General features: G+C 41.7%; 1 long non-coding RNA gene across 1 annotated transcript; it reads left to right on the forward strand.

Moving 5' to 3' along the window:
* The first annotated feature begins 1053 nt into the window (after positions 1-1053).
* Positions 1054-55736, forward strand: LOC141417470 (uncharacterized). The gene is made up of 5 exons (XR_012442036.1): positions 1054-1167; positions 48468-48515; positions 52833-52917; positions 53061-53218; positions 53757-55736. It is a non-coding gene; the product is annotated as an uncharacterized lncRNA (long non-coding RNA).
* The last annotated feature ends 16353 nt before the right edge of the window (positions 55737-72089 follow it).

Genomic DNA, 72089 nt, shown 5'->3' on the forward strand with positions numbered 1-72089 from the left:
TATTTAGCCTGAGATGTCACGATGATTTTATAGAAGCCTTAACTTACTCACAAATCAAACTGGTAATACATTATAAAGTTTAGTATACTATAACACACACACCACAGTGCTGTACATTGTGGGTATGGAATCTGACTTTATCCACGTTAATCATAAGCCATGCTTCTAGCAGACCTCCGGTCTCTTTCACACTGGATAGTAAGCTCATGTTGACTCCTAAATCTCAAATGCTTAGTGACAAGTCACAGTTTGAATTCAGAGACTTGTGCTCTAGTTCTTTTCTGCTTTAGTTATATTTCAGATAGGGTCTTGCACCTTCTTGCCTGTGTCTGACCACAATTCTTCCTCTACCTCTCACCTACCTGGAATTACAGGTGTATGCTACAATGCCTGGCTTTTTTTTCTTCTCCTCTCCTCTCCTCTCCTTGCCTCTCTCTCTCTCTCTCTCTCCCCCCTCCTTTTCTCCTCCCTCCCTCCCTTCCTTTCTTCCTCCTCCTTTCCTTCCTTCCTTCCTTCCTTCCTTCCTTCCTTCCTTCCTTCCTTCCTTCCTGTCCAGGCTGGCCCAGACCTTGCTATTCTTGCTATTCTTCTGAGTCAGCTTCCAAATTCTTGGGTTACAGAGATGTACCACCACACCTGGCTGCAAGTCACATTGTTTTGCTTACACTACAGTGTTCACTGGGGCATGGCAAAAGGACTGCTCATTGTAGCCACTTGGAATCTAGCTTGGAAGCTAAACGGATCACAGATCTCCATGATTCCAAAGTCAGACACAGAATCCACAGGGAAGCACACACAACTGCCTGGAGTAGCACACATCTCTTTCACTGTACAGCTTTGACTATGCATGACACACGGCCAAGTCTAACGCTAAAGGAGCAAGCACTTTCTTCCCCTTGAGTTGAGTATTAATACTAGTGATTAGTGGTACTTACCTCCCTCTTTCAATGACTGGCCTCATACATCTAGTTTACACCTCCCCTTCTTTTCTCTCAATGGCTGGGCTCCTGTCTAACCCATCCTTCTTTTTCTCTCTCTGCCCAGGAACTTCCCTAATCTTCCAGATTGGTTGGTTGTTCAAGATCCTGCATCTCAGTTCTCTGCACTTGCTGGTTTTGGTCCTCCCAGGATAAATAATACCATATTTCTGGCCTCTTGGAAAGCATGGTAAATGAAAATTACCCTATCTTTTAGTGAACTATATCCAATTTCACCCATATCACAAATTCATGGAAACTTAGAGTTTATTTTGAAGATAACATTTTGACTGGATATAACAATGATGAACCATTCTTACCAAAAAGGAGCTTTTATGAAAAGTGCAAGGATAAACTTCTCTGCACGTCATCAGTGCTTATGTAATGCTGGAAAGACACCCGACCTCCGGGGTAATATTTTCCCCTGAGAAGGATGAAGGGTAGTATTGTATTTCCAAAAATCTTCTGGGTTGACAACTTTATGATTCTCTCATTTCTGTTTATAATCTCACAGAAGGTACATTAGCGTCCAGCACATATTGAGGGGAGTGACAGTTAAGACATTTCTGTTATGCAACGTTGAAGCTCTTCGTTGAGCCTCTTCAGAGGTTATGCAGGAGTGCACTGTGTAGCGTGGGGGAGGTCTGGTTCAGAGGCATGAGTGGAAAGGTCAGGGAAAATAGAACCAGTCATTTGGCCCATATCCACAAAAAGAGCTAATGAGTTACTTGTGCACACAGCTGAAGAAATACACCCACCCGAATTCTTCTGTATTTGACACAGGTCACATTACCTTCTGACCTATGGTTAGAAGTGGATTCCTATGGTTAGGACTGAGATGAGGTGACCAAAATAATTCGATTATAACATCTTGGTAGTTATGTGGCTTGACTTATGTTTATCCTTTCTTCTTCCTTTGATGTGCCAGACATCACAATGCCAGGGCTGAATATGGATTGTTTCTTTTGATTCCTCTCCAAAATCACTGATTTCCTTCTCAAGGCTCCATCCTTTGTGCATCTCTAAGCAACAGGGACTGAACTGGATATCACTTTAGAAGCATCTTTTGGATTTTCAACCAAGGAAGTCAGTCATATCAACGTGCTTTCTCATTTTCATTGACTTATGCATTCATTTAATAAGCACTCCTTGAACATCTCTTGTGGACCATGCTCTGCTGGGCACTGGAGGCCCAAACACCAGTAAGACAGAAGAGATTGGCTCTGCCCTGGAGGGTCATACAATCTTGTCAGGATGGATATGAAGAAGACAAGTTCGTAATAGAGATAGATACATGATCAGGGCTATCATACAGGAGAGCCCATGATTTAGCTCTTGAGTGAGCCAAGAAAAGCTACAAATGAGGGCATGTTTGAGTAGGATCTTAAAATGATTGGGGTTTTCCAGGCACAAAGATTTAAGAAAGGTTTCAAGGTTCAGGCAAAGGAAATAGCTTGCACAAAGGTGAATAGTTTGGGAATATCTACTCCTGGCTGTAGGGCACATCCTTGATGTATTGATCACTGATCATTCCTTAAGATTTCCTTCACATTTAAAGATGACCAAGGTGTGTGTGTGATGAGAGCTAAAGTCAGAAAAAGGAGTTTTGAGTGCCATATGGAAATGTGCAACCCTTGCTCATAACGTCCAGAATAGAATTGTCATCTGTGTTCTGGGACCATGTTATTATGGAAGCATGCAGCAAGTGGGCAGGAACCAGACCTGCGCCCTGTCAGACAGCCAGGAGTGTGAATCCCTTCTGCAATCTCGCACATGGCTTAACCTCTCTCAGCCTCAGCTTCCTCCACTATAAAATAGGGTCATAATACTTTCTACGGTTACACCCTGCTGAAGTGGATGCTCTATGTCCTCCCATTTTTGTTCAAGTACAGAGCTTGCATTTTCTTAGGAGAATTATTCCTTTGTCCTTTCTACTTTGTGATACACACATGGGGAGGGAATACCCTGCTTCCACTTCTTGAGCAAGTCAAAGGTAGCAGGAGAAAAAGTAGAAAAGACATAAAAACTGAAAGGAGAGGGGGAAGGAAAAGGGGAAAGAAAGAGAGAGAGAATTGGAGACATCAATTTCCTCTCATCACAGTCTCTGAGCCACCAAATCTGCCCTGGACTCTTCTTTTGGTTTTCTGGGCAAGCCCAGTGTACTTCTGCTGAGTTCCCATTTCTAGCTAAGCTTTATCAAACTGGGCTTAAGTCATTTGCAACCAAAGGAGCCAGACTGCTTCTCCAGGCATTGGTGTGTGGGGCAGGTAAGATGAGATCCTCAGAGTTCCTTGAAAATGCAAAGCATGACAACAAATATTAACTGTAATTAAAGGAATGGTGAAATATATTTTCTTCTCTTAGAGAAGAAATAAAAGAAATAAGATTTTCTGTTCTATCAGTGTGGTCTATTATTTAAGAACAGAAAGCCAATTGCAGGGATTCAGTGTCCTGGGAGGTGATCAGGGAAGGCTTTAGGGAAAAGGCAGAACTTGGGCTGGCCTGGAAGGATGGACGCGCTGTGGATCAAAGTACAAAAAGGACTTTCTTGGCATGCTGGCTGCTGCTGTGGACCCACAGTGCTATGGCTGGCCATCTGGTGAGCAAATATTTACTGGCCTTCTCAGGGCCAGGCATGGAGGAAGTGAACCCTTGGAAAGATCTTGGAATCTGCTCCAGCTGATTATAAAAGTCATTTAAAAAGAATCATTGAATACTGAAAAGAATCCACAGTATTAAAAAAATAGAGGAGCACATTCCACGTTCCTGGGGGTCCTCTCATATTCCCAGGGCTTTCTTCTTCTTGGTAGCATTCTGGAGACTTTTCTGGTGTTTGCCTCAGGTTGCTCTCATCAGCGTGTTCTTTATTCCCTCTCTTGCTTGGAAGTGAGCAGAAATGACCAATTCAGATGAAAGCTGCCACACCTGCGGGGTCCCTTCTTGACGATCCATCTGCTATCACTTTTCACTGCACTGTGGTTACCGTCCCTCCCCAGTTTGTAACTTCTTGAGCCACTCTCCTGGCTAAGTTTCAAGGCTGGAGATGGAAATTGTTCTCCCTAGAAGTCTAATGCTGTCATTGTCAATTAACTGCAGGCTGCCAGGTTTTGGGGCGTTCAGGACAACAGAGGTAGGCTTTGTTTTCCTCATTATTTCCTAGCAGGCTGTGCCTCAAAGACTTCTCAATTAATTTGTCATTAGACTCTATGTGTCTCAACAGTATGCTTTCTTCCTTCCTTCAGTCCAAGAGAAGTCATATCAGAATGGTTGTCAAGTTTCTCACTCTAAGGCACAAAAAAAAATCAAAATTTTAATTTCTGTATCTATGTAATGGGATTTATAACATAAAGATTTACAGGGCTATCATAAGAATTAATTAAAATAATTGAAGTAGAATTACTTTTTGAAGCAGCACAATGCTAATAAAAGCAATATAGAACAAGGTATAATTAATTCTTCATCATGACCTCATAATCTCTGTCCTAACCCACTGGTTCTGACCTATTTCTGTGTTTCTTACAGCCCTCTAGATTTTTCCTCATAGGTGAGCTCATGTTAATTTTAGTACCTAACAAGAAATTGAGATTGGAGTTTACTAAGTTCCTGGTTATTAATAGTGTTCTTCTCATACTCCCACCAGATAGATACTAAAGACAATTAGTACCAAAATGAAACTGATATCAGGGTATGGTAAGTAGCTTAGGCAGCTATTCATGAAACTTACCACCTGCAGAGATGGGTAAATCAGAATCTGTAAGGTAACTGGCCCCAGTGAGAACCACAGAGGGAAAATCTTGTCTCTGTTGAGCCTGAATCAAGGACCAGTCGTGATGAGAGAGATGGAGGAGATTGAGTTTGACTGATCCAAGAAGGGAAGGGAGTGCTGGGTGCACCCTACAGCTCATTTCTGTGCTTTCTAGCTCAGCTATTCTCTTTGTGTTTGAAAGTGTCTCCTGCAGAGAGGTACTTTGGCAAGGAGAGAAGCTGGGCCTGCTTCTTGTCTTTTCCTCTATTCTCTTCCCATTTGGAAACACGGAACTCATTGTGAAGCTGGTTGACTTCACAGCAGATATCAGACTCCATTTTCTGTAAATTTCATAGACAATTTCATTCAGGAAAGCTAAAATTATTCCTTGGAAATGACTGGATGGAGGCTATGGACAAGCCTGATAGGGTGTAAGTCCCTGAAAGAACTCAAGAAGTCAGATAAGTTTTTACTTTCTTCTTAAAGATGAGAACACTAGAGTTACAGTGGATAAGCAACGTGCCCATGGTCTCACTTCCACGTGTCCAGTGTTCCTGTCTCTTCTGAGGGAAAAGAAGGACTATAAAGGACACCCTGGGTCACAGAAGAAAGTAGATGTGACTGAGGCAGAATAAATCAACAGGAACTTGTCTAGCAAAAGGTTGGTCAGGGAATGGGGGAGGGGGCCATGCCAGGGTGAGAAAGGTTGCTCAGGAATAGAGACACTGGAACTTGCACTAAACAAGTCAAAACCAAGAGCCAATACTGGATGGAGATAAAGTGACATTCACAACTGAGAATGCTTTAGGTTCATCATGGCTAAGAACAGGTTATCTTCAAGTTAGTAAATCAGGTAGGAGTTATGTTAAATGAACACAATACCTGGCTCCATTGACGGCTCCCACTGTAGGAGAGGCTGCTATACTGTGGTTCAGTCCATTTTCTCCTTACTTTTCCTGGACTCACCCAAATGTAGCCGTACCCAGCCCATGATATCCACACCCCCTACTCACTGTCCCCAAAGTTTTCCTAAGGTTCTACCTAGAAAGTGTGTGATGATTACTTGTGACTGTCAACTTGACTGGACTAAGAAATACTTAGGAGATTCATAAAGCACACTTCTAGCTGTATCTGTGAGGTGTTTCCAAAGAAAAATGAATCACAAATGGTTTAATCTACTGATTGATTCAAAATCTGAATAGAATTTGGGATATGGTAGAACTCTGTAAGGTGGGGCCTGGTTAGAGAAAGTAGGTTACTGGGGGCGTGTCTTTGGGACTATATCTGTTCTGGCCCCTTCCTGTTACAGGAAAGCTGCTTCCTGTCTGTCATGATGTGCGGTGTTCCCCTATACCTGCTCTGTCATGATGGATTGACACCTCTGAAACAGTGACCTAAAATAAATCATTCTTTCTTTTCAGTTGTTCTGTCAGGTATTTTGTCATACCTATATAAAGGTGACCAACAATGCTGTTTTCTTCCCTGGCCCTCTTCTTCTCAGATCCAATCAATTCCATATGTCCTTCAAAGATCACTTCGGTCCCACTGCCTCCATGAAGGCTTCTGCATGCTGTGGCATGTATTCTCCCCTCCACTGGCCCCCAGGCAAGATGGCTGTTCCTGTCACTCACACTGTCAGAGCAATCTGTGCACAGGCATTGTGGCATTACCTCCTACCCCATCTTATATCCTACAGGGATGCTACCTGTGTGCCACACACATAATAGGTGTTCAGAAAATATTTGCAAGGGAATGGTCACCTAGAGAAATATGCATACTGCTGGAGTCATCATCCTTGCCTTTAGCCAGTCCCCTCCAGGAAGATATCATGTGCCCAGGGAAGGAAAATGCAGGGAAGTTGGGAGTATTCAGAGGAGAGCCAGAGAGATGAAAAATGGACTACATGAAATGAATTTAAAGAAAAACAAAACATAGGATGTTTCTGGAGAAGTGAGACACAATGATTATTTCTCGTGCTCTACAAAGAGATTTTATGCAGAGAATTGACTGTAGCTGTTTTTCATTCATAATCAGGACAAATCAGTAGGAAATTAGCCTCAAAAGAAGCACTGTTGAGATTATGAATAGGGAAAATATTTCTGAGAAAAGGGGATTAAACTTTGAGATGAGTTACTAGAGGGATTTGTAGACTTTGGGTCTCCATAAGACTATTAAAGAACAGATTCCTGTGTGTCAAGGCCAGGTCAGTGGCTCCCTCTGGAATGAAAACCATGGAATGAACTTGACAATCTATCCTCTCACATCTCCCTCTGCTGAGGGCCAGGTGCCCTTACTGTAATGGCCCCAGCAGTCGATTCCAGGATTCTCCACCAGGTGGCGACCATGCACAGAAAAAGCCCATAGTTCTAGCCATCCAGAGTGGTGGGGAATGCATGGGGACCCATGTTAGGGTTAGCAAAAATCTGGTGAGTGTATTCTATGGAGAACCCATCAGCTCTGGCCCCATCAGAGCTCCTGAGTGTTAAGATCAGAAAGTGCACTTGGCCACTTGGAAAAACCCTCCCTCCTAGCAGGGTCTTGTGGCACCGACATTTCTAGAATGTTCCCAGAGACTGTGTTCAGAGAAAGGAGTATGCTGAGATTTTTGGATCTGCTTTTACAAACCCAAGTATAGTGAATGACGGCATCAAAAAAATAAGTTCTATGTATGTATGGAAATATTACAGTAAAACCCCTTTGTATAACTAATATATACTAATAAGAAAAAAGTGAGATGAAGAATGTTGGGTGGGGAGGAACAAAGGTTCAAGTAAGAAGACCGTGAATCACTTGAAGACACCCACACATGCTTAAAGGTCTCCATCCTGTTGTGTTCACAAGCCTCCATCTGGTGGAAGTTGCTGTAGGATCTTTGAGTTTCCTTGTGCTATCTTGTGGGAACTTGCTAGCTCTGCTGCCACTCAACAGGGTGGGCTTTGGTGACTCAGTCAGAGGCAGCGTCTCTAAGCCGGGTGAGGGTGGCCTCTGTCATGAAGAGGTTGGGTCTGACAGTGCCTCCCAGTGGGAATGCTGTGATTTAAATGTGACAACTCAGACCCTCTGCCAGGAAAGGTTTACTTGTTAGAGTCGTGTAGTAAGGCAGTGGTTGGTGGCTGCAGTCCCCTGAATAAGTAAGGCTACTTTTTACCCAGTAATGAGACTGTTGGGTCTTGATGCCCTAGGCTGCTGAAGTTTTCTTTGTACCCTTGCTTTTCCCAGTCTAATATTTAAGTTTTTCCATCACCTGGATGATTTGCGACTAAGGCACCTGTCAGTGTATAACAAATATCCCGAGGCTCCCTGCGCTTTTGTCCCCACTTCCCACAGAGAAACCTTGTGAATTCAGTTGTAATTTTGCATCCCCTGGGAGGAAGAGTTGAGCTCAGAAGCTATGTGGCTGGCCCTGCAGAGATTGCAACTGTGCTTGTCGATATAATATGAGAATCACAGGTCCTGTACTGAAGGTACGCACTTTTCACATCGTTCTACATTTTGAAGTAGAGTGAAATTTTCTTTTGCTTCTCTGGTTTTCTATATTATGTGTGCATCATAAACTCAAGGGGTTTTTGTTTGCTTATTTGTCTGTTTGGTTGGGTTTTTTTTGTTTTTTTGGCAGGGGCACTGTATGTTTTCAACCCGACTCTATCCTGATATCCGTTAGGTTAGGAATCATAACTCATCCTGAATTAGTTTTACAATTTTTACTTGGAAATCCCACTAGGTCCAATAAAATGAAAACTGGTGGCATTTTTCCCAGTACGGGGAAAGGTTGTCCTGGATGTCTTTGTGTAAAAGACAAGGACGTTTAAATTCTGCAGTTGAACTGAGATGTTGATAGGTTGGGAGATGGAGGTGGGGAGGTGGAATGTAGCCAGGGGTGGCTATCCTCAATGTCGTCCTGGCTTTGGAAATGTAGTGCTTTCTTTGGGATTATTTCAGATGTCAAACACAGCAGGGTTGACATCAATACACAGCAGGCCATGGATTATGGCTGTCTCTAATGACTGAGTTCCACTGTGTTTACTGTTCTGGATGTTAATATATAGAGTAAATGATAGTCCTTTAATTGAAGGTTGGAAATACCCCATACTAAGACGCCTGGGTGACACATCTTTAACCACTGAAGTGAAACCCAAGACACTTGCTGGCCAGGAAATTATAATCTTAGAGACTATCTTCCTATTCGTGTATGTGGTTTGTATGAGAGAGAGAGAGAGAGCAGGCCCAGAAGCTGGCCTGCACCTTATTGCAGTTCTTATTTTACTGGGAGGAGAGAGGCATTGTTTGTAAACTAGCAAGGACAATTAGTTCCACAGGAAATCTCAGCTAATCAGAAATTTAAGGGAACATGGCCCTACAGGATATATAAACCCAGGAGAGGAGAGAGTTCAGCTCTCTTCCTTCTTAAAATTTTTGGACCTTCAGAGCCTTCTTTCAGTTGAAGCACGGGAACAATTTATGATGCCTCAGTAATTGGGGTTTAATCAAAATGATTTCTTATAATTATTTAGTCTAGAAACTACAGTTTCTGAGCTATGAGACGTCTTGACAAACTATCAGACCATGAGCTGGTCCTAATTGTTTTTATAGGAAGGTATAATAGTTTCCTATTGCTTCTGTAACAAATTTCCATAAGCTAGGTGGTCCAAAACAATTTATTACCTCATAGTTCTGGTTGTCAGAAGTCTGAAATGGGTCTCACCAGGCTAAGAGCAATCATTCATTCAGGAGGTACTGGGAGGATATCTATTTCCTTCCTCTTCTAGCTTGTCAGGGATGGTGAGAGAACATAATAAAATAAAAGCATATATCCAAAATTAGAGGTTTATACTTCATAAGACTTACTAAAGTACAGGAGAGTCTTGGGAAAGAGCTGCGTAAATCCATCTTTAGCATCACTGTCATCTTCAGGCACCTGGGACAGCACTGTGCTGAGGCTGGAGGAAGGAGAACCATGTCAGGGCCTCCAGGCTGCAGGTGCTGTGCTGGCAGCTAAAGTAGCAGTCAGGAGTTGGAACAAGAGAGACTGAAGTGGGAAATAAATACCTGCACAGGGACACGGGAAGGAGGCTTCAGAGGGCTAGGACTTAACTTGGGCCTTCAAGGAAAACAAAAGAGTAAAAGGAGCTGGGAAAAGTAAGCAGGGAACTTTGAACAGCAGAGAACTGACCTGGGGGATAATGCCAATGTAGGTGTTTTGTGTCTAATGGGCAGTGCAGGTGTTTTAGGTAAGTGAATTGAGGATCAGGAATCCATGGAGGTGGGAGGGGACTAGATTAAAGAGGACCTCTACTGTCCTAAGGAGACTTAAGCTTCTTAATTGGATTCAGTTTTTGTGGCACAGAATGGGGACTCGATACCATTTGTTTTTATTTTTGGCCTGCCTTTTAACAATGTAGTTAGACCTAGTACTTTGGGACAGCAAGGGACTACAGAAAGAACAAAGTAAGGAAGGCAAAGTGCCATCTTCAAACCAAGGCAATCACTGGTAGATTGCAAAAATATTAGAAGTAGAGACCAATTAGGGTCCAACAAAGAAAGGAAGGCTAACAATAGTGGAGCTAGAAAGAAAAGATTGGAAAGACTAAATAGATATGTAGAATTTGAAATGACCTTCAGTGATGTATCTGCAGGGGCAGGTTTGTAGAGTAGTGATAATTTAGTTTGTGGATGGAAAAAGATTCCTGATGTCCAAGAAGAAATAGAGTGTCCAAAACCTAAGAACGAGGTTACCCACTACCTATTACTATGTAACAAACAAATGACTAAATTAGTAAATTAAAACATTCATTAATTAAGCTCATGGATCTGCAAGGTAGATTTCTGGGCTTGGTAGTCGCTCTAGTCTTGACTAGGCTCACTCATGTGTCCATGGGCAGTTGCCAAGTCTTTGGGGGCTGCTGACCTGGGATGCCCTCAAGTTGTTGGCTATCTGAGTTGTTCTACCTGTTTCTCATTGACCAACAGTCTAGACTGGGCATATTTTAATGATGGAGACAGGCTTCTAAAAGTGACAATAGAAATGTGCAGAAATCTTGAAATTCATATTGGGATCTGGAATACCAAAACTTTGATTTCATTCTATTAGGCTAAGCCAAGTAACATTGCTATCTCTTAATAGGAAGAACAACAAAGCCATATTGTAAAGGGTGTGACAATTGGGGCCACTTTTGTGTCAATCTACTGTAGTCAGAGTGTAGAGAACGTTTGGGATACTCTGATTCTATATCTATCTATCTGTCATCTATCATCCATCTTTATAGTAAAGTCCGCATGGAATTCAGTAGCAATTGTATGGTGCGATGTACAAATTTTACTTTGGTTTTATTCCTACTGTGCCCAAGAGTTCTGTGCCTTCTCATGGATAGAAAGTGAAGGGAACTGGGTGCCCCTGGTTTGTCTCAGTGACAAATTTCATGTCTTTCCATTGAGTTTGTTGAGGAACCAACATACATCTTTGTCTTGTCTTAATTAGCCAACTGGACATCGTAAGGAGTTAGAAGCATGAAAAGCACTTAAATACTTCACTCAGCATTGGCTACAAATTTAGGTTTTACAGATGGCTAAGGATATAGTGATCCACAGGGAAAAGAGGATGGTGGGAAAAGACAATCTGCGTGAGCCGAGCATCACCAGTGGGGAAAACTCACCCTGCACCAACCTGAGTCTCCATAAAGAAAATGTCTACTCTTGGTGCTTCCTATCTGCCTGTGGTTGATGCCCTCTGCAATCCCATTTTCCTGGTGCAATGTACTGAGCTTGATACATAGTGTCCCAGAACTGGTTGAAGGAAGATCTGCAGATGGCCACCACTTAGAGGTATCTGGAAAGAAAGCACTCAGAATTACTGGCAGCGTCCTCTGGAGGTATGAGTAGTTCCTACAAGTAGGCGGGGTGGGATGTAATTAGCACATCGTCATTTCTTTTCTCTTCCTTCTGATAAGAACACTCACATGAGATCTACCTTCCTAACAGATTTTTAGCTTAAGTTATTGTTTGCAGCAGGTACAGTGTTGCTCAGCAGATCTCAAAAGCTTATTCATCTAGCCTGAATGGAAGTTTATGCCATTGATTAGATCTCCCCATTTATCTCTCGCCCTGGAAATCAGCATTTCACTCTTTGATTGTATGAATTTGACCACTTAGACGCCTCATTTCAGTAGCAATGAGCAGTGTTCATCTCCCTGTGAGTGGCTTCTTTCACTTAGCAAAATATCTGCAGGGTTCATCCATGTTGTTTCTTATTGTGGAAATAATTAATTCCCTTCTTTTTAAAGGCTGAATAGTATTTCATTCTATGAATATAGCATATTTTTAGATTCATTTATCTGTTGATGAATGTTTAGGTTACTCCTACAATTTAAAAACAAAACAGAGCAACCCCCCCCCACAATAACCCAATTAAAAATGGGCTGGGGAGTTGATTAGACTCTTCTCCAAAGAAGATGTACAAAATGTCTAAAAGTTGTGTGAAAAAGTGCTCAGTCTCTCGAATTCATCAGAGAAATGCAGGTCAAAAGCACAGTAAAATATCACCTCGTTTCTGTGAGGAAGGCTATTACACACACTCACACACACACACTCACACACACACACACACACACACAGATGGCCTGTTAGTGAGGATATGGGAAATTTGCACACTGTAGGTGAAATGGATGTTCCTCAAAAACTTAAAAGTAGAACTACCATATGACCTAGAAGTTCCATTTCTGGGGTCGTAAAAGAATAGAAATCAGGATGTGAAGAGGTAGTAGCACTCAGAACACATGCACCAGCGCAGCGAACCTTGCCAAGGTTCATTGCAGTGTTAGTCCCAATAGACAAGCACATGATCTTCTTTTGTTTAACAACATCTGCAGCACCACTTAAGGGAAGTGGATACCTGGAAGGTGAGTGGAAAAGCAGCCCCATTATGTCTGGTTTCTGATGCCGAACCAGCTGCTAGAGCAAAAGACCTCTGCCACTAAGGAGCCAGGACCCAGGAGATCTGTGTTTCCCTCCCTGTCCTGGATCCACTCCTCTCTCTGGGTCTTGGCTCTGCAGGTTGGCGAGCTGCAGTGTGGCAGAGGGGTGGTGAGTAGTCCAGGGCATTTGGCAGCCTGACAATAAGCTGCATGAGTCTGGCCCAGCCCAAGTGGTCTTGGTCTAGGAAGGGAGTGGGAACCTTGGACATAATGCCGGTCTCTCTAATGATTTCTTTCTTCTCAGGCTACCACTCAACCCCTCTGATCTGCAAGTGAAGCACCTTCCCTGCTTCCCTCCCTAACCTTTTGCAGTGAAGCTGCTGAGTGACTGACTGAAGTTAGCAAAAGATGCAGAGAAGGGGGGAAGTTACTCACTTTGGTGCATTTTAAATATCATTGGTTCTCAGTCCATAGTTATTTATGTGAACTCTTCCCTGAACCACTGTGTACCCAAGTAGGGCACCATACCTCTGCTGACACTGTCCTCTCTGCCTAGAGCTCTCGCTTCTCCTGTCTGCTGGCCAAATTCTATATACTATTTAAATATACTCTGTGTGAGAGACTTTCCTCCTTTATTTCAGATCTGGTTATCACTCCATTTTCTAAATCTCATAGATCTTATCATGTGTACCACTAATCTGACATATGATATATGTGACTTACATTGCCACTTAGCTTTCTGATGTTTGGTCCTGTATTCTGTGTGATCCTCTGAAAACTCATGTCAGTATTTTCTTCTGCCTCCTACCTCTAATAGCGCCAGCCTGCAGCCTTGCAAGTCAGCTGTCATTAGTATTGGATGATTATAGCATTTCAAATTCTGTTCTCTCCTCCTCAAAGTCACTGCTATTGTGTCTTGTGAACATTGGTTATTTTTCTCTGGCTTCCCAGCACCCATCCCACCTTCCAAAGTAGTGCTGTGATCTCCACTGGGGTAGCTCTAATTCATTATGTTTTCTTGTTGAGAGGTAATTACAGGTGCCTGTATCCACTGTGGAATCACAGAGAGTAAGATCTTCCTCACCTTGCCTATTCTCCAAACAAGAGCTCTGGTGTGTGACCCAAACTTGGCCAGGTAGCTGCTCTGTCCTAGGTCTTTGAAACTGAGTGAGGATCGAGGGCAGAGGAATGTTGGGGTCACTCCTTGTAGGGTGTCAGCAGAAGCAATCCAATACTAGAGTCTCTCTCCACGCCCTTGACTTCGGAGTGTTGGTTGTGATACATTCTCAAGCCTCACTCTTCAAGTTAGTCCACCAATTTCTTACAATGAAGAGTCTTCCAAAGTATCCAGATAGTTTCAATGTCTGTTTTTGTTTGTGTTCCTTAAAAGCAAGGACTCCTAACTGAGACACGCCCAGCTTCCCACTCTTATTAACCGTCTCCTGGAATATTGCAGTAGTAAACATCTTCTGGGCTCCTTATTTTCAGCTCTACATCCCTCCCCAACCGGCAACTTTTCTACATTCTTTCCAAAGTGTTTTATATATATGAAAAAAGTTAAAGTACATGCTGATTTATTCTTGCTTTTAAGACAAAATGCTAACTCCTAAGTGTTTCTCATTTTCCTGTACTGTGAGCCAGAGCTTTGGAACTGGAGTAATGGGGTGCAGTACAAGGAAATTGGCATTTGACGCTATCTAAGCTTGAAAAATCATGGCTTTGTTTGTGTTGTTGGCCTCTTGATTTTACTTTCTGATCATTTGTTTTCTCATATGTAAAAGAGAAGTCCTACCTCTTGGAGTTGTGAGGACTCTTTTACAGTGCCTGTGCTATGAAGGCCTTCAGTAACTGTTTCCTCTCCTTCCCAGTTGAGCTGGCTGCTCCTGTTGGATCTTAATGGACCCTGGATGAACTTGAATGCCCGAAGCCCACCCAGGCTAGGATTGGCTGTAGCAGACTATGTTGTCTTGTTGGTGCTCTGTCTTATGACAGAGCATGCATGCCCTTTTAGAGAGACAAGACAGCGGAGAGGAAGAATCTGGTATAGGACGTTGAAGTCAGAGGGGTTGCATCGTGGTAAGAACAGTCCTGATTATACTGATGGAAGAACTTGCCTTTTATTATGATAGTGTTAATTTTTTTGGCAAGTATTCTTTAAAAAGACAGTTGTAACTCAGAGCCAATTTTGTATCTGTTTTCTTGCCTACTCTGAGCAGATAAAACAACACGGAGTGTGATCTGTGTAACTGTGGACATAAACGTCCTCACCAACAGCTATGTGGTTCCATGCTCATTTTCAAGATGCCTTCTTAAACTCTTCCTGTTTAAAATGGCCTATTTATTACAGCTCCCAAAGATTGTGAGCTAATTACAGAGAAGGAGTTTCTTAACAGAAAGGCTTTTCACTAGTAGTGGAAGAGGGCTATTTCCTTTTTGCATCAGGGATAGCTTGATGGGATTCAAGCAGTACACAGTAGCCTCTGATAATTTCCAACTTGGGCTCACATGAGAATGCATATAATAAAGATGCTTTGGATTGCGAGGGAGGGTAAACGTGTCTGGGTTGATTGACATGCTAAACCGGCTAAATGGATGTCACCTCTGCTCCACTGGGGTTTGTTAGTCAAAATGGACAATACAGATGTGTGCTAAGAGGAACAGACTCATAGAGGTGGCATCACTTTGAGATGTGAAAATTCTAAATGTCAACCAAATAAGTGAGTACAACCTGCACAGAGTGATTTGCTCTGGCAGTGAAATTGGATATTCCCAGCATGACACAACAGTCAAGGGGAAAGGCAGAGGGTATGGGGAAGGAGGGGATTTTTATTTCACATGCAGTCATGCAGTCAGGGAAGGCTTTCCTGCTGGAGTCATTGATGCTTTCTCTTCTGCACTTTTGATTCCAGGCATTACAAAAATCTCTATTGTGAGATCTTGCCAGCTGTTTCCAAAAGCTACATGTGTCTCTTCTTCTATCTCTCCATATTTCTCTTAATTGCTCTTAACTAAAAGATTGACAGATCTCAGTTATAAAATGCTCAGAGTCCTAAGTTCCAACTACAGCAAAGCACTTGTTCTTTTTTTGTCTTTATTCATTTATTCATATGTGCATACATTGTTTGGACCATTTCTCCCCCTTTCCCCCCCCACTCCCTCCCTCTTCCCCCCACCCCCCTCGCTTCCAGGCAGAACCTGTTCTGCCCTTTTCTCCAATTTTGTTGAAGAGACGACATAAGCAATAATAAGAAAGACAAAGCGGTTTTGCTAGTTGAGATAAGGATAGCTATACAGAAAGATTCCTAGCATTGCTTCCATGCACAAGTGTGTTACAACCCAATCACCTTCCCATATTGACCTCTGTCACTTTAAGGTTACCCCATTAACTCCTCTACAGTGGGGACATCAAACACTTTCATGTTTGTTTTGGATTTCCTACCTATCCCCGTACATCCCGTATGTGCTCTCTCCTTAGCGTGTGACCCAAGTCCAACAACATTGCTGCATTTGCCCTAGATTTAAAGTCTGTATACGAGGGAGAATATAAGAGTTTTGGTCTTCTGAGCCAGGCTAACCTCACTCAGAATGATGTTCTCCAGTTCCATCCATTTACGTGAGAATGATAAGAGTTCATTCTTCTTTGTGACTGAGTAAAACTCCACTGTGTATAAATTCCACATTTTCTTGATCCATTCATCAGTAGTGGGGTATCTTGGCTGTTTCCATAATTTGGCTATTGTGAATAGTGCCGCAATAAACATGGGTGTACAGGTGCCTCTGGAGCACTTGTTCTTATATCATGACAGTCCCACATGTGGGAGGGGCCAGGGCTCTTTTAGGGGTTTGTTTTCAGGCTGGAAGGTTGACGCTCTCAGGCCCAAGTCTTGGTTTGTTGAACAGAGAAGCAAACAGGTTCATATCCCAGGCCTCTTAGAGGCCATGAAACATCAGTGATAGGTGTTTACACTGTAGCACTCAAGTTTAGATGATGTGTTGGATGACAAATGTCTCAGGTGGAAATTTTGTGTATGCTGATTGAGAAATGAAATTAGAGTGTTCCTTTGTTCTTGGGAGCAGGAATTCCGTTGTTTGGCCCCATGTCACTTACACTTGACTCTAAATTTCTTTGTAAGTCACTAGTAACTATGGTCATTGAATGGTAGGAAGGTAATGACATGGAGTTCCCCAAACTCAGAGGGGCATTCCAAAGGGAAACTGGAAAACTCCAGCATCAAATGTTTTTCAGCTTCATTATGAGATGAGAGAATTATGGCTTGACTACCGGTTCAGGAGTCTGCTTTCCTTTTCTTCAATAGAGCTCAGGAAATGGCTCTGAGCCTTCGTCATTCCCTGCTATTTTATAAAAACAACGTAAATGCTTCTCTTTTCAGTTGAAATGTTGAGGACATGAGAGGGAGACAAGGACCTTGCTCCCTTGGATACTAGCCAACTTGAGTTAAAGCAAGAAGAAGGAAAACAATCTCAAGAAAATTCCCTTTGAGCTTGTCTAAAGCTTATTTCTTGGCATATAAAAATCATTGGTGTGCCACAATGGTGTCATTGACTATTTCAGTAGAGTTTGGGGGTGTTGGTCCAATCTGAATCCCATCTCCCTGTTTCATAGTCTACCCTGAGTCTGTGACGTGTTCTTATAGGTCCTTTGAGCTGGTTGGGTATCTGGTATGTGTCTGTGAATGTTATCTTTGTGCACAGGATATGAGTTCTCCACCTTATAAGTGTGACACCATGGAAAGCAGAGGACAGAGCTTTGGCACCTAGGTCTGCAGTCTAGTTTTGAGGATTGAGGACATCCTTGAGCTTCAATTATATGAAATAAAAACTCCTACTGGTCATGAGACAATATAAGATAATGCATTAAGATTGCTTTGGGACACCAAAAAGCACTGGATGGGTGTTATAGATCACCAACACCATATGTCAGTGACTTAGGAATGCAACTCCTGTCAAAATGGATATGCCAGAAGCAATCTTTATAGATAGGTCTTAATTTTGAAGCAGCAGAAAGTGGTTCAACCTTAAGTACCTGTTTCACATGACTCGCTCTTGTTCAGACATTTCTGAGGACTGAAATCACTGTGCTATTTCTAGAAACTCAGCAAGTAGGAGCCCTCTTGGTGCTGAGTAAGAAAGAGAGCAGTAGTGTTATTTCCTGTTAGATTTCCTATTGTCTGCTGAACTCATGTTTTTCTTCATTTGACTCTTCAACTGCAATTCCCTGATTTCCTGTTATGAGGAAATTTGGGGTAGATTTTCCTACTGTAAGTGGGAAGAATTTCTCCTCTTTATACAGTGTAGAGCAAGATAATATCTATGAAAAAACACTATGTGAAGATGTTGCCTGCAGTATGTATAAAATAAATGTTAGTGATTACTATTATTGCTGTTATTCTATGTGTTACATTAACACTGTGAAAATCACCCATCTACATGGTCACAGTTCTCCCTTTGACTAGCCATTGACTACATTGAGCTTCAAGTGCTCTTGGAAGGAAGAGATAGCTTTTCATAGCTATCTATGAAAAGCTGGAGAAATCTCATATTCTTTAATAATAGGATGATAAATCTCTAAGTGTTCCTCCATTCATTGGCTGATGGAAGCACCAGCTCTCTGTGGGTGTGAGACAGCCCAGATAAGACAGGTTCCTCCCAGTCTGCTTCTGAACAGTGGATTCCAACCCTAGAATAGCCACCTTCCAAGTTCAGCTGGGGCCGTCCTTCCTCTCTGGCCCTGGCATGCCTGGCATGGGTGCCAGTGTGGTCAGTACCATGTTATGGTGACTTTACATTGGGAAGCAAGTCAATTCTTGCTTCATATAGAAACAGTGACTATGGGGAGATAAATGGTGAGTAAACTTGAAGTACTTCTATTTAAAAGGACTACTCCAAACACTTGCTAAACATCAGCTCCAGTCCTCACAACACTCTAGGAGGTAGGTACAATTAGCATCATTTTCCAGATGAGAAAACCAAGGCACAGAGAGGTTATGTCACCCAGAGTAAATGGCTGTGCCAGGATCAAAACAAAATGTCTCTACTGTTGAACATCACCTCAGGTAAAGGGCCATTGATAGAGGCCTATGGTGGCAGCTATGGGACAGAACAACTTTAAGCAGGGAACGTGCTCTCTTTGAAACTGATAGATTCTAGCCACTTTGAGGTTGAGATAAAAGGAGAAAACCTTTAAGTGTGAACTGAATCTCCTCTCCAGGGTCTTTTCTGACAAGATGCCATCCTTTTATGTACACAGATAATTGTTATTGACCATGGCAAGTATCTTATTTTAGATTACATTTCTGGGTTGTGTGATCAAAAGTAGTGGCAGATTATAAAGTGTTTCACTTGCCAGGTGTGGTGGCACATGTTTGTAATCCCGTCCTCCCAGGAATCATAGGCAGGAGTATCTTGAGAGACCCTATGTCAAAAACAAAAAGAAAAACAAACAAAGGGCTAGGATGTAGCTCAGGTGGTAGGAGTACTTGCTTACAATGCTTGATGCACTGGGTTTAATCCCCAGTATTGAAAAAAAAATATGTATTTATGTAGATGGTTTCACTTGCTCTAACTTTGTAAAATAAAAATTACTTGGTATATTTTCTTAGGTGAGAAGAAGAGGGAGAGGGAAAAGGAGAGAGGGGGAAAGGGAGGGAAGAAGGGAGAGATGGAGAGATGGAGAGAGAGAGAGAGAGAAAGAGAGAGAGAGAGAGGAGAGAGATGGAATGGGACAGGAGAGGAGAGGAGGGGAAAAGAGAAGAGAAGAAAATTGCCTAAGGTCACACAGCTAGCAAGTGGTTATTGGTGTTTGAACCCATATGTCAAGCTCCTAACCCTATACTGTAAGGAATAATTCCTAGTCAGCCTGGCATGGGACTATCACCAGATAATGAAGAACAATTGCCTGTCAGCTTAGTGATACCATTATTGGAATTTTTAGTAGAGAGGAAACAGGTAAAGGAGTGGCAGGAGGTGGGTGCCATCACAGAATAGACACATATCCTTAAATAACATGCTGGATTGAAGAGGCTGCCCACAAAATGGGACAAAATGTTGCCAGCTCTACATCTGGCAGGGGATTAATAAACCAAACTTCCAAAAAATCAATGACCCAATGAAGAAATGGGCAAATAAACTGAACAGAGATTTTCTTTTTTTTTTTTAACTTTTTTTTTGGTGGTACTGGGGTTTGAACCTCATACTTGCTTGGCAGGCGCTCTACTGCTTGAGCCACTCTGCCAGCCCTGAACAGAAACTTTTCAAAGGAAAAAGTCCAAAAGGCTAAAAAACACATAAAGAAATGCTCACCATCCCTGGCCATAAAGGAAATGCAAATCAAAACCACTCTATGATTCCACCTCACTCCAGTTAAGATTACCATCATCAAGAGCACAAACAACAACAAATGTTGTCGAGGTTGTGGGGGAAAGGAACCCTCAGTCATTGTAGGTGGGAATGTAAATTTGTGCAACCACTTTGGAAAACAGTATGGAGGCGCCTCAAAAAACTAAGAATAGAACTGCCATATGATCCAGCGATCCCACTCCTAGAGATATACGCTAAGGAATGTGACACAGGTTACTCCAGAGACACCTGCACACCCATGTTTATAGCAGCACTGTTCACAATAGCCAAGTTATGGAAACAACCCAGAAACCCCGATCCCCTACTACTCATAATGTGAGATACATATATATAATGGAGTTTTATTCAGCCAAGAAGAATAATGACACGTGGACGGAAGGTAATGGATGCAATTGGAGGACATCATGTTAAGTGAAGTAAGCCAGGCTCAGAAAGACAAAGGCTGCATCTTTTCTCTCATATGTGGGAGACAGACATAATACAAATATAAGCAGTATTAGGAATTTCAGATTATGCTAACGGGAGATCACTAATGGGAGAGGGAGGGTAAAAGAAGGATGTAAAGAAGGTGAATATGGTTGATGTACTTCCTATACAAGAATGAATACAGAATTTTTAAACCTGTTGAAATCACCATAAAAAGTTGACTAAGATTGAAAGGAGAAAAATAGAGGGATGTAACAATTTGGGTTATGATGCATATATACACGGAAATGTCATAGTGCAGCTCTCTGTATAGCTATCTTAAACAAAAATGTGCTTTTTTTAAAAAATGGAGAACAGGACGGTAACACAGTTACTGCCTGGAAGTTGGTGTCAGTGGGAGCATACAAGGAGAGGGTGCAGGAGGTGAGTGTGGTGGAAATATGTACTCATATGAAAATGGAAAAATGGGACCTGCTGACCTATCCCAGGAATGAAGGAAGGGTGGATAAAGGAGAAGGATGGAGGAGGTAAATTCAACTATGATATATTGTAAGCACTTTGTAAATGTCACAATGTACCCCTAATGCAACAGTAATATAATAATAAAAAAAGAAGAAAACAAATGACATACTGAGGAAAGTAGTGACTGATAGGCAGAGGCCAGCTCTCTGTCACCCCAGTGCACAGTGGGACTGGCTCAATGCTCTCACTTGGCCAGGTCCTACTGGAGTTTAGGTGTGTGTGTGCTGAAGTCACTTTGTCAGCAAAGCCCATTCTTTCTGCACACCTCTCTCAGGCCCATACAGATGCTCCATTTGTGTGCCCCTTGGCTTCCTGTCCTTCCATTCATCACACTAATTCATTCATTCATTGAACAAAATTTACCCAGCCCCCACATTGCAGCTAATGTTTAGGTGCTGGAGAGACATAGTAAGATTGAGTGTGGTTGTGCACACCTCCTATAATTCCAGGAATGCGGGAGGCAGAGGTAGGAGGACCATGATCCTCCTACCTCTTAGATGAAAAATAACTAAAGCAAAAATGGGCTGGAAATATGGTTCAAGCAATAAGAGTACTTGCCTAGTAAGTACAAAGTCCTGAGTTCAAATCCCAATAGTGAAGAAGGAAGGAAGGAATGAAGGAATAGAAAGAAAGAAAGAAGGACAACAAAGTCTCTACTCTCACAGAGTGAGAAGACGAAGTGATGTGGAGAAAATAAAGCAAGTTGAGGAAGCAGATGGTGGCAGGAGAGGAGAGGACACTCTGCTTTATAAAGTGGTCAGAGAGGCTGCATGAAGATGGGTGAAAATTATTTCAGGTGTCTGGAGGAAGATCTTTGTGGTCTTGAAACAGCAGCACAAGGCTGTGCTGGGCATCTGGGGTGTGGCTTTTTAACCGCGGTCTCAGGACAGGAGTGACACTGCTAGCAACAGAGGTGGGGGGAGCGGGCTCTCTGCCCTGACTCTGTAGCCCCGATGCCAGCACCATTCTTGGCAAATGAAGTCCAGTTGTTCTTTTCCCTCTTTATTTTTGTTTGAGGAAGTCCAGTATTCTTAAGCAATTGAGTCAGTGAATTTGAGAAATGTCAGTCTGCGTCCCCTTGATAAGGGGACTAGGCGTTTCTGGGGTTTGCTAAGTAGGGTAGAGATTTAGGGCCTTTTTTCTCATTTTTCTTTCCTTGTCTTTTTTATAGAGACAATTTAAAACATTATAAGCAAGTATTTTATTTTTCTGTACTCTTTTGCTTTCATTTGGTTAAAAATTTTCCAAAAGATTGTGTCTTAGATTTAGTCTTATGGGAACAAGAACTTTAGTAAAAATGTTTGAACTCATGAATTAATTATACATTTCTCTTAAATTAAAAACAACACAACCCAACAACAAGAACAACAATAAGAAAAACATTCTGAAAGAAAGAACAGAGTTCAGAAAGCTCCACTGGAGTTAGCGATGCAGGACCACTCTTCTCCCATCTCTAGTCCATCCCCTATTCCTCCATTCCAAGACTTCACTGAGAGCACTTGATTTTGAATAACTAGGTCAACCACACACCAGGGCTCCACTTAGGTTCCTCAGTCTCTAGTTAATGCTTGGAGTTCATAATGATTATCAGTCTTGGATGGTTTCGAATCCTTATTTTGAACAGTAAAGGCATTATTTGTACAGTGAATTCCTTCCTAAGGGTGAGGTCAATTTCATCAATATTACATACAATGCTTACGTGAACTTCAAACTATATTAAAACTGTGCAGCTCCCGTGCAAGTATTTTCTAAACGAAAGAGTCTTTTAAAAGTCTTTTAGGTGTGTTGTGATATAGCTGTGATTAAGCTCACATGTGTGGTAAGTACCCATAATGACCTGTCTTTAAGGTTTTTGGTTATTTGACAGTAAACTGCTGACAGCTTGTCCTAATGTGCTTACTCTCCCAACTTAGATACAGTATTTAAGTACTTCAGTGTGCATTTCCTGTAAACAAAGACTTTCTTGTACATCACTACACAGCAACCATCACAGTCAGGCACTGTGATTAAGAAGACTAAAAAAAGTCAGTCTCACCTCATGCCTAATGTGGTCCCCAAATACACATTACTAAGAAATAATTTGAATGACTGAATGGGTTTATATTCTGAATTTAGTTCAAATTATAAAGGTGCATTTCAAAAATTTAATAGAATGAGTCTGCTTCATTCTACTCAGTAGGTTCTAGTTTCCTTGAGCAGGTGTCTTCCAAAGAGTACAGGAGTGGGTATGGGTCCTCACCTTGCTGCACCTCTGACACCCTTCTCTGAGCCTTTGCAGCTGCTACCCATCCCACCCCAGCCAGCATTGCACCTACCTAACTCAGCCCCAACTAATGAGATTAGGCTGAAGTAGTCACACAGGGAAGCGACCAGTATTTAAAGATCTGACAACAGTTAAAACTGATGATGCTACCATCACCCATGGTGTTTTCCTAAACAGCCCACCCAACACATCCAGCAGCTTTCTTGTTTTGGGTGGTAATTCTACTACCACTGTGACTTCAGCTCACTCTGAGCACCCCCATCCTGCTCTGCCATTTCACTCCCATCATTTCTTAAGAAACCAGAGAAAGACTTGCCTCTTACACAGAGACTTTTCCCTTTACAAATCTCTGGTCTTATTTTGTCCCGAGGGTTTTTTTTTTTCTTCACTTTATGCCATATTACTAACATGTAGTCTTACTCCTTGGTTGTTCCATAGGTGTTCTGCTTCCTCACTTACATCCTTTTACTTGACATGTGACCCCAGAAAAGCTGGGCACATATCTTCATGCTTAGCTAATGTTTGCACTGTCGCCTCCAATCAATTGTCACAGACTCTGTGTTAGAAAGAAGCAGTGGGGATGGGATCTTGAGCCTTATGTGTTCAATGGCTATCAAGATATGAGAGCTTTTATTTTCCTGCTTTGTTCATAGAATAGATTATTGGCCATCTGGAGGTGTTACTTATTGATTTAATAAGCAGTAATACAGTCAAAGGATTTTTGTAATGACTTAAAATCTTCTGTGTTCTTGAACTCTGTCTGTTGCCATTTCTTCTTGCAGTTGCTCACACAATGCCAGCCACTCCATGCTTCAGGGACTTAGCAGCTACGATCACGGTTGGGTGTTGGGTGCACCTGTTCCCTCCTCTCTTGTCTAGTTGGCATCTGTTCATCCTTCAAGATTCAGGTTGGTTATCTGTTTCTGGACACAGAACAGTCCCCTTTCTCTGTGTTCATATGTCATCCATGAGTACTCCCATCGTTGCTTTTAGCACATCTAATTAATTAGTTATTTAATTAATTAAACAAGTTCACTTTTGAACACCTCCTGAGAGCCAGGCATTGTCCTACCTGCTGGGAAGACTGCACTGGCCAAGCTCCTCCTTTATTGTGGGGGTTGTATATTAGGAGTTATTTACACAAATACATTCTTAGGTGACAAATGTGAGAAATACTGCAAATGGAGACCAGATCCAGTGAATAAGGTTGAGGAAGCTTTTGTTGAAGAGGTGATGTGTAAGCTACACCTGGAGGAGGACTGAGCTGCACATACCCAAGTGAAGGGAGAACAGAAAGAGTGATTGTTGAAACAGTTGGTTTACACATCTGTGGCCTCATTCATATATATATATATATATTTATGTATTTATTTATTTTTGATCTGCTGGGGTTTGAACTTAGGGCCTTGCCCTTGCTAGGCTGGCAGTCTACCATCACTCAGATTTGTAAGTCACATGAAGAATGATATTGGGCCTAATTCGATTTTATAACCACAGAACCTAGTGCCATGCATGGAACATTTGTCAATGTCTGTTGAACATAACGAAGCTGTTGAGTGACTGTGGAAGCATGAAGTCTTATCAGGGAGTAACACAAACCCTGGCTATTTGCAGTCCCTGCCATAAGGGAGGAGGAATTCCCATCATTTCTGTACTTCCTGTAGCCCTCTTTGGTTTCCTTTATTCAAATTGTGGCTTTCTCTCTCCCTTCTTCCTACAGGATTCTCAGAAGGTCTTCCAAAACTCTTCCTACAATTACAGTGGGACAACAGTGTATTCACTGTCTGCAATTTCCAAGGGCTTGGTGTCCTTCAGTTCTATAAACAGCCAAATATTGACCTTTCGCCACTCAAATGTGGCGCGATGGACACTGAGGACCAATCTGGGAGTAAAGTGCTTTGGATCCCTAGATTTTAAGAATGAGCCTGGATTTATTTTCCTGTCTACTTATGACAGTGGTGAAAGAGAATGGAAACTGATGTTTCTCCAGGCCACCTCTCAAGTTCAGGCTGTGAGCCTGTTTGTCTAGGACAATACAATGCCCAATTCTATCCAGACAAAGACTGCTGTGGTTAGAGTTGCCCAGGGAGCTGGGGAGAGGCACACACCTATGTTATGTTTTACTTGCTCCTAAAACTCTTTGAGGTAGCAAAAGATTGAATATTTCCTAGGACTGGAGGAGAAGTCTGAAACACTTCAGCAAATGTTTTTAAACACAGATACAGCAGAATAGAAAAGAATGCAGATACATACCCCTTCTTATTTTTTTTAATATTGAGGGAGAAATTTATCTTTAACACCGCAAAAAGTATAACAAAAAACAAGAGAATTCTTAACTATTTTTAGCCTATTTTCGGCTAAGTCAATCCATTTCTTTTGGTTGGTGCTCAAAGAAAACATCCCAACTGTGGTTATCATTCTTGATACAACTTTCTTTGTAACCATGAACATAGTTCTCCTCACCTGGAAAATCATCCTTCTTTAAGTGTTTATCTAACTCTATTTACTCCGTTCAACTTATTTTTTAAACTAAATCAACAAAAATTTAAAAGTAGGTTAAATTTCAAAACTGACCACAAGTTGAGAATGAAATGCAAAGTCCAGCATCTGTCTCTGAATTCTAAGTAACTTTCCAATTTGTTCTTGAGACTGGCAGGAAGCAGTAGGCTGGAGCCCTGGGCTGGTACGCACACTTCTGGAGGAGCAAGCACCATGAAATGCATGTTTTTGAAGGACAATAGTTGTCTTCTTCCACTAGCATCTGATCTTTCAAATGGTTCCTTTAGGAAGGAAAGAGGTACATGCCTTCCCATCTGGCAGTGTCTAGCTTGATTTTACACCGGAAAATTGTTTAGAGGGTGGATGAGTCACATCAAGTGATGGGACCACAATGAAATTTGGGGAACTAAATAGTCATTGCAGTTGAAAAAGAAATTCTGCCATTATCTTGAGCTGTTGTTGAGGGTTTTAATGGTTTGGTTTTTGGACCTCCATTCCTTTTCCACTTTGGATAGAGATTCTAGACTAGTATGTGGCAATAAAAAATTTCATCATAGCAAAAGTAGAAACACAAAAAGTTTTAAGAGTTTTGAGTTACAACAGATCTAAGCTCTTTTGAATTCATGTCAGCATGGAAGTAATGTGACTCATAAAACACGCGATGGAGCTGAATCTTGTATTTGGAGAGAGAGTGGTGGCGAAGGGCATTGTTTTGAGGACTGGACAGATTGAGGGTGAGGATGTGGGCTTGCTTGTTCCATGTGAGTCTATTCTGAACACTGTGCAAGTTTTCTGTCCACACAGATTTAGCATCAATGATGCTTTACTGACTTTAATCCTATAAGACAGAGGTGTATAGGTAACTCAGAGATTAATTACTCATGTCAGGATAGAAACTATTTGACTTAATGCACATCAGGGGGAAAGAGTGTTCAAATAACGAATGTGACCATCATTAATGACCAGAGGAAATTCCAAAACAGACATGTGCAGGCTCACTTGCATAGAAGGTGGGCTCTTATGGCACCAACCAGTTCCCCCCATCTCTTGCCTCAGCCCCAATTCAAATGCACATTCCCTGAAATGAGGTGTATGTACACACACAGGATCAACTTTGTAAAGAAAACTTAGGTCAAGCAAATGCCAGTGAGTGAGGAAGGGAGAGACTAGAATAGGGGGCTTCCACGGAGCATGTGGGGAAGATGGCGATTCTTTGAGATTTGAATATAGTGATCACATTTAAGGGAAAAAAGGTGTAAACAAGGAAGAGATCAGGGGAGTAGTGTTGTGGGGCTGGGGAGACAGCACAGAAGAGGCCTGGTTTGGCGTGTTCTGATGTGCAGGAGCTCTGGGCCATCTAGCAGGAGTGCAGGATGGAGTCAGTGGAGGAGATGCATTTGGAAAGGGGCCAGGCGTGCACAGGCAAGACTGGCTACATAATTCAGAAGTCCCAGTGCAAAATGAAAATGTGGGGTTCCTTGCTTGAGAAACAGAAAAGTGACTTAAAGGTACACTTCACTATAATCCCTTTTTCCCCACCTTCTCTCTATCATGGTGATCTTATTTTATTTGCTGCTTATGACCCACCCCCTTGAGTACAGGCATACAGGGGTGAGCACAGACTCCATGGGCATCTGGGAGGCCTGCTCTGCTACCAAGTGTGTACAAAGCCCTAGCTGCAGGGTTCTTCTTCTTGCCAGTCATTGGACACCAATGTGCTCTGCCTGGGTGGGGGTTTTAGAAGTCAATATCCTTTTCCCATGCATACTCACAACCTCATAGTGGAGGGGTGGCACCCTAGCAATTGCATCTGCTGTTTTGGGACAGGCTCAGTGTTGGATGGGGGCAGTGAGAGGCTGGGCCCACGCCCCCACACTCAATCACCTATCAAAGTGCTATAGTTGTCACCCTAGTATCAGGTGCAGGACATCGGCTGTCATGTGTCAGAGGTGGGGGGACAGTGGGGTGTCAGCTGAGACACAGGGATAGGGTCGAGGCAGCCAAAACCTATTTAGGGGAGCAGGGAAGTAGTGGGAAGCAGGATTTCCCATCAGCTGACGTTCCAAGCCCTTGTTTCTCAGACTTCATGTGCAAAAATTCAAACTCAAAGATGTACCGAGAGACATATTCTTTTAAAAAATGTTTTTATTACTGTATAATAGTTGTATGGGGGATTTCATTATGACATGTCCTGGTTTGGTTCATTCCCTCCATTAGTCTTCCTCTTCTCCCATTCTCCTCTTAAAATGACTTCAACAGGTTTCAGTGTTCCATGTTCATACATGTATAGAAAGTACATCGACCTATCCGCTCTCCTTTACCCTCGTCGTTTACCCTCCTCCCCCACTAGTACCCTCTCTTTAACATGAGCTGTTTTACATTCCTGTTCTTCATTGAAGAATCGTAATCTTAAATTATTAAGAATTTCAAGATGTCAACTGCAGAGCACTAAATCCCAAACCCAGGCGCCTGCTGAGTGCAGGACCCTGAGCAATGGTGCTGGTTCAGTGCCACACAACTGGCCCTATGTGTGGACCATGGTGAAGACACTGAATCGTTTTCTAAATGAGACCCTCAGGCTGGGGGTAGGGGAGTGGCAGAGGACCCAATCTGGTAATGTTTCAAGGAGATTGTTCTAGCAGCCCTGTCAAAGAAGAAAGACACAGAAGGAATCAAGTGGGATTCAAGATGAAAATGGCTTGGCTCTGGGTGCAGTGAAAGTAGTAGTCACATTCAGCTGTGGTCTGAAACAGTGACTCTAATTCAGTTTTAAGGAAACTCTTGGACAGACCTCAGCATGGGGGAGTAGACTGTGGAGGACAGGACCCCAGGACCAACACTTCCACAAGCACCACCTTGACGAGACATGATCACGCATTTCCAGAATTTAAAATAATAGAGAATAATGTTGGAACACACAAAAATGATTATTTTAAATGGCAGGTGCAGAATTTTTTCCTTACAAAACATCTTTCAAGGAAGCAACCATAAGCCCCAAGATCACATGACCTACCGAAAACCTTTGGTAAGAAAGTGACAAGTGTATTTTACAAAAGAAATGATCCCAGTCCCAGACTAGGACTTGGAGGGAAAATGCTTTTCCTGGATGTTGGAAACTTGTGTTGAAGACTTGTGTCTTCAAGTCCTTAGAAAGGTGTTGCTGGGATGTTGGAACCTGTTAGCACAAATGCCAACCAGAATGCTAAGACCACACCTATGTTGGCTCCCAGCAACCCTCAGAGACCTCTCTTCTGACTCGTTGTGGGGATGACCACCTTTTCATCCTATGATTGTCTTTCCTTTTCTCTTCAAGCTGAAAGCAACCCGCTGGGAAGAAACGATGCCCTTTCAGGAACACGGTAACAGTTCCTATTTTTGAAAGTGGTTACAAAAATGTCAATATTTAATTCTCACCAATATTTCCCATTATCATTCATCGTGAGTATCTCAGTCACTTTTGGTGGAGAGATGGATGGAAATAAATATTGGAAGGAAATTTATTTGCTTTTGAAAAGTCCAGAGTTTAAATCACTACATTATATTCAATGAGAAAAAAGACAAACTTCTAGAAAAATAAATGAAGAGAAGGGTAAGGAAAATGATCAAATGATCACAAAGTGGGTATGTTTCATTTTGTTCACCTACACTTAAAATTTCAGAACTACAGAGATGAGATGGAAAATGTGTTTTTCACTCCCAATTCAATGATGCTAAGAAATAAACGGTGTGTGATGGTGGTAGAGAGATGGTTTCCACTTATGTTTCTTCTCTTTGCAAGAAAATATTGGAGGTGGAACTAGAGGCCAAGTCCACAGTCTAGCACTGTGATCTACTGAGTCCTGCACTGGTCATTTTTCAGCTTCTCTTCAGGGGCTGTAATGTTGGCCTGTAAGTTTAGTACTTCTTTTCCCAAATGTGGAATCTCAAGTTTTACACTTTGGGTCTTTTCAAAACTTGATTTTACTGGATTAATATTTCTTTTCTGGGTGTTAGAATAATGAGTGTCAGTGTAGTTTCAGTATAGCAGTTTGTTTTCCTTGTGATGGATGCCCTGAAGGAGAGGCATTGTGGGAGCTGCCTGTGGTCTGTGGCCACAGGCGAAACCATACAAAGTGGCACATTGTCTTGGTGTGCAGATAAATCAAAGTGCAGGACTTGCCCTGTCAGTTCAGAGAGCTCAGAGACGTGTTTGGCACCACAGCTGGTACCTTTCTAGTAAACTCAGATATGTTTCCATGGAAAAGGAGCTGTGTCATTAATGGCTAGGGTGTTGCTATGGTATTTGCATGTTTGTAACATCTTGATATATGTAAGAAAAGTATTGAATTATTTGGTATTTTTTTTGAAGGAGCTATCCACTAGTTATTTTAATGTAGTAAAAGTCAATACATTTGAAAGTAACCATCGTGACTTGTGTTATTAATTAAATATAACTTCTTTTTGTATTAAGAAGAGGGATCTTGAATTGCCAAACATGACCAGCTCTGAGGGGATTTTGGCCATGTAACCTTTCTTGATATGTGTTTATATTGACATCAGAATGAGAATTTTGTTAGCTACTGAAGAGCAGACTCAGAATGTAGAATCTTACTTCTCTGTCAGCACAAGGAATGGCAGAAAGTGCTATTCTAATCAAGAAGGTGCTCCCAGTGCTGCTGTGCGCAGTAAAAGCTTTAGGGACTTCCTTGATCTCTTCACCTAGACTCATCTTACACCTACTGCTACCATATTTAACTGACAGGGACAGGGGAGCTGTGGAACCCTGTTTTCTTTCCTAGGACTAACACAGAAAATAACACAGGTCCTCTGTGGATGTGGACTTTTAAGCCAGTGTTGCCTTGGGGACAGGGGTGGTGTTCCACTCTCTTTCCCTATGGACACACTGATGTCTAAGTACTGCCTCTTCATCTCATTCTCCCTCCTCAATTCTAAGGGATCTTTATTAAATCTAAAACAAGGTCATGCATCCCTTCTTTGTATGTCTATTCAATGTGTGTTCTGTGGTCAGGATTTCAGTCTCCTTTGAAGCTTAAAAACGGAAAAGTGACTCATTTGTTCTGTATTGTTCTGAGACTTTACTGGCATAGGTAGGTGAGAATTATGTGGCACCTCCCCCAAAACCACAAAGAAAAAAGGAACAGAAGTGAAAATAGTCTATTGTCCTGTTAGATATCAGCACAATGCACAGGAACTTCCGGGACACAGAATTAGCAGGATAAGTTAACAACTTGAACCTGTACAGATAATTGCCCGAAACATCATCTCTGTCCATAGGGTTGGGTTTCATGTGATTGCAGATGTTTTAGATCTTGGAGAGACATTAGAGTTTATGTAGCCCACACTTTTTGCCTTTTCTTTTCCTTTTTAGCACATAGAAGAACACAGAGTCTGAGTAACTTGCACGTGGTCACACACATAATTAGATACAAAACCCTAAACTTCTATTAAAGGGCTCTTCCCATGAAATCTTGATGCATTGGAGGGTTCAACAAAAGGTTTTCCAACCCCTCATCATTTCCCTTCACAGGAGACAGAAGATGGGAGGGAAGCTAAGACAGAAACAAACCGACCTTGCTAAAAGAGCCGCTGTGAGGAAAGCTTCTCCAAGCCCATGGGATGACCTCAGTGAACAAATGTTTGAGGACGAGAACGCCATTGGTTTGGGTCAATTGGAGAATGCTGTAAAATCTCTAGAGCCATTAGGTTGTGGGCTATTCTAAGAACCTAGTGAAAGCTGTGGTCCCCTCCTCAGACAAATATCTGCACAAAATTTTGCAAACACATCAAGGTGGTTTGCTGATCCCCTAAGACTCAATCTATGACTACATTTTAAGGATCCTACTACAGAGGCAAGACCCTTATTTAAGATGGTAGATAATGCCTGGAGAAACACCAGGAAGGTTTCTTTCCCCAGAAAACCACCTTGGCAGTTGTGGGAGAGAGAATATGTAGAAAGGGGTTGGTCCAAGAGTCATCTCAGAGGGGAGCAGAACCTTTTGGATTTTAAATATTTTAAGAGCATGAGTTTTGATAGAAGATTTTGCCCACTTCTCAATCAAAGTCATCCTTGAAGAGAGAGGACTAGAATCAGCTTGGTGAGAGAAAGACTAACAAGAATGAAAACAGCCAGAGTTGTGCGATTGAACAAAGACCTCTTTGTTTGTTACTGGGTTGTAGTTGAGCTAATAAGCCACCTGGGAGGGTATACTTTGGGGACAAGCTGAAACCTTCCTTAATTTGGCAGAAAACAAAGAGACATTGCAGATTTCTAAGTTCTGTGGTCCTTGGAGACTCTAGTAGCAGCAGCAAAAATACAAAAATATTGAATTAGGACGTGGAGTCTTTACATTCATATTTCTCATTGCTTCAGATCTGAGACCCTTACCAGTAAAGAAAGGAGTTTAGAGTGAGCATTGGGTTCCTGTAGTTGGGGAAGTCTCCTCTTTCACGTAATCAGTGGATATTTATTCAGCGTCCTTGACATGACAAACTATGCTTTATGTTGGCAATACATGATTATTAAGTGACATGGTTCCTGCCTTTATGATGTATAAATTCTAGTAAAAGATGTTGACAAGCACACTGGCCATTACTGTGGCATGTGGGTGGTATGAGGGAATGCCATCGGGAGGCATTCCTAACCAAGTGTGTGGCGATACTTCCTAGAAGATATATAGACTGGAAGGATGGGTTGAAGCTAGCCAGGAGACGAGGAGGATGAGTTTGAGGTAGAAGAAATTGCCATGGGACTGCACTAGTGTTTTGGAGAAATCAAGTGAAAAAGAAGGGGTGAGGGAGGGAGCTGAGAGAGAAGGCTGGTGCTGGACCACAGAACAAGGCTTTGCAAGATATTTGAAGAGATCAGAACTAAATTTTCTAAGCTTTATGTGAAGGGAGGACCCAATGCACTTTTCAGCTTGGCATGGCTGCACCAGGAAGAGAGATTTTGACAGAAGCCACTTGCCCAATTCTCGTGACTCAGACTCTTGGGCAGAAAAAATAAGAAGTAGTGTGGCACCATGTACCTATTTAGATCCCCTACATGGCATTGGCTCCCTTGGCCTTTGGATAGAGCCTTTAGAAATGAATTGACCATTGCAGTTTTGGCTCTCATCCTCCCCTGTGTATCCCCACATTACCATCACTGAGGCTGGTAGTGCTACTTGGTGTCCTTCCAGACACCTATACCTCAGAGAACAGGGGCGTGTGGGAGAGGTCACTGTGGGCTCTTTCTCCCCTTGTCCTCCTTGGTTGAACCCCTTCTGCCTGTCCCATGGGAGGAGAGACTCATCTGGTTGGTGAGATAGTGAGGTTCTGACCACACATGGCCCAGCCTCTTCTCAGTCCTCCTCATGTGACGTCACTTATTATCAGGAGCTCTCTGCTTTGTCCATGCATTTGGAGCTCACATGGGATACTCTGCCTCTGAGGTGGGGAGGCTGTGCTTCAGAGTGCAGGTTCTGCTTATGGAAGACTCCATCTTGTGGTTCTAGATCAGGAACCAAATTCAGCTACTCAGGTAATAAAGATGGTATGCTAGCTTCCTCTCTCTTATTCTTGTATCTATCTCTTGTTTGTTTGCCTGCATTGAACTCAGGGCCTACCAAGCACCATACCACTTGTGTCACATCGTCAGTCCTTTCATGTTCAGGTAGAGCCTCATGTTGGCTTTTCTGGGGTTGGCCTTGAACTGAGACCTTCCTACTTCCACCTCCCAAGTAGATGGGATGATAGGCATGCAGCACCATCCCTGGGCCTCTATCTCTTGTTTGATCCGAACTTAAGAGGGCAGAAACAGATGTTATCACTAAACCCTGATAACCCGAGGAATGGTAGCATCACCATCCTTCCTTGTCTACAGTTGGATTACTGGTCTTCTATCTTGTCTTTGCTGAAGTCTGGGTATGGTGGAAGACATCCTTACCGATCTACTTCATCTGTTAACCTTAGGAGAAGGCAGTCTGCACAGAGGGAGGAGTCTAAACAGGGAAGAAGTTGGAGTCCTCTTCACCTTCCACACTCACCTTAGCTGCCACTGGATTTCTATTCCTTTCCTCAGGAAAGAAATGAAAGAACTGGTTGACTCAGGGGTGGCCAATGTGCCATCCACTCATAGCAGGTAGAGAACTGATGAGAAGACTGGAAGGTGGTAAGGGATGGGGGCTGGAGCTCAGAGTTTTCTTATGTTCCTATGTCAACTAGTGTCTAGGGAATCTATTTTTGATATTAATTTCATTTTAGGATGAATCTTATTTGCCTAACCTTAGTTTCCCTTTTTATGATTTTCTTAGTTTTTTAAAAAAAAATTTATTTTATTCATATGTGCATACATTGTTTGGGTCATTTCTCCCCCCTTCTCCCCGCCCCTTCCTTTACCCGCCCCCACTTCCTCCCTTACCCCCCCTTACCCCTCACTACCAGGCAGAAACTATTCTGCCCTTATCTCTAATTTTGTTGAAGAGAGAGTATAAGCAATAATAGGAAGGACCAAGGGTTTTTGCTAGTTGAGATAAGAATAGCTATACAGGGAGTTGACATGCATTATTTCCTGTACATGTGTATTAGCTTCTAAGTAAGTAATTTTAAATTTATTTTCTCTCACTTCACTCTATACACCTTTATGAACTTAATAAGCCACTTTAGTAGGAGGTAGGGAATAGATAAATAAATAAAATCTTCCCCAAATATTCAAGTTCCTTCAGCCCTGCTTGGTTGCACAGTCTGCTTTGGATGGAGAGTTTCATAACTTAGAAACACTCAGCTTCATGCAATTTATGAAAACATGGCAAAGTCCAACATAAATGATTTTTGGAAATTATTGGTACCACTGCCATCCTCTGCTAATACCAATTTTTCAGATGTTTTTATTTTCAATTAATATTTAAATTAATTCAGTAATTTTAAGAGATACTCTATTTCTGCCGTGTGCCCAAAGATCAGCCAGCCCCTTCTGGCCTTGAGCCTCTAGTTTCAGCCTTGTTATTATTATGTTGCTAAATAAAGTTTGGGAAAAGTCTAAGCATTTCTTACTAATTAGTTCAGGGCTGCACTGAAGTGCTTCCCTAGGTTTTGGAGCATAGTGTTGGATGGTCATATTTTGTTCTGGGGAAGGGGGAGGAAGCAGATTTTTATGAGCATCTGACTGTTACAAATAACAACCAAGAGAGAAAAACTTATGGATGGCTAGGGCTCAGATTATTTGAGCTGAGAAAACTACATTTCTTGCTTTCTTTTTCTTTTCTTCTTCTTCTTTTTCTTTTTTCTTTTTTTTTGGTGGTACTAGGGTTTGAACTCATGGCCTCATGCTTGCTAGGCAGGTGCTCTATCACTTGAGCCATGCCCAAGTCCTTTTTTGCTTTAGTTGTTTTTCAAGTAGGGTCTCACATTTATTCCCAGTTGGCCTCCTACCTCTGCCTCCTGAGTAGCTGGGAAAACAGGTGTGCAGCACCTTGTATAGCATTGGTTGAGATGGGTCTTGCTAACTTTTTTCTAGGTTGGCTTTGAACTATGATCTTACCTATCTCCATCTCTTAAGGAGCTGGGATCACAGGCACGGAGCCATTGCACTTAGCCTTGAAACCTACACTTCTTCAAAGACATTGTCCATTCTGCATTTGGAAACCACTCCGTCTGGCAGTGTCATTCTTTGAGTGTCATCTCTATCTGTCGTAGGTATTTCTGTGACTTCATCATAAGCAAGCACTTATTTTCTGCCTACTGTGTTAGGTGCTAGACATCTCTCTCCCAGAGTGCTGGCTCTGTCTGGTTCCTTCACAGACTTTTACAAGGAGGGAAGTTTACAGGCTGGCACTGTGGTCATATATTTCAGTTTACTGCTTTTCTAGTCCACTGTCCTCATTTTATATGTGTTTGATTCTTTTAGCACCAAATTCATCTCATGTCTACAAATCCTTCAACTTCCTGAGTATATTTTCTTTATAGTCCAGAATACACCAGAGCGTGCATTAAACAAACATTGCCTTCCTTGCTCCTTCCCAGGTTTTCATTTTTATCGTTTATTTTGGTACTATTGCCTCTCTGTGTGTGTGTGTGTGTGTGTGTGTGTGTGTGTGTGTGTGTGCATCTGCTGAGCTGGCAGACTGGCAGGTTCAGCACAGATGAAGAAAAATAAAATACCACTTGGTAATAACATATTTGGTAGGAAAACTTTTTCTTCTTTAAGGGTAAAGAGAAAGAAGCATGTTCTATGTTAAAAGAATTACACATATAATTATCATCCCAGCTGTAAATAAAAATACCCCACCGTGGTCGGTAGGAGTCTCCCAAGCCTGGGCCTCCAAAGGAAACAACCCAATGACACCAGAGGCCCTTTTCCTTCAGGGGTCACAGAAGGTGATGATTGGTGTGAAGGTCATTTTCACTGTTTGCCCGCCTCATCTGAATTAATGTTCCGAGACTTTCCTGTCAGCTGTCACCCAGAAGTAGAAGCACACAAAAGCTTGCACTCTGTATCCTGTCTGCCTCCATGCACTCCAAACCCAGCAGCCAAAGGAATTCTCATTTCCTCCTGTCTTCAGTCCCCAGCATGGGTGCAATGCTGCCGACAGCCTTTCCTCTTCACCTCAGTGACAGCAGTGACCATCCTCTCTCTCCAATGCCAGCCACAGAGTTGTGCAGTTTTACAGGAAGGGAAGCACATGTGCCACCAGTGGGTTTTCTATCAGCAAATCCATTCAGAACAGTTAGGATTACCTGCTCCATTCTGGGGATTTCACTGGATATTGGAGACCCACATGGAGGGGAGGTAGCTCCTTCTACCAAGAAAGCCATTTATTGATTCAACAATTTATTAATTACATTTTTATCAACTACTTACCTTTTTTTTTCTTTTTTCTTTTTTTTTGTTAAAATAGCTTTTTTTTTATTATTCATATGTGCATACAAGGCTTGGTTCATTTCTCCCCCCTGCCCCCACCCCCTCCCTTACCACCCACTCCGCCCCCTCCCTCTCCCCCCGCCTCAATACCCAGCAGAAACTATTTTGCCCTTATTTCTAATTTTGTTGTAGAGAGAGTATAAGCAATAATAGGAAGGAACAAGGGTTTTTGCTGGTTGAGATAAGGATAGCTATACAGGGCATTGACTCACATTGATTTCCTGTGCGTGTGTGTTACCTTCTAGGTTAATTCTTTTTGATCTAACCTTTTCTCTAGTACCTGTTCCCCTTTTCCTATTGGCCTCAGTTGCTTTAAGGTATCTGCTTTAGTTTCTCTGCGTTGAGGGCAACAAATGCTAGCTAGTTTTTTAGGTGTCTTACCTATCCTCACACCTCCCTTGTGTGCTCTCACTTTTATCATGTGCTCATAGTCCAATCCCCTTGTTGTGTTTGCCCTTGATCTAATGTCCACATATGAGGGAGAACATACGATTTTTGGTCTTTTGGGCCAGGCTAACCTCACTCAGAATGATGTTCTCCAATTCCATCCATTTACCAGCGAATGATAACATTTCGTTCTTCTTCATGGCTGCATAGAATTCCATTGTGTATAGATACCACATTTTCTTAATCCATTCGTCAGTGGTGGGGCATCTTGGCTGTTTCCATAACTTGGCTATTGTGAATAGTGCCGCAATAAACATGGGTGTGCAGGTGCCTCTGGAGTAACAGTCTTTTGGGTATATCCCCAAGAGTGGTATTACTGGATCAAATGGTAGATCGATGTCTAGCTTTTTAAGTAGCCTCCAAATTTTTTTCCAGAGTGGTTGTACTAGTCTACATTCCCACCAACAGTGTAAGAGGGTTCCTTTTTCCCCACAACCTCGCCAACACCTGTTGTTGGTGGTGTTGCTGATGATGGCTATTCTAACAGGGGTGAGGTGGAATCTTAGCGTGGTTTTAATTTGCATTTCCTTTATTGCTAGAGATGGTGAGCATTTTTTCATGTGTTTTTTGGCCATTTGAATTTCTTCTTTTGAGAAAGTTCTGTTTAGTTCACTTGCCCATTTCTTTATTGGTTCATTAGTTTTGGGAGAATTCAGTTTTTTAAGTTCCCTATATATTCTGGTTATCAGTCCTTTGTCTGATGTATAGTTGGCAAATATTTTCTCCTGCTTTGTGGGTGTTCTCTTCAGTTTAGAGACCATTTCTTTTGATGAGCAGAAGCTTTTTAGCTTTATGAGGTCCCATGTATCTATGCTATCTCTTAGTTGCTGTGCTGCTGGGGTTTCATTGAGAAAGTTCTTACCTATACCTACTAACTCCAGAATATTTCCTACTCTTTCCTGTATCAACTTAAGAGTTTGTGGTCTGATATTAAGATCCTTGATCCATTTTGAGCTAATATTGGTATAGGGTGATATACATGGATCAAGTTTCAGTTTTTTGCAGACTGCTAACTAGTTTTCCCAGCATCAACTACTTACCTTGTACAGTGTGCTGAAGAACACAGTCATTCCTCTAATCCTAATGGAAGACATTCCAAGACCCTAGAGGATGCCTGAAGCTGTACGTAGTACCAAACCCTATATATACCAAGTTTGAGCTACACTATGCATCTATGGTAAATTTTAATGTATAAATTATGCACAGTAAGGTATTAGAAACAATAATGAATAACAGATAGAACAATTTTAACAACGTACCACAATAAAAGTCACACAAATGTATCTTTTAAAATACCTTGTTGTATTGTACTAATCCTTCTTGTGATGATTTGAAAGTATCAACACCTATGTGATGAGATGAAATGAGGTGAATGATGTGGGCACTTTGATGTACCATTAGGCTACTCTGTAAGGGATGCTTGAACACAGCACTTCAATAGTCAATCTGATAACCAATATGGTCGCTAAGTTACTAACAGGCAGGTAGCATACACGGTGTGGATACAGCGGACAAAGGAATGATTCATGATCTGGGTAGGATGGATGGAGTTGGAATAGCATGAGATTTCATCACATTATTCAGAATTATGTGCAATGTAACATTTGTGGATTGTTTATTTCTGCAATTTTTCATTTATAATTTTCATATTGCATCTAGTCATGGATAACTGAAGCCTCAGAAAGTGAACAGATAATGGCAGGACTACTGTATGGTTTTAAACAAAATAAAAAATTTTGAATAAAAGAAAAATGAAAAAAAAAAATTTTGATGTCCTTATGGAGCTTACATTCCATTGAGGGAAGAAAGTAAATAAACAAGTGAAATATATCTACTTGTGATGGTTTTTGATGTGCCAATTTGGATAGACTACACTCCCTAGCTAACCATTCAAACTCTAATCTAGATGTTGTTGTGGCACTTTTCAGATATCGTTAAAGCCCTTCATCAGAGGAGTTTAAGACAGATTACCCCACAGAAGCTGGCTTGATTCAATCAGCTGAGAGGCCTTAAAAGTGGGGCTGAGTTTCCTTTGAGAGAGAGGGAGTTTGTCTGTGGTCAGCAGCTGGAGTTCTTTGCCAAGGGTTCCCGTCTGCCCTTCCTGGGCCCTGACCTATGGACTCTGGACTTACTTAGGCAGCTCCATAACTGTCTAAATGGATGCATTCCAGCAAAACTCTTCATATTATTTTTTATTGCTTCTGTTTCTCAGATTGAACTTTGACTGACCTGGTGTTATGAGGAGAAATGCAGGAGGCAGGGGGTTAAACCTGATTGAGGAAAGAGTGTATAGACAGAAAACCAAGTTTATACCTGATATTATATCTTTATTGGTAAGGAGAAAAGTAATACAGATGTACTAGTATAGACTATTGTACTAGGATAGAAAGTTTGCTTTGGAGAAAGAAAGGATTCAGCTCATATCCTGTGGGATCTCAATCAGCTTCCTTTCTTTGAGCCCTTTTCAATCTCTTAAACTCCAAAATAGTAATGCTTATATCAGTCATTGTTATGTAAATAATTATATTAACTATAAAGCACCCAGACCATTCCTGGCAAATAATAAGCTCTAATCTCCCCATCACTGATAGCTGTAAACATTCCTGAGGTATCAATATCAACATTATCTTGACACCATATGTTTTTCCACACACCTATGGTCAACACATAACTGAGGCACACAGGTAGTAAAGCCTGCTAAATGAATATCCTAGGGTGAGAAGACAGTAAACTGGGAAATACACATAGATAATTAAAGGAGAATGATGGAGGGGGTGAATTCAGCTGTGATATGTTTTAAGAACTTTTGTAAATATCACAGTGTAACCCCAGTACAACAATAAAAAAAATACACAGGTGTAGAGAAGAATTAAGCTTATCCCCCAAACTAGTCTACTCCACCACTTCCTATTATCTCGAAACTTTTCCATCTCTCTCTCAAGTCCGCTAAGAAATATCTGGCACATTCAAGCTTGTCTTTAAAGATCTTCAAAATAACTGAAGTGATATATAAATGAACAACTACTGTTTACTCTTTTTTTTTTTTTGGTGGGACTGTGGTTTGAACTCAGGGCTTTGCACTTGCAAAGCAGGCATTCTACCATTTGAGCCACACCTCCAGTCTATTTTGCTGTGGTTATTTTGGAGATGGGGAGGGATCTATTGAATTATCTTCCTGGGCTAGCCTCAAACTGTGATTCTCCCAATCTCAGCCTCCCAAGTAACTAGGATTATAGGTGTGAGCCACCAGTGCCCAGCCAGTGCTGTTTACTCTTGTGGCTTCAGCTATATATCTTCTTGTTGTCAAAGGACTTCAGCCAGTTGGTAGGGAACAAGGAAGTCTGGAGTAATACTATGCTATATGACACATTTCAAAACTGAGGTTTCTAGATCAGGGAAATCACACTGTGTCATTTTTGAACACATTTTGAACTGAGAAAAGGCACAGGAGAGAAATACTCTCCTTGAAATGTCCATATCACTATGCATACCCTTCCTTTCTCTGGTTAGTAGGACAGGAAAATAAACTTCCAGGGTTGTTTTGCCTCTGAGTCAGGTAGAGCAGTACTCATACCTACAGTTTGGTTGCAATAGGATGAACTTCTAGCTTTTGGGGGTGCATGAAGTGGAGTCTTTCAGGGATGCCTTAAATGAAAAGATCCATCAAGTCAATGGTTGCTGGTGTGAGTTCAGCAGTTTCATTGAGAAGAGAGGGATTGCATTTCTACATCTTTAAAAATAAACACAAAGGCTAGAATGCACCTTAAGTGCTTCAGTCATTCACATAGCATTTTTTAGTGTCTACTATGTCCTAAGCAGATATCCAGGTGATAGGATTCAGGTGATCCACATAAGTAGATAAGAGAGGCAAGTTCGTGGAGATTAACTCACTTGAGAGAGGTCTATAAAGAACAGATTACATTTATTAGGCTCTTACTGTATGCAAGCTCTTTGTTTAGGTAATCAGATGTGGAGTAGGCAGCAAAGGGTAACTTGTGGATCCCTATGGATGGGAAGAGGCTTAATATGGGAACCCTGGACACCCATGGAAATACAGAACATTTTAGTTCTGCTGGTGTTATCAGTGGAGCTCTAAAGGATGCAACTCAAGTCCCAACCAGGGACTGTGCATCTCAGTGAAAAGCCAATTTTTAGAAAAGTTTTCAAGAAGCTGGCGTTTGGATAGAATATTAAGTCAGAATTTCACAGGGGATCAAAAAGAACCAGGAACTTGAATCCGGTGACTAGAACTGTGATACTAAATCCTGTGCCACCAACATGGCCAGGTATATAGCAAGAGTTCAGTAAGAATTTTTCTGAGGGAGAAGAAAAGAATAAGAATAACATTGATAGCAAATGTGATGTAATACATCAGAATCACTGAATCAGAGCCTGTAACTCCTCTGTTGAGGTCAAGATTTCATGTAGGACTTTGGGGAACCATGTGCTCTGAAGAAGTCAATGCCTTCTTTGTAGAGATGCACGAAGTTTCCTGGAAGGCTATTCTTGACTGGGGTTGCATCTGACCCCCTCTTCAGTCTTGCAGGCATCATTGCTACACCTTATTGGGATATACCTCTGCACTACCGCCAGTGGGATGGGACAGTTTGAGGGAAGATGAGGACTTTGGAAACTGTTCTCAATACCACCTGCTATTTCCACTTCCATATTTACAATGTAACACCAGATGAGCTGGAGAATGTCTGGAGATTGTTTCTGGACAAAGTTTAGTCTGCATTTGTATTAATTTTCTTGTATCAAAGCTATTGCTTTCTCCTTCACATCACTGAGAAGTCTACCCAGCCTGAGACAGGACAAAATATACTGCATATGTATTTTGCATGTGTATTTTCATATAGCGTGTGATATATTTTATACTGTACTACCTGATGTAATATTAATCTAATAAAACAATATACTGTTTTATTAGGTTGAGAACCTATATATAATTAATTGTATACACTTTACACATGATTATATATGGCATGTGTATGATGTCACATAGCACATTTTAGGTTAATGTGTAATATATATCAGATTAATATGTGGTGCTAGCCCGGGGAGAGCCACGAGGAGAATGTAGTGAGCAGGGACATCAGAGGTAACTCTGACGCCAGGACAGAGATCTTATGATTTCTGCCATTATTTATTCAGTCCTTGGTGTGGGCAGCTCCAAGTCAGTACTAAATAAAAGAAGGAGGAAGGAAGCTGAAGGCGAGCTCTGCACAAAATGTGGGCCGGGTGAAAGGAGGCAGAGGCTGGGTAAAGGGAATAATGCCTTGAGTGGTCACTGCCAAATGAGGACGTCTTCATCCCAGCGCTGGCCTAGGAGCTTTATACACACTGTCTCACTTTGTCTGCACACCGTCCTGGAATGCATGGATTGTTATTCCTGCTCTTCCAGTGAGGAAACTGAGGCTTAATCTCAACTAACCTCTCTAAGAAGCACACTGGCATGGGGCATGCGTTCTGTAAATATTTCTAAATGAAGGCATAAGACCGCAAAGCTGGCAAGGGCAATAAGGATTGCACTCAGGCTGTCTCCAAAGACAGACACCTTATTGCTATTTCTCCTCAAGGGTTTATTTTGCAGAGTGAGAAGGCTACTGAAACCAAGTTTAGCAGCCCTATTTCTGAGCAAGGGGAGTCTGTCTGCTCCCTTAAGTAAGTCCAGCTGCCAGAACACACTGACGGAGTTGTGTTACCAACCAGAAGCAGCCAACTGCCTACTGTTATCTACATGAAGGAATGCTGTTTTGCTATTTCCCTCCTACTGATACTGAAATTGAGATGGGAAAGGACTCCAAGTACAGCATATCATGCAGGGGGAAAAAGTACCCTCGTGGGACCCCTCTGAGAACTTGCCAAGGACACACTAAGAACCTTATTCTGGCAGATCTGGATTATTTTCTCATTCTGAGCCAGTGGCCACAGATTCTGGGCACACACCATGGTCAGGCTGAATTGACTTCTTCCAACTCATGGCCCACGGTAGGAATCTGAGTGTCATTCCTGCTGGGAAAGCAGAGTCATTTGTGCACATAGCACAAAGTTTAGAAAAGTCGAACCAAGGACTCCTGGATGAAGATGTGCCCTTAAAGACATTCTCCCAAGAAGTCTTCAGTAGATGAGCGTTGTGACTCCAGGAACAGATAGCCTGTGTCACAACCTCACCCTGCGGTTCAGGTCTGTAGGCTCAGAACCTGGTAGAGTTTTCATGCATGTTGATGGGTTGAGCTGTGAAGTTAAGGATTGCTCACTCAGGGACATGTTGTTGGGCAGTTAGGGAAGCATCTCACAGTGAAGTGAGACCTTCTGTTGGTTCCCTTATGTCCCCTACTGCTATGACAGGAAGCACTGCTTTACCTGGTTTCAATGCAATACAGTCCTGGTTTAGAAAAATCAGAGGACCCGAGGCTGACGAGCCTTTCTTCTGGATTTAGGTTCATGGTCTTGGCTGAAAGGGAACCATTTCTTTTAACAGGGACTTAGAAGCCAGGGAAATAGTGGCTGCAGGGCCACGGGAATCTTGTCTTTCCGAACAGCCAGGAAAGAGAAGCCAAGTGGCCCAGAGACTCTGACTCAGGGACATTCCATCAGCAAGGGGCTTAAGGGAATACGCACAATTGCTTCAAATATACACCTGATGATCTAATTTAGGGCATATGTGTTTCAAGATATGTAGTGACCATTGATCTGTCTTGTGCACACAGCCTGGGAGAGAGTGAAGCAGAATTCTCTTGTTTAAACATTTGGGCATCTTTTTCTGAGACACTGATCAAGTTTCTTTAATGACTGACAAAGTCTTCTTTCTATGGTTTCCTGGGCTCTCTGTCCTATCTCATGTGCTCACAGGGCTTCATAGCAAACATCTTTTAGATCTAAATGTCTGTCTGGTCTAGACCTTAAAAGCTCTATTTCCTGCAGGTACTACCAGCATCTCGAGCCCCACTCAGCCCAGCTCTCAAGACTGTCTTCTCCACACCCCCTTTCCCCACCAATTCCAATGAAGGGCCCCACAGCTCAAATCTGAAATGGAGGACACTGGGTCCCTCCTTTTTCCTCAGTCATGATCACTTTAACTCATCAGTATCTCTTGACTCGTCTCCTCATGTCTAATCCTACAAACACAACCTTAGTGCTGGCCCTTATCAGTTACATTTTTTCTTGGGTGGACTGGCAAATGGTTCCTTATTAGTTCTTCCTCCATGTGGCCAGTCAGAGTGAGTTTTCTGCCTCCCAGAGCTCATGTCTCTCTAGCACACGTTCAAATCTGTCATGCTCTAACTCTCCCCCACCCAAGTTATTTCTAGGTTCTTTCTCTGCCTCTCACCAGTGGGTCCCCATGGCACAGCCCATGCTCCATGCTTCTCACACACTTCCTCCAATGGGACAGTCTCCCAGCTCCCTCTGTGACTTTCCAAGGCAGGTCCCTGTTCGTATCCATTCATCCTTAATGAATGACCTCTTTCTTCCATGGCCTTCCTGACTCTCATCTCCAAGTACAAATAAATGTGTCCTCCTTCAAATGCCTACAGAATCAACACCAGTGAGCAAGTATGGCACTTGGGAAAGCACATGCTTGCAGAAAAATGTGACGTGTTCACTACTGTCTTACCTTCACCTGCTGCTAGACTGTGGGACATGATGACAGGTATATTTATTTCCTTATCTTTTGTGAATGGCACTGCTCAAGACACACTTATTGATTGACTACAGGAGTGATTTATCTTCTGTCCGCCCCTCCCCAGCCACATGCCTGTAAATCCTGTTGGAAAACAATCTCTTCTTCTTGGTGCCAGCTGCCGCCCCATCTGTTTGCTTTTGCTCATGGTTTTTCCTCATATGCTGCCATTGCCTCTTCTACTGAATGCCTCCCACTTCCTCCTGCCAGGTTATGGTGGTTCCCCCACATATGTAAACCTGGTAATTGGTTTTAAATCTGGTCTGGAAACTGCTCCCTCAAAGTAGAGTGTGCCCCCAGCTCCCTGCAGGTTACCCAAGAATCTGCTACAAGGGAGCATTACCTAGTTTGAGAAGACAAAACAAATACCGTGGCTCAGCATTGGCATCTTAAGGAAATAGCTGGGCTGCGTGACTTGAGATTTGGCATTTTCTGGCCACTGTTTTCATAACAAAAGCACAATGCTGGTCACTTGAACTTAGTTTGTTATTAAGAAGGCTTCTGGGGTCTTAAATAGCAACAAAGAGCTTATCTATCTGTGTTTGCGCCCATGAGAGATGCTATACCCTGGAAGACCTAGTTCAAGGTCAACCATGGTAAGAAGTAAAGGAAAATCTTACAACCCAGGTCCCCACAGGAGAGATAGCACATTAAGGTTGCAGACATTCCTACTTGATTGACTAGTACTGATTTTCACATTCTTTCATCACTGAAACATCTCCAGCCAGCCTCCTTTGGTTTCCCAGAACCACCAACCCTGGAGGGCCTCATATGTTCTGAATAGTCCACGTTACTGAATCACTTGATAAACATGTGGTTCATTAGTAAACACTAAAATAATCAAAATAAAATATTAAAATTGTATCATAAAGTAATCACTTTACTTTATAATCTTTTATCTCAAGGATAGATACCTTGACTCAGGTCATCCTGATGTTTTCTTATGAGTCTTGTGGCTTCATGTCTCTAAGGAGAGACCAGTGCTCACGTAGGTCATGAATAGTGAGGGTGTCACCCTTCAAAGCTGGAAGGCAGGATGATTCAACCTGGGAGATGACAGCAATGAGTCCAGAATACATCATTTACTTGCATTTCTCTGCAGAGTGATGGGATCAGGAGCAACCTTGGGATGGCAGTTAAATGGTCCAGACTCGTGCCCTCCATTGTTCTTTCTGAAGAGTGGAGGAAGCCATCAGCTCTGGGGAAGGACCAGAAGCTGAAGCATCAAGCCCTTGCCCTCTTGCTTGGCTTTCTTAAGAGATCCCAACTACTTCAATCTTAAAGTCTTGCCTCCTTGTTTCTGAATGAGATTTGGGTAGTTTACAATACTGATTATTTCCCCGGTTTATGTTGTTTGCATAGGTCTTTTAAATTATATTATTTTTTCCTTCACATTAGTGCTGTGAGACAACATTTTATCTCATTTCAAATGTCGTATAGATTTTTTCTTAACAGTAGAACTTTTAGCATGGAAAAAGCAGTCTTTTTACTTGGCATGCATTTCCTTTCCATATAACTTCACTCAGTGGCTGAAAGTTGGTAGTATTGAATATTTTCACCATTTCCATTGAGTAAATATCACTTCTTTTTTTGTTTCTGTTGTTTGGTATTTGGCCAGCAATTATTCTCTGTGAGTAAACAATACATAGGATGCTGTTCAGCCTTTCTAATTTAGGTAGCCCAACCATTTCTTGCACCTCTTTCCACAGCACTAGCATGCACAAGACAATAGTTGATTAAGTGGAAACATTTTAATTTTGTAGCTTAAGTGTTCAATGATTAAAAATACAAATATTAGCCCATGCCAGTGGCTCAAATCTGTAATTCTAGCTACTCAGGAGGCAGAAATCAGGAGGATTCTGGTTCAAAGCCAGCAAGTGGTTTATGAGAACTTACTTTGGAAAAAACCCAATACAAAAAGGGCTGGTAGAATGGTTCAAGTGGTAAAGTACCTGCCTAGCAACCATGAAGCCCTTAGTTCAAACCCAGTACCTCCCTCAATACAAACTTTGTCAATTACTTCTTCCTCATATGAGAACCTCACATATTCTGAGTTGACTTATATCCATTGCAGTTTCATGTAATTTTCAGATGATGACTAGGAGCTAATAATTATTCTATCAGTGTGTGCCATGGATAAATGGCTGTCAGGCACCATCTAATCTAGCCATTTGAAAAAGTAAGTTTTCAGTAGTTTTTTTCTGATTTATTTCTGATAATAACAGTAATGATAACATTTGTGGCTGGCTTTGTACATTTATTACTAATAGTGTAAGTTTTATTTGTTTTTGTTGTGAGGCATGAAACTCTGAAGGTAACATTACTCCCTTCTAGGTCTTTAGTAACTACATTAATCAGGTTTGGGATGGAAAGCACTGCTTTGTAATTTTTATTGGAAAAACTTCATTGGTTTTGTAGAGAAGTCAACGTGATGATTTCATGACAGTGTCTGACTGATTCATAACTAAAAATAAAAATGGGGTGAATGGACCCCAAGTCCACTGGAATCCAACGTCTAGAAATCTGTCCAGTGTCCTCTTCCCTGTTCCTCCTTTCTTGGTTGTATGCTTGTCTAAATAGTTTAATTTGATTAAAGATCTCATTTTTCTGTTTATCAAGTCTTACTATTCTATTTCACAAGTTAATTATGAATAATAGTGTTTGTTTCTTTTCATTGCCATCTTTCTGCTTCCTTTAGTACTAAATCCTTTTCTGTGTATGTGCAAATTGAGATCATAACAATACAATAATGTCATCAGAAAATCACACCTTCAGAAACAATGTGTATTTACACTTACATAAGTAACGTATATTTATATGCTTGAAGATTTACACATGGATGTTTATAGCAGTTTCATTTGAAATATCCATGGGCTAATGGGTGAGCAAATGTAGATAAAATGAAATACTACTTAGTAACAAAAAGGCGTGAACTACTGGCTTGTGCATGCAACATGAATGAATCTCCATGTCTGCATGGAAGGAGCTAACAACAAGCAATACACAACTGGATGATTCCATTTGTAGGAATTATAGAAAAATACAAAGTAACAAAATGACAGAGAACAGCCACCGAAGGAAAGACAGCCTGCTAAGGGGAATGGGGAAATTTTTTGTAGTGCTATTTCTTTGTACTTTTTCAGTTACCTGGGTCATTTTTAAAAGTCAGATACAAAGTTATTCAAAAAGCTTTTGTAAGTTTATCTATAAGCTTGTTTAGATTCATAGGTTCCTTTCCATTTGGGAGTTATTTTATCACTTATGTTCCATTGGTCTGGAATATCTCCTGACATATAGTCAGCAAGTTAAATTCTAAAGAATAACTAATAATTTAATTAAAATAAGCATTACCATAGGGTAAAATTTGGGGCATATGCAAAATTCTATACAGAAGTCCCTGTTTAACTGTAGAAAATGTTTGATTTGATTGGGATCTTTAATATTCTTGTATGACAATTTTTTTATTTTTGTGATAAGGATAAATGGTTCCTGGATCAGGTGGTATAAATCTTTGAGTACCATTTTCAAAGTTGTATATATTATGATCATGGAATAGTGTGAAATATTTGAAAATTGTCTGAAAATGTGTTTTTGCCCACAAATTGTGTGGTCAGTGGCTGGCTTATTTGAAGACTGAAGGAGAACTCTCTCTTTTAGTCAAAATAAGCTAGAATATCCTGTAAGGAAAAAAAATAACCACTGAATCTTTGTCTTTTAACACAGGATTCATGTCCATTGAAGACAGGCTGCGGGGAGGAATGACAAGATGGGGTATGTTCTGGATTAGCTCACTGGACTCACTAAGAGAACCAGGGTGAGGGTGATGGATAGTTAGAGCTGTCAGTTTGACTGGATTAAGCAATACCCAGCTGGCTGGTGAAGCACTGTCTGGCTGTGTTTCTGGAAGAGGCAGGTGTTTGAATCAGTGGCCTAAGTAAGGACCTCACTCTCACCTTATGTGAGCAGGCACCCTCCAATCAGTTGGGGCCCAAAGGGGACAAAAAGAGCAAAGGTAAACATGCCTGCTCTCCTTTGGAGCTGGGAAACTGTCTTCTCCTGCCCTTGGACATCAAGACTCCGAGGTCTTGGGCCTGTGTACCTTGGGACTTGTTCAGCAGCCACCTCAACCCAATTTCTCATGTCTTTGGTGATGGATTGAGAGTTATTATATGGCTTGTTGATATAGACTGAACTATGCCGTTGGCTTCCCTGTCCAGCTTGCCAGTGGCCTGTTGTAGGCCTTCTTGGCCTATGTGAGCCAATTCTTCTAGGCAATCCCCTCTTCACTGTCTGTGTCTGTGTCCTGCGGTTTCAATCTCTCCATAGAACCCTGACTAATGCCACAAGGCAGGCTCCTCGCCACACCTCAGCTGCTGAAACAGCACAAGGGAAGCCACCGATGGGCCATGCACTGGCTGTGAATCCGTCCTTCCACTCAGAAGTGACACAGATTACACTTACTCATATTTCTTTTATTTGTTCTTCTAGACTGGACTTACTTTTCAGATCAGCTTTAGGTTTGCCAAAAATTATACAGAAAATACTGGTTTTATGGACTCATTTCCTCTTCTCCCTGCTGGTGTGTCCTATCATTCACACCTTGCAAGAGTGTGGGGCCTCAGGAATGAGCCAACGTTGATCTGTTATTAATTAGAGTCTATGCTCACATTGGAGTTTACTCCTCTGTCCTGTGGGGACCTGTATCCACCATGATAGTATCATACAGAGTATTTTGTTTTTGTTTTTCTTTTTTCTTTTTTTTGGCAGTTCACAGATTCACCTTTGCTAGGCAGGGTTTCTATCTCTTGAGCCACGCCTCCAGTCCTTTCTGCTCTGGTTGTTTTGGAAAAAAGTGTCTCACTTTTTGCCTGGGCTGGCCTGGAACCAGGATCCTCCTGTTTTATGCTTCTTGCTATAGCTGGGATGACAGGTGTGCACATCACACCCGGATTTTTCTGTTGAGATGGAGTCTCATGAAGTTTTTTGCCTGGACTGGCCTGGAACCATGATCTTCCTGCCACCATCTCAGCCTTCCAAGTAACTGATGATAGGAATGAATCCCAAGTGCCCAGATTAATACAGACTATTTTCACTGCATAAGAATGGCCTGTGCTCCAACTGTTAATTCCTTCCCACTCTTTCCTCCTCTTGGAGTCATTTTACTATCTTTGTAGTTTTGCCTTTTACAGAATGTCTCAGCTGGACTCGGGTACTACTTAGCTTTCAGACTGGTTTCTTCCAATCACAAGTATGCATTTGTGTTTCCTCTATGCCCTTTTGGTGGTTTGCTTTCTTTTAATCACCTAGTAATATTCCATTCTAGTGGAGACTTTGGCTAATTGTCATCACTCATATTAATTGTCAAGTAAGCTACATTGTGGCCCTGACTTCACAGAAGCAGGAAAATAGTGTCCAGTCATGTATTTGGAAGAAGGAAAACTGGATATATTTTTTGAACAGCAATAATGAACCCTTTGGCCTCTGTCTTGAATGAAGTAACACCATTTTCATCTGAGGTCAGACAATTTAAATTTAACAATATCTTTGACCCCCCCCCCCAATTCCTGCCATGAAGAAAGTAGTAAAGGAGCCAGAGTAGTGTTCCTTAAAATAAAAATATTCCCAGTGTAGGGTCTTAAGACTTGACTGCAGGCTGCCCGAAAACTTCTTAGCGTCTGCCTGAAGGTCATGTGAATAAATGGATGGCAGCATTGGTTCCCTAAAGTGATCACAGCTTTGCAAAGGCTGCATGCATTATCTTGATAGAAACAGAAGTGGCCATACATCAAGCAAAGACCAGTCCAAGAATCAGACACCCACCAGCATTTCTAGTAAAGACAATTTCATATAAGGAAGTGAGGCCCTGAGAATGTCATAGAGGACCACGGGGTCACAGAGGCAGGTATTTCAGGACCCAATCACTGCCCCTAGGCAGAGGAGCAAAGGGGAGACATAATGGTGTCAGGATCAGGAGTCTTGGAGGAGGTCCCTGCCCAGCTGATGGCCAGAGCAGGAGGGGTACAGACTGGTCAGGACAGGTGCCTTGGGGACTCAGAGGTCAGGCTCTTGAAGCAGGGACTTCTCACCTGGGGAGAGGTGAAGGTAGGTCTGGGCATGAGAAAAAGTGAAAACCAGTGCTGCTAGGGTGACACTGTGAGGATCCATGTGAGAACAAGGGGGAGCCATCTCTTTCCTCCCCTCCAACCTCCCAGTCTCCCTCTACTGCCCCTGCTGGCAGAGCCTAGTGGAGGCCCAGCTGGCAAAGCAGAACTGTGGTTCACAGAGGTCCAGCCCCCCATCAAGCAGAAAATGAAGGATGAGTGTGAAGCTTAGAGATGACAGTGTAATAATGGACACACACAGTGAGCAGGTCTGATGGGCTCCTGTGTCTGATCCAAACCCTCTGCTCATCACAGCTAAAGGTAATCAAAGGAAAGCCTAGGCCAGAGAAGGAGGAAGATCCAGTACTGACAGGTCCTAAAATACTTCCTTTTTAGTAGCTAGCAACTAAACCATTCTTTCAGGACTATGGGAAAACCCAGTGAGGAGTTCAAAGGTCTGCTTGAGGCACTGCATGGGGAACACTAAGAAGAGTATCTTCATAGCAGCTCAGGCTCTGCAGCATCTGAGGACTTGTTAGACATTTCAAGTTCTAAGTCGTCGATTCCACTGAACAGCCAAGGTGCTCACTACCTATTCTTACTTCTCTTTGTAGTCCTGTAAATTCCTAATTCTTATTTCATCCATTTCCCCCCCCCCCGTCATCTCTGATTTTTAATTCTTCCCTATTCTCATCCTTTCTACCCCTTTGCTTTCTCTGACACCACTGACTCTTCCTGGGGACAGTAGGTGTGGTTGGGATACTGTGATTCCTGCAGGAGAAAGGACCAGGATTAAATTCTAATCCCAATGTCTACTTGCTTAATGATCTTGGGCATAAAAAATGAGTGTAAGAACAGCAAGGGTACATGAATTAGGAAAGAAAGTAATGAGAGAATGTGTCTGTAGTGTCTGATGGATACTAGGTGATCAATAATACTTGTTTCCGTCTCTCCTGTCTTTATTAGTTAAACAAAAGGTGAGGGATGTCTTTTTAAAACCAACTTAATACTTACTGTATGTCCACTGCAGAGCCCCTTGATAGAACAATAATGTCGCCATTTTGTGAATCAGCCAAAATGGCAGCCCTGCCCTTAAACAAATTCCCGAGCTCTAAGACAGCCCCACCCCTACCAGAGACTACTGCACCTGTACTAACTTCCTTACCCTCCCCCTTCTATAAAAGCCACTGCTCGCCCAGGCTTGGGGCTGAGCCATTTTTTTCCCCGGCCAGCCTGGCAGTTTGGGCCTGCCATTAAACTTTGCTCTATGGACGTGAGTTTTCTCATGAGCTTTCTTTGAGAGCAGCATTTTTCCTAACACCCCTGGCTTGGCATTTATCTCACACTCAGCCTGAACTGTTATTTATTTTAATCTGACTATATTTCATTGAGCTCACTCTGCCATAATTATTTGGAAAACAGAAAGTTTCAAAACTCAGCCTGTGGCTGTCAGAATTACTGAGCTGGCATAGTTTGACGAACACAGGACTTCCTGTAAGACTGAAAAATGGCCACCAGGGTCTAGAAGGTGGAAATAACATTTGCTCTGTGCTCAGTGCTCTGATACCTTGCTGGTTATTTACCTTCCAGTCCCTGGGAACCCTTAACTAAAAGTTCTTGCAAAGTCAGGCAGCTAGCAAGCTAATAACCACTGAGCCAAGCTACCTTGAAGAGTCTGTAAGTTGTTTTGTCTCTTACCCAGTCTGGCAGGGTGAGCCAAGCTGCATCTTTAAACTGGACTTCTCTTCAGTGCTTGGGTCCAATTTGCTATCAGCATTTAAAGCAACCAGAGATGCATTCCCTTGAGGAGAGGGGTGTTCCTGATTCTCTCATCTTTGCCCTGAAAGTGCTACTATTGATCACCAAGGCTAAGTGAATGGGCACCCTAAGGTGTTCCTTTTTCCTTATGAGCCTTGCAGGGTTGATAGAAAGAAATGAAGTTCAAACCAAAGTTGGGTTTCCTACTGTGGATATTTCTGTGTTTCAGACTCCCAAGCCCCATCCTGGTTTAGAGAACGCTCACTCTCAAGAGTCAAAGGACAAGTAGGGTGAAGGAAGAGATCTCACAGAAGGTAATCAGCTGGTTGGCATAAAAGCGATGTTTAAAGATTAGAGGATTTTATTGATTTAAATGCAAAGAAAGCTTGGGTGGGCAGTTTCTGAGCTAGTTAAGCAACTCATTATCATACAAACTCTTCTGTTCTTCCTTCCTTAGGTTTGACACCTCATGGTTACAAGATGGCCCCTGCTGCAGTGCCAACCATCACAATCCTCACCTAAGTGCATCAGCACAGAAGATTAAATCCAGACTTGTTTGATGGCAGAGGTGTCCAGTGAGAAAATCAGTTTGACTGATGCACAGGTTCCTGAGTGGTAAGATTGCTGAAACTTTTCCTCCTGGACTTGAGGCATGAGGGGATTTGTTTTCTACCAATGTCCTTCCTTGAATAACCAAAACATCTAACATTTACTGAGACGTTTCTAAGTTCTAAGCCAAACCATTGTCGATGACAATTTCAATCAATCTCCATGTAATTTGAATCCATCCATCCTGGCTGTCAAGTCAACTGAGAGCGCAGAGAACCCGGGATGGGGCAGGGGTGGACATTGAAAGCACAGTGAGCAGCGGCTGGAGAAAGGAGGCCAGGCATGCATCCTTGAGACCTTTCTCTGTGCCTCCATCACTGGGCTCAGGTGGCAAAGACTCAGCAGGTGAATGCCCTGGCCATTTCAGGGCATGCCCAGGAGGGGACGCTGAGGACTCCTGCCATCATGGGCTTAGGTTCCCCAGCAGTCCTGCCAGATGGGATGCTACACATCACTAACAGCTACCCCTTGTGTTTGTCCATCTGTCCTGATAAGAACAAACTATTATTATATTCTTTTGATGCCACTCCTCTATGTTTTATAGACTTATAGGGCAAGAAGGGACCAGTCTCCAAACCCTGAGATGATGAATGTGAGAGCTGAGAAGTGAAGTGAGGTACCAAGGTCACATGGAAAATGATGGAGCCTGAACCAGACCTCGGGCTTACAACTCTGTGCCATGCAGGGTGCTGATTTAATTTGAATCACGACTGAGAAGATGGTGTAGGAAGGTTGTATCCACTTCCTACGTGTCTGTTTGAGGCCCGCGGGGCAAGATGTTTCCTTTCTCCAGCACCTGCCCTTGGCAGCAAGGTGGACTTCGCACTTCTCTTGGGAGTGAGAATGGAGAAAATGGCAACTGCATTGCCACCTAGCTTGTTTTTATATGCAGAAGACAAAGCTTTCTTCCAGGCAACTTTTTAAAGAAAATAATTTGAGACTTTTCAGGGTTGCCTTTGTCCCCACAGCACCTGTAAGGGGACATCGAATCGAAGTTTTATTCCAGGTCCTCAAAGTTCATGGTCCATTTAGCTGGGAAGCAGAGCTTAATGTTGGCAAGCCTTGATGTCCATTTTAGTTTCTGAAAGTTACGAGCTGTTCTCCCTTTCTTGGGGAGGAGTGCAGGGTTGGAGGCAAGGGGACAGCCATCATTGGGACAGGGTGGGCAGGGCAGCTGCATATAGGAGGTAGATTCCTAATGGGCCAGTGGACACTTCTTCCTGATGCCCTTAGCAGACTCAGCCAGGTGTCCTGGTACATGGAGCTAAAATATGCAAGCTGTGAGTCTGCATTTGTGGTTTCAGATATTCATGGAAATGGACTATAAAACATTCACAAGTTGTGACCTGAGTTTTGAGCTAAGGGCAGGTCAGAGACCACTGGGAAATGGCACACATTTGCAGCCCGTAGATGAAACCCAGATTCCTGGCTTGGAGCCACCCTGTACCGGTTCCTACAGTGCAGCTCCCTGGGGGAGTGCCTTTGTCTATTCCCGAGTCCCCAACCTTTGACTGATGTGAAACTCAGCTCACATGTAGGTCTGTAGTTATTCACCTCTGAGTGTGAGTCGAGGAACAGAGAGGCCCACATGCCTGAGATGGCTGAGGGGTGTTGATAAAATGACTACCTGCTATTAACTAGGGGTTCAGATGGTGCCTCTAAACTGCACTGCCTTAATTCCCCTTCTGTGGCAGGTATTCTTGCTCTGTGTCTACTTCCTGTTCACTTCATCTGTGTGTGCTTTACATGTCTGGCATTGCCCCTGCATAGTTACGAGACTTCTCTCTGCCAGGATAGTCTTAACCTTTCTCATATCCAGTCTGACTCTATGTCAAAATATCTATTTTAACTTCTGATAACTTCTCTATGGCACTGTAAGTATTCCCACCACCCCTCATGTACTAAAGAGGTCAGTACTTCTCAAACTAGAGCATTTGGTGATAACACTTAAGAAAAACATGTGCAGAACAAAACTGATGCATTAATTAATATGTTAGTACAGGCCTTCAGCCTGAACAGAGTTTGCATATGAGTAGGTGGGACAGTGGAGTTTCAGGGATAATGGGGACCTGGGCACTGATGCTGGAAGCTGGTCAGATATGGAAGGGAGAGTGGTAAGGGAAATGTAGTTTCGCAGTTAGAAGGTAGAGTGAGGCTGGCCAGGTCCTGGCTCTGAGCAGTGGAGGTGACTCCAGGAGCTGAATTTGGACAGCTGTGGTTGATTGGTGGTGTATGTCTAAGCCCTGAGGGATAGTGGGATTCACGTGGTTATCTCTTTTCTTCCTTTTGCTAGAATTTTTGCAGAAATTGTCTACTTTAAATGGGTTGATTGTATGGCATATTAATTATATCTTGATAAAGCTATTATAAAAGAGTGGAAAAAAATCTATGCTGCTTTTGTCAGACTTATTTCATATACATATGAAACCATATATATGAGACTATATATATACAATCATATATATATATATATATTCATATATATATATATATATATGAAGCCATATATGTGTGTATATATATGTATATAGCAATTGCCTTAGGGAAATTGTCTCAGAGATATAGACTCACCTTTTTGTCTTAAATGTGTCCATGATAGAAGCAAGTGCTCTCTACAGAGTTCTTCTGCCTATAATGAGATAATGGGATAAGCTAAGCAATATAATTGACTTTTATATTTTGACATTGTAATACCTTTTGGGTTTTCTGTAAGAATCATCTCTTCATCTGTAAGTAGTGAGAGTTTTCCAGACAATTTTTGTTCCCTTACTGCCCAGGCCAGCACCTCTAGTAGGAGGTCTCTAAGTTCATGACTATGGACCTCAGATGACCCTCAATGGGGTCATACTTTCCCACTCTTGTAGACTATGCCATTCCCTCTTTCTCTTCGAAACGCCAAGATTTACTCCCGTGTCTAAGCCTTCACCCAATAACATTTTCATCTAATTCCCTGGAAACAACATTGAGCAATCAGAATTTCCTCAGACTCCCAGTCCCAAATCTTCCATGGGACTCTGTGCACCCATGTATTTTGCTTTTCTGCGTGTTACCAGACAGGATACGTTCCTAGGATACACCCAGTTGATCGTGATGTGCAGTCGTTTTAGTATTTGGATTTAGTTGGCAAATACTTTGTGTAGGATTTTTCCGTCTCTGTTCTTGGGCGACATGGCCTGTGTTTTTCCTTGCTCATAATCCCCTTGTCTAATGTTGGTGCTGATGTTTATACGAGCTTCATAAAATAAGACGAAGAACACGCTCCTTCTTCTGTTCCTTGGAAGAACTTGTTTAAGATCGAAATGACTTTGAAGTCATTAGGTATTTTCTTTATCAAGACAATGCAGTTGCTGGTCTGTTTTTAATGGGTTACCATTCTTAAAGTGGCATCATTAAAGTGTATTTTCTAGGAATTTTCTGGAAATTTGAACAGTTCAACTCAATTTTCAAATATGTTGTCAGAAAATTTGCTTAATCCTTATTGTTTTCTGAATATTTGTAGCATTTTTAGGACAGCCATGCTTCTGTTCCTAATATTAGGTGTCAGTGCCTTCCATCCTTGTTTCTTGTTCAGTTTTAACAGTGGTTTCCATCTTGTCAGTTGTTCTGAAATGTCTGTTTTATATCTGTCCTATTCATTTCTACTATTATTGTTTTCTTTCTCTACGTTTTCTTAAGTGGATCCTTCTCTCACAGTAAGTTTTATTCCCTTCCCCATGCACGCCTTGAGACGGTAAATTTCTTTTCAAGTACTGCACTACTGCATCCAACACACTTTAATGTATTTTATCTCATTTTGTTTTATACTTCGACTCAATCAACATGACATTTCTAATTGATTTGAGTTTTGTTTTTGTTTCTTTTTGTCTTTCTAAAATCTTCGTAAATCTTACACATTTTTATTGCTTGTACTTTTTATTTTAGAGTACTTTTCATTTTCATGTATGTCATTTTTATCCCATTTTCTGATTGATTATTGATAATGAATAACAATACTATCGAATTTTAAATTTAAATTTTGTGTCTGAATCTGTTTACTGCGCTATGACAACCCATCAGAAACTGGATGACTTAGGAAGAACAAATACTTGCTTCTCCCATTTCAAGAGGTTGGGAAGTCCAAGACGAAGGTACCTGCAGATTCGGTGACTGCAAATGTGTGCTTCCTCATGGAAGGTGACCTTTTGCTGTGCTACCTACCTCCGAGAGGCCCATCCTAATACCTTCACACTGCAGGTTAGGATCAATATGTGAAGTTTGGGATCACGCAAACATTCAGATGATAGCAACTTCTTTATAGTTGTTTTCCTGCATTGAATATCATACCACCTTAACATAGGACCAGTCTGTTAAGTCCATTTCCAGGTTTTCTACAACTCTTTTATTAGTATTATTATTGTTATTATAGTCTAGCTTCTATACAATGGCAATAAAAATAGTGAAGGTGGCATCTCTGTTTTTGTTCCCTGAGTGTAATGGAAATCCTTCTAAAGTTTTGCTGCCAGGAAACATCCCTTCCTTTGAGTGTGTGTGCATGTGTGTGTGCAGGGGCATTGGTACTTAGATGGTTTAGAGGCCCAAATGATCTTTCCCAGGCTGCCTCAAACCCTGGATATGACTTTGGTTTGGACAATCAGAGGTTCCTGGGTGCATTTAGAAAAAAAATGCAGGTTTCTCTAATGCAGATACTTTGAAGTTACAGAGGCCAATAGGAGAAGGGGACCAGGAACTAGAGAAAAGGTTAGTTTGAGAAGAATTAATTTAGAAGGAACACACATGTACAGGAAAGCAATAGGAGTCAACTCCGTGCATAGCTATCCTTATCTCAACTAGCAAAAACCCTTGGTCCTTCCTATTGCTTATACTCTCTTCAACAAAATTAGAGATAAGGGCAAAATAGTTTCTGCCTGGTAGTGAGGGGGTAGGAGGGGAAGAAGAAGGGGGTGAGGGGAAGTGGGGAGAAATGACCCAAACATTGTATGCACATATGAATAAAAGAAAAAAAAAGAAAAAATATGCAGGTTTCTGTAAAGCTCAGAAGAAAAAAAAAAAAAAAAACAACCCAGAGAGCTTCAAACCACATCCTGATGGTAACTCAGGAAGAAGTCTGCTCATGGCCACTGGCATATTGGACTTGACCTTTTTATGAAACCCACCTGTTCTTCTGCCTCCTTAAGCACATGTATCTTCCTAAGCTGTCGGGACACAGGCATCCAGGTGCAAGCAATTTCCTCCTAGAAAGAAGCAAAGAAAGAGGGGAAAAGAGCAGATGTTTCTTTCTTTGTAATAGGCATGCTATTGTAGAGCCTTTTAAATAACAAAATACAGTGCCAGTTATGGTGGCACACACCTGTAATCCCAGCACGAGGGGAGGATCACCAGTTCAAAGTCAACCTAGGAGAGTTATCAAGACATTGTTTCAAACCAAAAGAAAAAATTAAGACTAACAAAAAGGAGTAAAAAAACCACTCATAACTCTTTGCCCCAGGGGAAGCCCTGTTAGACTTTTCATTCTTTTCCTCCACATGAAGAGTATGAACATGTTTCTGAGGTCATCATGAAATTTTTATCAGCCTGGGCAGTGCCATGTCTGGATTTCACTGGTGAGCCCTGTGTCTCAGAGCAGATTCCTTCCAAGTCTGACATGGCTGCTCAGTAGTGTCTGGAGGGGAAAAACACTGTTTGTACTTCTTTGGGAGACATGCCCCACGCTTTGCCCTGCTTGGACGCTTGCTCAATCATTGGTATCTCAACTCATTTTTTTGTCAAATTAAAACACATAGGGCTGTGAATGATGGTTCACGCCTGTAATCCCAGCACTCAGGAGGCTGAGGTAGGAGAATCTTGAGTTACAAGCTGAGTTTGAAGCCAGTCTGGTATATATTGCAAGACCTTATCTCAGAAAACACCAAACAAACAAAGAAAAAGTCAAATAAAATTTTTAAAAAACAAGAAAAAAATGACAAAAAGAATGTTTTCTGAGGACTTTGTTTATCATCATTGCTAACCTGTTCATCACTTATGATGGTGTTGAGGACACAAAACTTACTGAATCAAGAATAAAATCTACTGGTACCTCTTAGAAGTTACTATAATAAGCCCATGCCTCACCTAGTCCCCCACCACACACCTAGTGCCCACTAGCCTAGAAAAGGTGAGGAAATGGTTGGCTCCAGGTAAACCATGTCTCCCCAAACTCACAGGCTCACTGTCTCTACCTTTCCCTTTTCTATATGGTGAACTTGCCCTTGTAATAATACATACAAATCCAGTAGCCTCCAAAGTAGAAGATACGTGGTCATTCCTTCCTTTGTCCAAAATAGAAGGGAAGGCCAAATAATTTTGTATTAGTGTTGAGCTGAGTCCTGTCCTCTGGTTGACTTTGTTTCAGCAAGTAAAGCAGTTTATCCATGATTTCTGCAGATCAGAGGGTCTTGTTACTTTCTCTTGGGATAACTCCTTTCTATGGCTTTTTATGCCTAGAATCCCTTTCTCCCCCTGACTCTTAATCATCTCACATCCCCTCATCACGAATAGTTTAAAGGTGAAGTTTACAGAGCGTAGAGATGAGTTGTTCCAAACAGTTATTGTTGATATTATTCATACCTATTTCATTCTAAGGAAACTGCAGAAATGCCCAGAATAAAGGAGGGGTTGTTATCCATATGGCGGGCTGGTTAAGAGCCACATCAAACATAGGAAGGAAGAAAATAATATCAGCAGTATGCACCAAACTGCACTCAGAATTCACACTCCTGTCAGTGACCAGAGAAGAGAAATGTGCTCTTATAGAATGTGTGAGTCGGAGTTGGCTAACTGACGTATGACAACCCCGGAACTAAAACGAGAGAAGGTCATTTCTCACTCATGGAAGTGTTGGAATTTGGTGTGAAGGAGTCCACTAAATTCAGGAACCCAGGCTCCTTCTGGAGAGACAGAAAGGTAGAAGGAGAAGAAAGGACAAAGGAGAAGAGAGAGAAAGGACTCTGTTACATAGACATGTGAATTATATGTGTGTGTGTGTGCGCGCACGCGTGCGTCACTTCCCCTGATATTCTATTGGTTAAAAGTTGTCACGTGGACACATAGCTGCAAGGGAGGCTGGGAAACATAGTTCACTTGTGTGTCGGGGGAAAAGAAATGGGTTTTTAATAACATGAGACAGTCTTTACCCAAGAGAATGAAGATACTTTTTGAGAAAACTGCAGGAAAAGAATCTCAACAATTTCACTGTTGAGAGGGCTGCATCATATAGTAAATTTCATCTGTTTCAGGAACTCTTCACTCTTTGTAGAGGGGGTTTTCCTTTACTTACTTCCCACACATGTCCTGATGGGAAACTTCACCATTATACTTTGCTACTGGAGACACCACCATTGACAACTTAAGACCAGATGCATGAAGCAAATAGCAAATATCCCATATGAGGAGATGATCAAGGTTAAAGAGTTTGATAGCCTGGATGACATGGGCCATTCATATCATTACAGCTAACAGTGTGCCAACTTTTGTGGGGGAAAATGTGGTATGTGTTCATTAAGGGTATTCGTCTAATTTTCTTTGAAATGTGACCAACCCCAGGAAGTTCTTGACTGTGCAATAGCTAAATAGCTAAGTGGGTCATCCTAACTCCTTTTCCATTTCTACTAAATAAAACAAATCAACTGTCTGACTTGTCATTCTTATGGCTCAGTAATCTAATCCTTTGCTTCCTAATGAAAAAATTAGGCAAAAGCTTTAGTAGACTGATGAAAACAGTTTGTTTAGACCATTCTGTTTCTTGTTGACACACATGCTTGAATGCACTTGTTTCTATTTTTGTCAGGGAGAAGAGCAGTGAGCCCCATCTTATTTTTCTTCCCAAGTTTCCAAGAAAGTCTTATATCTCACCAGAGTTCTTAAATAAATTTTAAGTGAAGATGGAATAATGAAACTTAGCAGTAGAAAGGGAATAAGAAAACCTAAAAGATACTCACCATTGCCAATTCCTTCCTGTTCCCCAGCTCAGAAATCTTTCCTAATTGGAGATCAGGAAAGCAGGGCACAGGATGACCTTGAAGAACGGGTAGGAATGACTCCCCCTGCTGTGACTATTTTCTAATGAACCTTTTTTTTAGGACTCAGGGTGCCTCAAGTCTGCTATCACAACCAGCTGGTTAAAGAGAATTCTTTGGCTTTTCGTAGCCCTGACTAAAGTCTTGCTGTCGAAAATTCTATTTCAGCTCAGGCAGAAAATCTCTTTGTCACAATACATGAGCTCCCAAATGCCACATCTAGCATTACATGATTAAATTGGGATGTTTGTTTGTGCCTGGACAGGGTTATATGCTACTCCAGGGGCCTCAGATGGACATGGCACATCGTTGCCATCATCACTTGGATGTCACCAGCAGGAACTACCAGAAGCCTCCCAAGACAGTATGCTCTCCTGAACTTTTTAGAGATGCCTTGAGAGACAGAAGTTGGCTTTGTATGGACCAGTACCTGGGCCTGGAAGGCTCTACCCCACCAAAGCCCAGAAAATCACCATAATGGAAAGTGGCAGAGTGTCATTGCTATCAAATGTCCAGGTCAGAGGTGACTGTGACTGCTACCTCCTTGCTGATCAGATCATCTAGGCACTCACCAGTGTTGTGTTGAGAAAGCCTGACTTCCTCTGGCCTTAGCTCCAGGGACAGGAGAGAAAACAGCTTATAAATTCTTTAATGATTCTTAGAGCCAAGGGCAGCTTTCAGACTGAATTTTCAAGCAAGGTTATTTAAAAGTTTCCAGGGGACATGAGAGTAAATAGCTTAAAAACAGGCAGAAAGTTATTTCTTTCCTCCTCTGCAAACATTTCACAGATTGAATTACCCCCTCGTTAATTCTTCTTGTGATTATGAGCTCAGTAGAGAGCATTGTGCAGGGATGTTCGGTCCTGACTTGTACAGGCCCCACTGTTCAGTTTCACTGAATGTTCCCCTCTGAAGAACCACTTGGGAATAAGACCTTTAAAAGTTCTTTGTTTGTACAGATCAGCATAAGTCATTGCAGAGATCAGAGCATCAGCAATGAAATATCTTTGGGGATGTGTGAGGGTGTTTGAAGACAAATGAGTGGTGAGTCATCTGCCCTAAATGTGCTCAAGGAGGAGGTAGATGTCAACACACAGGGATGTCCTGGGGGAAATTTCAACACTAGTTGGGAAGATGAATGAGATGACTGAAAGTCCTTTCTGGTCCCCCAAATTCTATTCTTTTATTTAGTTTACAACTGCTTGAATATTTGGAATCTAATGCATTGCCTTTTTAATGGAGGTGGAAATAGATGATGAGTTAAACATTAATTTTTACCTGTACCCCTCAGTAGAAACCTGTTAAGATGGGGACTTTTCCTTCCTTCCTTTTTTCCTTCCTTCCTCCCTTCCTTCCTTCCTTCCTCCTTTTTTCTTCCTTCCTCTCTCCCTTTTCCCTGCTCCCTCCCTCCCTTCCCCCTTCCTTTCCTTTTCTTTTTGGCAGAAGGGAGTTTTGAATTCAGGGCCTCACGTCACTAGGCAGGGGCTCTAGCACTTAAGTCACACCCCCATTCCTTTTAGCCTTTGTTATTTTTCAGGTAGGGTCTCCCATTTTTGCCTGGACCAACTTCAGGCTGCAATCCTCCTGTGTAGATGGGATTACAGGCAGGTACCACTACAAGATTGGGATATTTCTCTATTGATATGATGTTTATAATTGTGTATGTTGTGGGAATGCTCTGATCTCAACTTCGTCACTCTCTGCTTGACATATATCTATTCTGATTTGAAATTTAGAGGATATTGACACTTTATGGACAGGGTAAGGAGGTTATCCGTGAGGAAAGGAACAAAGCATGATAGGTAGAGGACTTGCAGGGAAAATAAAATGTCCTAACATCTTGAATGTTTTGAATTTTCATAAATTCAAAAAATAAAAATATCCTTCAGATATTTCAGACTTAAGGATCCCTGTTTTCTCAATGCCTTCTATTCTAAAATTATATTAACATGTATTTAATTGTGCAAAGAGAGTTCATTGTGATATTTACATATATGCATATAATGTGCTTTGATCAAATGTACTCCTTTTATTGCTCTTCTTTATAACTAATCCTTAACAAGTTTCATTACTCTATTTTCACATGTACGTGCAAATGACTTTGGTAGTAATCACCTCCCTTTCCTTTTCCCCTCTCTTCTTATTTATGAACTAGATATACTACAGCTCGTATGTATGCGTATGCTGTTTTGACCGCTAACTGCCATTACTTGGGAGTGGCTTTCCCAAGTCCTGCGCACATACGATGTGGAAACCTCCCTGGACGATCTGATCTCCAGGACTGCTGTGGGACTGATCATGGTGTTTGGAGCCCATAAGTGGGGGGTGGCACTGGAGAGCAGCCAGTGACCGCCCTTTGCCTTGACTTTCTTTTGTGGTGCTGATGTCTGGGTGTCTCTTATGCTGCAGACCTCACCCTATTCCTCAGGAAATACTTGGTATTTGTTTTTCTTTCTCTTTTGTCAACTAAAAGTCAGGTTTCTCAATCTAGACTCTGAAATGGCACTTACTGGCTGAAGCTTAAAAAAGGAAGGTGAGTCTTTTTCCTTGCCAATGCAAGAAACATAGCCCTTCGTTAGGGGTCTGATGTAAATAATAAAATACTGAGTTTATGCCAGATATCACTGAGGAAAATCCAGTTTTGAAATAATTACTGAGTTTTCATTTATTAGAGTGTAATTAAGATTACACTTAATGAGGTTAGGGACCTTTATGTTTTCTTCTCACTGAGGAATCCTAAGTGCCTTAACTAGTCAGTGCCCAATCAGTTCATGTTGTGTGATTTGGGGGTATAAAAGGCTGTGTCTATCGAGAACACTCTGGTTATGTGAAAGGCAAACAGATTGTGTGTGTTTGTGTCTAGATTTTATAGTGATGAGTTTAAAATGCAGTTAGAACACAGTGAAGGGCATGGTTGATTCTTTTAGGTGAGGTTTGTAGCAGCTACAAGAGCAGGTAACATTGGATTGGGGGTTTCAAGACAGGTGCCTTTGCAAGGAGATGAGACAACGCGGGCAGAATAAATGACATGAATGGAAAGCAACATGCCTATGACTGATGCCCATGATTGCATGCTGTTGGGAAATGGGTTGCCCTCGCCTTCCTTCCCTCCATGTGCCCACAACTTCCTACCTTTGTAACTCACTCATTCATTCACTCATTAATTTTCACAACAGCAGGTAATTCTTGAGTATTATCAAGATGTTAGTAGTAATTTTAGCCCCTAAGAATATAGCAGGTGAAAGGAAGTCCCTGATTTCATGAGTGAGGAAAGACAATGAATGAGTAAATATGATAAAAGTTATAGAAAACAGGGTAAAGAGATATAGCATAAATTGGAGGCTATTTTATCAGGGAGAAGGCTGTGTGCGGTGAATATATCTCAGAGGAAACCTGAGTGAAGTGCAGGAGTGAGCTTTGGGTGTGACTCTGTAGCTTTCTTTAAAACACTTATAGATGAGATCCTATTAGTCTTGGAGTAGCATGAAAAGAGTGGCCTCCTCAGTTGACTTTTGTGGTCATTTTTAGGAAAGAGGTACCCTAAGCCTGAAACCCCAAATTTCAAACTTTGATCACACACACAACTGTGTCACTGAGATCCATCCAAGGTCCAATGGCTCTGTAATAGAACTGAGACTGGACTGAAGATGATGTACACAAATAGCTTTGGACAGGTGGAAGGTATGTACTTTTTTTTGGTTAACAAAGGAAAAACCCCTCATTTTGTAAGAAGCTGGAAAATATTTGTCAACTGCTGAATGACCTATCCAAAGGAGTAGATTTTAATGGTCTTTGGGGAGGGAACTACGAGAGCCTTCTGAGAACATGCTTTGGGTGGAGTGATTGCAAATGTCAGTTTGCCTCAGCCTGATCTATAATAATGATAAAAAGCCTTTGATGGTGGTATTGCAGGTATTTATAGAGTTTTTTTTTTTTAATGTTTCTTCTTGTTGTTGATGAAGTATGCTGGAAAGGCAGCCCTATTAGACAGTCAGTGCTTCAACTCGTATGGGAGCCTGTTGTGTATTAAGTGTTTTATGGTTGAACTTTATTACATTCAAACTTCACAGAGACATTTATGAACCTGATTGGATTCTGATATGAAATAAGCCCAGAAAGGAATTTCTGATTTTATGGGAATTTTTTTTTATTGTATGAAACATTCCAAAAGCTGTTGACTGCCAGAGTCCAAAGTGCTTTCACAAATATGTTTTCTGTAGGGATCTTTAAGACCTTTACAAAATTGCTGGTGACTGCTAAGTTTTGCATCCCACTGCTTTTCCCCCTCACTTTGGAAGACACAAGCAGTTACCTCAGTAAAAAGGAAAGTGTGGAGTTGGTGGTTAGTGCTGTACTCAGGCTACAGGAAGAAAAGACCCCTGTTTATTGCTAGAGGGCACTTACAAAGAAAATAAAAGGAAGAAAATATCATTCAATAGTCACACACAGCTTGACATTTTTCTAACTCCTTCAAGGACATATATTCCTGAAGTGTTTAGAGTACATTTGGGCAGCTAACTACTAACTAGCCTAGGAAGGGAATTTTCTAATATGCTGACCCATGGAAGCTTCTGCCTTCCTGAGTCTCACTCACTCATCATTAATTCATCCCACATTTACAGAACTGTTTGTTATTTTGTATCAGATGCTGTTCTAGGTGCAACTGATAATTCTCAAAGAGTGTATGGTTCAGACAGGCCAGAAGGTTCAGCAAAGAAATATGCATAGATCACTATCTGATTATGGATGAGAAAGATCCAATTTAGTGTGGGTATGGGAGTTGAGAAGATTCAGGTGCAATATTTGGCATGATTTCTGCAAGGAGACCACCCCTGGATTTGATTTTCAAGGGTGAGCAAGAGATGATAAGATTCTAACTTGTTTGCATTGCTCCGACAGGCAGCAGGAAAGATAAACACACAATCTGAGACCCCCGAGACAGTAAGTTTACCAAAGAACTGCTTAGAAAAGTGGGACTCGGACAGAGGGTCTTCTTCCCAGGGGAGCCAGCTGTGCTAAGCTGAGCTCTTAAGTACCCCATTATCCTGTTACCCACTGTGCTTGTTTTCAATCATTGTGCTAGTCCTAGTATTTCCATGGTGCCTATGATGTATGCACTGTACTCATGTGAATTAAACTAGTCTTCATAGCAACCTGGTGAGATAGACAGTATTATTATTGCTTTATAGATGAAGACATGCACCAAAGAGACATTAGAGAACTACCAAAAGTCACATAGCCAGTGTGAAAAAAGTCTTTTCAATTCATAGTTTGAACTTACCTATTGTACCATGGGACCTTTTTAATAGTTTAGTTTTATGGACTGAATATGTATATGTGTGTGCATTCATTCAACATCATAAGCATATATGTGTATATTTATTTATTATATTTATTCAATGCACATTTATTGGGCATGTACCATATACCAGGTGGGCATGTTCTCGGTTCTGGGATGATTTCAGATTGTGATAAATGTTCTTTAAAAGCCACTGTGAGCTGAGAGTGACTGGAAGGTGGGGACTATATTTTACATGAGTGTTTTCATTTTCTTTGTTCTCAATATTTACGTGGGGTTTATTTCTTATTGGATGCTCACCTATTTGTGGTATTCAGTGAAAATTTACTAAGTTCTTCAGTGAAAAGCTTACTGTGTGAGGCTCTTCTTTTATTTTAATCAGTGGATAGGAAATACAGACAACTCTTAACCTGTTGAAAGACCAGCATTTGCCAGCCATTTTGAAGGGACCTTTTTTCTGGTCTTGTTTATGGGTTGCTGGTGACATCATCAGAGTGCGGGATTCTTTCCCAGTTAAGTCTTTTTCTACTTGGAATGTGACTGATTGCCTTCTTCCTTCCAGAGGCAGGAGACAAATCCCAGGATGACTCTCTGATCCTGCTGCTTAGATGTCCTGCTATTAGCTGTCCACACTGACAGCAATCAGCAAAGATGGATGTCCTACAAAAACATCCTTTCAAAGCTCTTTCTCTCCACAGTCTGGTTTCCTTCCTAACTTACATGCTGGTGAGAATGCCTTGCTGTTTATTACTAACACACGTCTGGGGATGATGATAAAATGCTCAAGTAGAGTTGGTCACAAGAAGGTGGTCATACAGAATATCCTTCAAGCTTATTAAGACCACACTGGCCTCCAGATACCATCAGCCAGCATTCCTCCCCATCATACCTGATGCTCCAAGATTAGAGTCAAAGTCCAACCCCAGAGCTTAGGGTGGAGATCCTGGAGGAGGGTGATGACTCCAGTTGAGGGAGGAAGATGGCAGCCATCTGGATGTCTATACTGAACAGAACTCAGTAGTCTTGAAAAGATGGGCCTGGATGTAGTCAATGGGCAGAGGACACATTTGACAGTCAAGCTCTGATGCTGCTGTGAGAACATGGGACAGGAGGTGAGCCCTCAACGATTGCAAACAAATACTCCTGTGGATACTTTCTTAGTCTGGAACAGCACGCTGACTTTGAAAAACATGAGTTTGCCCCAGCACAAAGGGCCTCTTCCACTGACTGCCCCTCAGATTTTGGCTGAGCTTCATGATCCAGTTTCTGTCTTTAAAATGGAATTAAAATACTGATGTTTCTTGACTTACAATGGGGTTAGATTCTAGTAAACCCATCATCAGTTGAAAATATCATTGGGCAGAAATGCATTTCATGTACCTAATCTACTGAGAGGTATAGCTTAACCTGCTCTCACATGTGCTCAGAACAATTGCATTCGCCTACAGGTGGGCGGAATCACCTAACACAAAGCCTCTTTTAGAATAAAGTGTTAAGTATCTCATGTCGTTTACCTAACACTATACTGAAAGTGAAAAAAATGATTGCTTTTTATCATTTGCCCTGGAAAAGACCAAAATTCAAAGTCTGATGTCTAATCAATACCTGACTTTCACATCACCATAAAAATGACAACAAAACCCCCAAGTCAAGCCACTGTAAGTTGGGCTGCCTGTACTTCATGGGTTTTTGTTGATTTCTGAGGTTGAAATAATGAGCCATGTGTAGATTTGCTTCAACACTGGCAATTTGCTGTACCAGAAGCCCAGAAATGCAGGGCGGTATGGAAATGGCTTCTGAAGCAACCCAATCTGTCTGGCTCTCAGAATTCACAAACAAGGCTCAGCAGAGTAAGTTGCTTCCTTTGCTTGACTGACCTGAAGTGACCCACCTCACTCTGGGTTTGCCTGGGACTTGTAGATCTCCAGATAAAGAGGATCAGATTTAGGTTTTGCCATTTGATATGGAGCACCTCAGAATGGCAATATTTGAGCCAGCTTTGAGCTAGAGACCTTTCTCATTTACCACACATGTAGGCATATATTGGATAACTTTGCTTTGTACACTGGCTTCTGTTTAAATCACCAGTAGTGGGACTAGTTTCATTGAAAGATTAAGTTTGAGCCATTTTTTCTTGAAAAAAAAAAAAGCTGTGTTTTTAGTAGGTATTGAGAGGCTTAAAGGTATGTTAGCGGGAAAAGCAGGAGCATGGTGGAGTTTAGCTATCTAGGTAGATGGGCTCTATAAAAGTAAAGCTTAATGGCCCTAAGACTGAACTGTGGGATATTAAGGAATATCTGGTAAGCTGGTCCACTCCTAAAAAGTCCCCAGAGTGGCCACACCAGTCCAGGATGCTCATGTACCCCTAGGGAGGAGAAATGCATCCTGTCACACTTCTATGTAGACTCTATGGCAACATCTTTTGGCACTGAAGGAAGGATTGTGATCACTTATAAAAAAAGAATGCATAGGACTATATATGCTATGAGGAGGAGAGCATTAAATTGCTTATTCAGTGTCAGAAGAGCTGGCTTGTACACATAAAAGAGTAGGATGAAGAGTTAGGACCACCTGATTGATGTTTGGTCATTCCCCCAAGCTGTTGTGTTTAAAGCCTACAATGAAATGGTTACAGATTTTCAGAGAAATTCATAGCTGCATTTGTGCAAAAGAGTAAGTACCAGGGAGAGCTTCTCAAATTATTTTTTCTCACATCTTCAGGGAAAGGAAAGAACTTCACAGATCACAAAACCGTGGAACACAAATACTCTTTTAGGGGTGATGTGAGCTGAGATAAGATCTGGTTCCTATGCCCCAATAACTGGGAGCCAAGTTCAGGGCAAGTTTAGTTCTGCTGTAAATGTTGTGCTCGGGTCCTTTTCTTATGGCTGTTGCTGTGTGCTTTGAAGAGGAAACCCATGAGGATTGGTCAGTGACCCAAAGAGTCACACGAATTGCCAGCTTTTGTCTTTTGCAGGCTTCCAGCTCTTGTTATTTTTCAAGTGACTGATACACCATGATTAATGACTACACCTCCTCCCCCAAACCAGTTTAACTTGACAAAAGTTGAAACTCAGGTTTGTGGTAAAATCTGAAATTTTAGGCAACTAGTTCCACTATAGAAAATTCTTATCATGAATAATCTTTTTGAGTACATGATCCAAGAGGCAGTGCAGCCACCCCCTATCTCCTCTGTGAAGAAGAAGCAAGGGGAGATTTGCTATTCCTGGCTACAGAGCCCACAAGCTATTCCAAGAATTCTCTGTGTGTCCTTAGTACTGTTCTTGGCCTGTGCATCCATCCTATTGCGATGTGGTGTCACCTTTTTGGTGACTTCATTGTTGGAATGAATTGTCTTGGCTTTACATTCCACTGGAAAAAAACTAGCATTTGTCTACTCTGACATACTTGCACAGTGTGATGGTAAAGAAGTTGACATGTGAAATTAGACTGTCCTGCATTTGAATTCATGTTCCACACCTATGAACGGTGTGAATTTAGGCAAGTTTAGTCAATACCCTCTCTTTTGACTTTTATAAAACGGGCATAACAGTACGTCCTTTATAAACTTGTTGTAGATTTTACAAACATTCAACTAATGGAAACTAGTTTTAACAGAAGAATGTATTTACAGGAGAGCCCTGCAGGTATCCGTGTATGCTATGAGAATCAAGGAAGTTAAGTTGTTATATCCAACTTGGGTCCCATGAACCAAAAGATGATTTTAGAGAAGGACTAAGGATAAAGGAGTGATTGAATTTTTTTTCATTTGGGAAAAAGTGCATATTTTGCTGTTGAAAAAATATTTCATGAAGTAGATTGAAAGTTCTTACAGTCAATGTGAGCCAGTTCAGCTGAATGTCTGTTACTTGGGGCTGGACAGTGAGGGATGCCATACAAAGCTCTTCTGTGTCCAGGTTGAGTAACGGCCATAGGATACTCCCAGACATACCTTCTCAAGCCACATAACACATTGCCTTGCCAAGCGCAGAGGGTCTGTATATTTCTCTTTCCTGTTATTACACATTCCATGCTGACTCGAATGTAGAATGAGCATTTGAATAACCTGTGTGTTGAAAATTAAATCTAGTGAGAAAATCTTTTAGGGAATCTCTTTTAATACAAAATGAGATGAGATAGAGGAGAGAGAGAGAGAGAGAGAGCAGAGAGGAGAGATTAGAACTATGTACTTCTCTCTTCACTGACAAGCAGTCTCAGAGGCAGACTGTGAGCACCCATTGTCACTGACACTTGTACCTCATAAAGAGGGTATAAGCTATCCTAGGGATAGGTAACTGGGTATGGGTGTTTACAAGTCAACTATTGAATGTATATTTAAGGCTGCTTCAAGAGTATCAATTCAGAACATGCATGAAGAGTCAGCGAAGGCTATCTGATTGTGTCGAAGTTAGTATGAAACAATTTATTATTTTGCAGACCTAGGCCTTGGTTTTCTGATAGATGAAACAGAATGTCATCTGGCCTTAGCATGGAATTGTTATGATTTATGGGGAAAGGGGGACATTGAGGTCCTTTGAAGGGGCTGGCAGAATTAAATACCCTCTAAGGCAGTTCCCTGAAGCTGACAGAGATGGGGAGTCCATGTAGCTGACTCCACAGGGAGCCCTCAGAGTGAAGAGGTGGGGTGAGTGGGGTGAGGGCAGAGGCATCATTGTAGGAGTCAGGAGCCACAGAGCAGTGAACAGGGGCTGAATGGAAAGTGTTGAGTACATGGGATGGGGAGAAAGAACTGAGCATGAATGGAGGGTTCAGTGAAGGTGAGGGAGGACTTTTAGTACTTTCTTTATTAAAAAAAATCTCTTTTTTATTCTAGCTATTGAAGATGTACAACATGTTTCGATACAGATAGTGATTACTGCAGTGAAGTAAATTATTCTGTGGTTCATCTTCTATCGTTAAGTTTCTTTTCCAGATAAGACCACCTAGAATTCTCCTGTCTTATCAACTTCTAGTATATAATACAGTATTATTACTGTAGTCCCCATTCTGTGTGTTAGACCTCTAGACTTACCCTACTATATACCTGCAAGTTTGTACCCTTTGACCTACTCCTCATCCCTGGTGACCATCATTCTGATGTCACAGTTCTACTCTTCATTTCTATGTCTTTGGCTTCTTTTTTGCTTTTTAGATTCTACAAATAAATAAGATCATGTTTTATATTTGAGTCTGTGTCTTACTTATTTCTCTTAACATAATTCCTCCAGGTCCAGCTAAGGATTTTCTTGTTTCTAAATGCTAAATAATATTCTAGTGTGTAGATAAACCACAATTTCTTTATCTCTTCATCTATAGATGGACACTAGTTTTTTTCATATCTTAGCTGTTGTGAATAATGCGTCCGTGAACATGTGAATGCAGATAGCACTATAGAGTGCTGATTTAACTTCCTTTCATTTTGTAAAGTTTTTGCTTTTAATAGCCTAAGATTGAATCAGTTAGGGTATTGGCAAGAAACCGATGGTGCCCTAGAGATGAGTGACTTAAGAAGAGCTTGATGAAGAAG

The sequence above is a fragment of the Castor canadensis genome, chromosome 2 (assembly GCF_047511655.1).
Source record: "Castor canadensis chromosome 2, mCasCan1.hap1v2, whole genome shotgun sequence".
NCBI classification, from domain to species: domain Eukaryota; kingdom Metazoa; phylum Chordata; class Mammalia; order Rodentia; family Castoridae; genus Castor; species Castor canadensis.